Here is a 72,089-nt window from a genome sequence, read left to right on the forward strand (position 1 = left end):
GAAGATTTGAAGTTAGCTCTATTAATTATTACAGGTAGATTTGTGTTCGTTTGTAGTTTGATCAGTTTTTTCTCCTAAACTTGATTAGATCTCCTAGATTTGAAGTTAGAAGCTAGTTATCCATGTTTATTCATCATTACCATCATTGCTTTTGTTATTAAAGGAAGATAATCCACTTCTAAGAGCAATCAACAGTTTAAAAGATATTGGGACTATACTACAATGACTTCAAATGATAATGGTGGAGTTGAAGAAGTGAAATCAAACTGATGTAGAGTCAAACCTATTGTGAATCTTCGTTAACATTTTTGCCCCTGGTGTATATTTGAAGGTTATGGGGATATCACTGGTTTGGAACACACATAAACATGGTTGTATACATGCAATGTGTTCTATATAAGCATATAGTTCATGTTGTTTTTGTAAGCTTGTTTAAGAGGGTGTTTAGAGCAATATACTTATATTGATTTCATTACTATAAAATCATAATTTCACTGCTTCCTATTAGATAATTGTATTTTGAAAAATCTATTTCGTTATAGCAATGTCATCCAAGAAAGCAATTTTGATTGCTATAATTGGATAGATTTGTGTCTAATTTTGATTTATGATTAATTTTGTATTTTGTATGGTGTTTGTATATATTTTTTTTATAATTATAAGGAATTTAGTTTGTTATTTTATAAACAAAAACATTGAATTCAATAAAAAGTAATATAAAAGGGTAAAATTGTCATTTTTATAATTCAGCATAAAAATTAAGAGGTTCCAACCAAACAGCATGTTAAAAATTCAGATCTTAAAAGTTCAGACCTTCTTAGAAATTCAGATCTCTTAAAAATTCAGATCCTGCCAAGCAACCCCTCTTTATATCTTCCGATTCTTGAAGTGTGCCAAATTGATCCACAACAACTCCTTGATTGCTTTCACCACCTGAAATACAAAATTGTTGGTAAACAAGACTCACACCCCACAACCAATTCTTGAAAAAAAATAGTTAAAACTCCAGATCCTATTCCAAAAACAAGAACAAAATATTATCAATCTTAAGTTGCATTTGGATTATTGATCTGGTAAAAGGTAATTCCATTTTGGAAAAGAATTAGATCAAACGCTCCTCTTTTATCTTGAAAAACTAATGATCTTTACAAGATATTGTTGTAAGTGGCGGAAGGATTATCGGGGTGGCTGATGCTCAACCACCCTCAATATGACAACACTAAAAGTATAATATTGCCCCTCTCAATTAATAAAAAACGACACCGTATGTGTTATAATGTTTTGGAAAGTCCTTTAATTGAAAAAAATGCAAGCATTAATAATCTAATTAAAAAAAATCGTAATCCAATAAATAGTAATCGGATTTTATCACAAATCAAAACTTTTGTTGTAATCTAAACAAACCTACTGATTCTAAACAAACATACATATTTTAAAAATATTTGGGCTCTATCAAAGTTTTATAGAACCCCATAATTTTAGAAGACAAATATTAAATAGTCTAAAACTAAAAAACCGTAACCGTTGTGGGTCTCCATCTCCCCTCTTGCCACCGCCTCCCAAGTATGGCCATCAACTTGATCACTCCGGCCACTAGTCCATCGGAAATCACCGCTCTCCGTTGTCATTGTGATTATTAGGCGGAGTTCCCCTCTCAAGTATGTATCTTCGACTCTCACACCATCTCTGGATTGCTTGTTGTTGTAGCGTTATGTATTTATCTATGCTTTCAAATGTGAAGACTTTGTCTATATAAGGCTATAGGTACCTAAGATTTGTTTTCGATGTATCAATACTTTTTTACTTCTTTCTATGTCAATTTACATAGGACTGTGAAAACTTTCTGCTTTAACTATACCATTTTCTTATTTTGTTTATTCAATTTAGTTATTTTTTATACATGTATAGTGTTAGATACTATTGGTTTATACATTATATACAATGTAGTAATGTAGTGATACTTACATATGTGAAATTAATATATATATATATATATATATATATATATATATATATATATATATATATATATATATATATATATATAATATTTATGAGTTTATTACAGGTTACGAGTAAATTATTATGTTAAGATTCTTAATTTTATGGGTTTTATATTGATTTTTGCAAGATCGATATAGTTTCTATAAAGATAGACTTTATATTTGTAAATTTCATTTTCATAAATATATATATATATATATATATATATATATATATATATATATATATATATTATGTGATGTTATTTATATATAAAATATATTTTAATATTTTATTGTGATATATGCCACATTATCATAAAATCTTGGTTCCGCCCCTGCTCAATCCAGCAACATGGGTTGAACGGAAAATATCTGTCAGCGTCTAATTTGAAAATGAATAAATTACTGTAGATCGACAACTGATGAAATGAATGCATTAAGAAAGCAGACATCGAATCTCGGGGAATAGGTACTAAACAAGATCCTCTCATTCGCAAACTACCATCTTTTTCTATCTGCTAAATTCCCCTCATGCCTTCTTTGTATTTACTTTTCTTCTTTTCCTAATTATCCATTTTTGTGTGTAACTTCGTGATTTGGCATAAACTGGCCGTTTGTGTAACAGACGTTGTTCGTGCTCTGGCCAACTTGTCAAATGTAGTTGAAAATGAAAATTATGTAAGACGATGATAAATGTATAATTTATAAAAATCATAGAAGCAAAATTATAAAAACATTGGACAATTAGAATGTATTATGTGATACAAAATGACGTACTATAGTATGTTTGGGTACCTAAGGTTATATATATATATATATATATATATATATATATATATATATATATATATATATATATATATATATATATATATATATGATTTTTGGTAATCATATTTTTTTTGTGTTCAAGTGTAATCAATTTATGTTTTGAGTTAAAGATTGCAAACAGTTTTATTTTATTTTATTTTAAATTAGTTTTAAAGTTAAACTGAGCTTCGCATCCCTTGCTCTTTCTTATTGTTCATAAACAATGTTTCCATAGGGTGTGGTTTTGATTATTGCCCGACTCTATTTTTTTTAAAATCCTTCAACATTCTTCATTTCTTACCATATCTGGGTGCTGGCCACCCTGTCGGTCTATTTCAACCGGATACTGCTGAACATATCTTGGTGCTGACCTCCCCTTCGGTTTATTTCAACCGGATACTGTCGAGCATATCTGGGTGTTGGCCTCCCCTTCGGTCTATTTCAACCGGATACTGGGTCTATTTCACCCCTACCACTACCACATAATACCGTAGCTAATAAGCACATAAAACATAGCAGACAATGGCATACCACAATTATCACAAAGACAATCATCTCTACTACAAACAACTACTAGTGGACCAACATTAGTGCCTTTGACCCACTCATACAGGAAGGTAACTAACAAGAATGCTAAATCTCACAATAAGAAATCTCTAAAGGCTGCTCCGACAACTCCCTGAGCTATCAGTACAAAATAACACTTAGTCAAAACCTAATAATCCTTCTTAGGATAAAATGACAATTTTACCTCTGATCTAATTTGGTCCATGCCTAAAGCCCAAAACCATAACATGAAAGGCCCAATGCTAGGTAGATTTCCCAAGCCCACTAATGGCCCACCATTGGCCCAATTTTCTAAATTGGGCCCAACCGCTCTAATGGGCCTTACCCTATACCCCAAATAAGACATAGTCTAATAAAGCCCAAAATGATGATCCACTAAAGCCCATAGTAGTAAAGTCCAAAAAATTGACCTAAGGAAGCCCACTGCCGTATCGAACGTAGGGCGTTCCCTTATGGAACGTTGGGTGTTACTCATTAGTACAGATTGCGGGTTCTGGTTGGAACATGGGGCGTTCCTAGACCTTACGCAGCATGTTCGCCACAAGAGTTCAATAACGCCATTAAGCACTTAATGCTTAAGCCATACTACCCAAAACGTAGATCCAAGCCATTTAGGACCTCTAGAACTATAAAGTCACGGACTTGGTGACTTTGCATGCCCCCAAAAGTCCCAATTTCAAGAAATAGCAATAGACTTTCATGAAAATGACCTTAACTCATGCATGGGTGGATTTCAACCCCAAAATGGAAACTTTTTGGTTCTAGGTCCTAAGTAGCACTAAGAGTAGCAAATCTAAGTTCCAAAAACGACATGGAGTCAAGGGACTCCGCCATTGGGACCGAAAAGGTCCATAAACCCATACTTCAAAAGATCTAAGCAAATAAACACCAAGTTCAGAGATTTATACCATATATGAAGGCCAAATGTTGACAAGGTTCTGGATCTATAAGCCTTTGCTCCTTTGATGATGCTTCAACAATGGTCACCTTTGTTCAAAACACCAAAATGCACTCCAAAAGGGTCTTCTAAGCTCAAAATACACAAACAAGGGTTTAGCGTTTCGTGGGATCTGATTAAGGGTGAGAGGGTGGCTGGACTTTAGGGCATAATGTTCTTTATATAGGGGTTAACCCCAAAATTTAGGGTTTTGGGGATTGCATGCATACGCTGTGTGTTCCCTTTGGAACGTAGTGCGTACACACATGGCATCTGAGTCCATCACTCGTGAGTACGCAACGCATACTTAGAGTGGTACGCCCCGCGTACGTACTCTTAAGCCCAAACATAAGGCCTGATTGTCCAAACCCAAGCCAAATCAATTTATTAACCATATATATATATATATATATATATATATATATATATATATATATATATATATATATATATACCTTGGGGAATTTCCAATCGTTACAATTCTCCCCCACTTGAATTAGACTTCGTCCTCGAATTTCGTCGCCTCAAACAAATCGAGGGTAATGCTCCCTCGTTTCCTCCTCTGGCTCCCATGTCTATATCAAACCCTTTCGGTGCTGCCACTGTACCTTAACCATCTGTACTACCTTGTTCCTCAAGGTTTTTGCCTTCCGATCTAATATCGCCACTGGTCTCTCAATGTAGCTCAGGCGGTCGTCCACCTGAATATCCTCCAAGGGCACAACTGCGGCGTCATCCACCAAACACTTTCGCTGCTGAGAAACATGAAAGGTGTTGTGAATCTGACTGAGCTCTGCTGGAAGATCCAAGTGATAAGCAACCCGGACCACCCGAGCCAAAACCATGAATGGACCGAAGTACAAGGGGCCCATCTTGCCCCGCTTCCAGAATCGGATGACACCTTTCCAAGGTGACACCTTCAGGAGAACCATGTCCCCTACCTGAAAGTTTAGGTCTGATCGATGCTTGTCGGCATAGATTTTCTACCAACTCTGAGCAGTCTGGAGCCTGCTGGATTATCTCGGTAGTCTTGAGTACCAGCTCGATACTCCCCATGACTCTCTGACCGACCTCGCCCCAACAGATTGGGATCCTACATTTCCTCCCGTAGAGCATCTCGAAAGCAGGTCGATTTATGTTGGCATGATAACTGTTGTTATACGAAAATTCCTCTAACGGAAGATACGTATCCCAGCTCCCACCGAAATCCAATACACATGCGCGTAGCATATCTTCCAGAGTCTGAATCGTCCTCTCACTCTGCCCATCTGTCCGAGGGTGGAAATCTATACTAAAGTGGAGATGAGTACCCAACTCGTCATGAAATTTCTTCCAAAATCTGGAAGTAAACCGCACATCCCTTTCAGAAATCACAGAACCCGGCACCCCGTGCCGAGCTACTACCTCCCTGATGTAGATGTCTGCCAGCTTCTCGGCCAAAATACTCTTGTGAATCGGTATGAAATGGGCACTCTTGTCAATCGATCCATGGTGACTCATATTGCGTCAACTCCTCGCATCGTCCGAGGTAACTTCATAATGAAGTCCATGGTAATATCATCTTATTTCCACATAGGGATATCCAACGGCTGCGTCTTGCCATTAGGTCTCTGGTGTTCGGCCTTAACCTTCCTGCAGGTCAAGCACCTCTCGACGTATCAGGCTACATCCCGCTTTATGCATGGCCACCAGTAATCAGGACGGAGATCTCTATACATCTTCGTCTCCTCGGGCTGGATGGAAAATCTAGATTTTTGCGCCTCCTCCATCAGGATTTGGCGCACATCGCCCGAGTACGGAACCCACACTCTACAATGGAGTGACAGTAGCCCGTGGCTATTATAGTCGAAGGAGGAAATCTAACCCACGATACACTCACTCTTCCGGTGCTCCTCCTTCATAGCCTCCTGTTGAGCCTCCCGAATCTGCTCCAAAAGCGGAGTCGCTACTGTCATCCTCAGGAAGATGTCTTTGATCGGGGTCACAGATGCCTTGTGGCTAAGTGCATCAGCCATAACATTAGCCTTCCCCGGGTGCTAGAGGATCTCGCAATCGTAATCCTTTACCACGTCCAACCACCGTCGCTGTCTCATGTTCATATTTGGCTGGTCCATCAAGTACCTCAAACTCTTGTGATCTGTGTAAATGGTACAACGGACCCCATAGAGGTAGTGTCTCCAAATCTTTCGGGCAAAAACAATCACCCCAACTCCAGGTCGTGTGTCGGGTAATTCGCCTCGTGAGGCTTCAACTGCCTTGAGGCGTAAGCAATGACGTTCCTTATCTGCATCAACATTACGCCCAAAACCGAGATAGACGCGCATCACAATACACTACAAAATCCTCAACGCCCTCTGGCATGACTAAGATTGGCGCATCGTACAACCTTTGCCTCAAAGTCTTGAACGCTGCCTGCTGCTCAGGCTCTCAGCGAAAGACAACAACCTTCTTCGTCAGTCAGGCCAGGGGTACCGCTATCTTGGATAAATCCTGAATGAATCTCCGATAATAGCCTGCTAAACTGAGGAAGCTCTGAATCTCTGATGGATACCTTGGAACCTCCTATCTCATCACGGCCTCCACCTTGGCCGGATCGACCAGTATACCGTTCTCGTTGACGAGGTGCCCTAGAAACTGCACCTCGTGCAACCAAACTCACACTTGGAGAACTTTGAAAAAAGTCTCTCTATCCTCAGTGTCTCCAGCACCTCCCTCAAGTGCTCCTCGTGTTGCTCATACGTCTTGGAATAAACCAAGATATCATCAATAAAGACTATCACAGACCGATCCAACCTCAGTATGCATACGCAGTTCATGTGGCAGGAGCAATTGTGAGCCTAAATGGCATCACCACGAACTCATAGTGTCCATATCAATTCCAGAAAGCAGTCTTCTGTACATCCTCATCTCTGACTCTCACCTGGTGATAGCCTAAACGCAAATTGATCTTGGAAAACCATGATGCCCCCTGAAGCTGGTCGAAGAGACCGTCAATCCTTGTAAGTGTGTAACGGTTCTTCACTGTTACCTTATTCAACTCCCGGTAGTCTATACACATCCAATGAGATTTTTCCTTCTTCTTTACAAACAGAATCGGGGCTCCCCAAGGTGAACTGCTCGGCCTGATAAATCCCTTTTCTAACAGCTCATGCAGCTGTATAGACAACTCCTGCATCTCGGGAGGAGCCAACCGATATAGTGCCTTGGCTATCGGAGCCTCACCCAGAACTAGTTCAATCCTGAAATCCACCTGTCTCTTCGGAGGTATCCCAGGAAAATCCTATGGGAACACATTCAGATACTCCCGTACAACTGGCACATCGCTCACGGTCTCCTTACCTTCCTCCTGGGTATCCATAACATAGGTGACAAAACCTGTACATCCCTGATGAAGGTAGCGCCTGGCTCTTGCTGCTGAACACATGATCGGTCCATGCTGTGGTCTCTCACCATGAATCACCAGTTCTCCCCCACTTAGGGTCCTAACCCAAACCAACCTGCTGCTCATAGTCGATCACCGCCCCATTAGGGCTCAACCAATCCATGCCTATGATGACCTTGTTCCCACACAATGGAATGGGAACCAAATCCACGAGGTAAAGCTCATCATACATCCTCAGGACACAATCTCTATAAACCTCTGAAACCCGTACGGATCGATCGTACGCAATCTAGACCTCTAAAGGACAATCCAACATGCTCTTAGACTCGACAAACCTCTTGCTGAGTGCAATAGAAATGAAAGATCAGGTAGCTCCTGAGTTAAATAACACCAACACTGGGATACCGTTCACATGGAACGATCCTAAAATAGAATACATGGAACATAAATATCAAAATTGAAATATAATAAAAGATAGGGAAAAGAAACATACCCATCACCACATCTGGTGCTACACGTGCCTCCTCGACAATCAGCTGGAAGGCTCGGATCCTCACCACAGGAGCATCTAGCTTGTCCTGTCGTCCATCTGTGATCTACAGGGTCGCTAGAGCTGGAGTCGTCATTGGCGCTCCTGATACCAATCTTGGGCAGTTGATCTTTTTATGGCCTCGCTGGTTGCAGTGAAAACAAAGCATGTCTGATGTCTGAATAGTAGGGGTAGGGGCAGTACAATCCTTGCTAAAGTGCCTAGTCTTGCCGCACCTATAGCAGCCTGATCCCCCTGTCCTACAACCTCCCTCATGTGACTTGTCGCATTTCCCACAGCGGCCCCGGCCCTGCTGGCCCATCGAACTCGAGTCAAATCCCTTGGGTTTCTTTACTGAAACCCCAGTCGCTTGCCCAACCTCTTCTATCCTCTTCCTAATGTGCTCTATATCAATCTCCCTCTCTCGTGCCCTGGCTATCATATCATCCAAAGTCGGGCACATCGAATTACCGACATATTTCTAAATGTCAGCTCTCAGCATATCATGGTACCGGGTTTTCTTCATCTCCTCATCATCCGCGTACTGAGGCACCCACAAGGCCCTCTCCCTGAACTTGGCGGTAATCTCTGACACTGTCTCTGTAGTCTGCCTCATATCCAAAAACTCACTGGTTTAATCTCAGTTCTCCTTGACTCAAGTACGGATCCTCTGCTTTCATTAGTATGGGCCCATACTACCTTCCACATCTATCCGTACATTCCTCAAGGATTGCCTTGACTTCACCAAGTCCCTTTCACTATTAATGCTCTCCACACTAATCTCATCCTAGGATTACCCTAGGGTAATCTACGACCCACTCTCATCCATCAGCTGCATAAGTGGTCCCTGCTATCTCTCCCTAACTAGCTCATGAATACCATTACATATTATTAAGACCAGATAATTCTTCGAATGAGAGGTCCTACCCTAACCTTCTGAAATTATTTAGTCCTTGTAATACGTAACTTAACGTATTCGTTTACTAGTTAATTAAAGATAACTATAACTCCTATAAGCACAAAGCAAGCAGCAACATTGGGTAACCAAAACGAGGAATATCCTAAACAAGCCATCATATCACTGACTAATCGGTACTAGCATGCAGTTCAATAAGCACATACAGTAGGCATACAATGCATCCTTCCTAGATCCTTAGCCCTAATCTAGCTAGAATGCAATTCAGTAAGCACATACAGTAAGCATACAAGGCATCCTTACTAGATCCTTAGCCCTAATCTAGCATGCAGTTCACATACTCACACTTCATATTGTTGAGTTTAAGAGATTGCGTCATTGGGCTTTGTGTTCGGTCCATTAGTATTCTCGGTTTGGTCCTGTCCAGCCGTGATATGTTTTACGGTTTAGCATACATATATATAGTGCATGCATGCATTATATTAAACGTTTTTCTTGATTATTATTTTCCTTATCATGTACTGTAACCCTATCCTATGTCTACAGTAGCAATTCACATTGAATTCTTCTGAGATAGAGCATATTAATCATTCGGCACACGTTTGATTCATCTTTGTGTTTATCGTTTTTTGTTCTTGTCATTATCTTTTAATATCTGTTTGAATCTATCGATCTAAACGAATATTATTCTCATCACATATCATAATATAACATGTATGGGTATCTTGGGGAAAACTTACTTGAGCTCGGCCGATTGCACACATCACACTCCTTGTTCTTTATCTAAAACCCTTATTTTAAATTTTAGAAAAATTATTTTTCTAGTAAAAAAATCTCAAACCCTCGATTTGAGTCCAGACACCCTCGAAGGTGTGTCCGAATCCCTCAAACCAAGGCTCTGATACCAACTTGTAACATCCCAAAATTCAAGACCAAAAATTTCATTTTTAATTACGTAATTATAAAAGTCAGTGGTCTAAAACATCAATAGTGTCATCGCATGTCATAATCAAAAGCAATATTCAAAATTATGTCATAAGAAAACAACATTGGAGTACAACTCCCAAAGATATCATGTGCGGAAAATCATAGTGTGATGTGTTGCGATCATGCCGACTCCTTTCCTTTCGAAGAAGAGGTACCTGAAACCAAAACTGAAAACCGTAAGCATGAAGCTTAGTGAGTTCCCTCATCATACCACATACAATACAACAAATACGTTTCCAAGCAAATATGGTTGCCAGCCTCCCCTTCGGTCTATTTCAACCAGATACTGTCGAGCATATCTAGGTGCCGGCCTCCCCTTCGGTCTATTTCAACCATATACTGTCGAGCATATCTGGGTGCTGGCCTCCCCTTCGGTTTATTTCAACCGGATACTATCGAGCATATATTGGTGCTGGCCTCCCCTTTGGTCTATTTCATCTGGATACTGGGTCTATTTCACCCCTACCCCTACCCCTACCACATAATATCATAGCAAATAAGCACATAAAACATAACAGATAATGGAATACCATAAAATTATCACAAACACAATCATCTCTACTACAAACAACTACTAGTGGACTGGTATTGGTGACTTTGACCTTCTCATACAGGAAGGTAACTAACCTGAATGCTGAATCTCACAGTAAGAAATCTCTAACGGCTGCTCCGACGACTCCCCGAGCTATCAGCATAAAATAACACTTAGTCAAAACTCAATAATCCTTCTTAGGGTAAAATGACCATTTTATCCCTGATCTAATTTGGTCCATGCCTAAAGCCCAAAACCATAACATGAAAGGCCCAATGCTAGGTAGGCTTCCCAAGCCCACTAATGGCCCACCATTGGCCCAATTTTCTAAATTAGGCCCAACCGCTCTAATGGGCCTTACCCTAAGCCCAAAATGATGATCCATTAAGGCCCATAGTAGTAAAGTCCAAGAAAATGGCATAAGGAAGCCCACTGCCGTATCGAACATAGGGCGCTCCCTTGTGGAACGTTGGCCGTTCCTCATTAGTACAGATCGCGGGTTCTGGTCGGAACGTAGGGCGTTCATGGACCCTACGCAGCGGGTTCGCGGCCAGAGTTCAAAAACGCCATTAAGCACTTAATGCTTAAGCTATACCACCCAAAACATAGATCCAAGCAATTTAGGACCTCTAGAACTATAAAGTCACGGACTTGGTGACTTTGCATGCCCCCAAAAGTTCCAATCTCAAGAAATAACAATAGACTTTCATGAAAATGACCTTAACTCGTGCATGGGTGGATTTCAACTCCAAAAATGGCAACTTTCTAGTTCTAGGTCCTAAGTAGCACTAAGAGTACCAACTCTAAGTTCCAAAAATGACATGGACTCAAGGGACTCCACCATTGGGACCAAAAGGTCCATAAACCCATACTTCAATAGATCTAAGCAAATAAACACCAAGTTCAAAGATTCATACCTTATATGAGGGCCAAATTTTGACAAGGTTCTGGATCTATAAGCCTTTGATCCTTTGATGATGCTTCAAAAATGGCCACCTTTCTTACAAACACCAAAATGCACTCCAAAAGGGTCTTCTAAGCTCAAAACACACAAACAAGGGTTTAGGGTTTCGTGGGATCTGCTTAAGGGTGAGAGGGTGGCTGGACTTTAGGGTATAATGCTCTTTATATAGGGGTTAACCCCTAAATTTAGGGTTTTGGAGACTGCATGCGTACGGTGCGCGTTCCCTTTGGAACGTAATGCGTGCGCACTTGGAATCTACATCCATCACTCGTGAGTATGCAACACGTACTTAGAGTGGTACGCCCCGCGTACGCACTCTTAAGCTCAAACATAAGGCCCAATGGTCCAGAACCAAGCCAAATCAATTGATTAACCCAATATATAAATAATACATTGGGGAATTTCCGATCGTTACAGAGGCATTTCATCAATCACCTACTATGCATTCCAATAGTTGAAGGATTTTTTTTGCAAAGTGTACTGCAAAGAACAAATGAACAGACAAAAAAATTGCATTGCTAAGAAAAAGGGGATGAACATATGAGGAAAAGGGTTTTTGCCACTATAGCACAATAAAATTTAACGAATTTTCACATTTAGTCACTAAACTATTTTTTGTGCGCAATAGGTCATTAAAGTTAAGTTTTACATGTCAATTAAACCATTATGTGACATGATAAGGGAATAGCAAGTTACTTTGGTGGACCTATGTTGAACCCATTTTCCACGTATAATGCCAAGTAACCTGGAAACTTGTTAGTTTGGGTCTAGTCCCTATTGAACATCTAAAACTCAACTATAAGGACCTACTACGCACAAAAAATACTTTAGTGACTAAATATGTAAATTCGTCAAACAAGTGCTAGGATCCTAAAAACCCCAAAAAAAAATAGTGCACCTTGTTGAAGGAGAAGAGAAGTTCCACGCATGAAAGAATAATACAACATGGTCCACCATGTCAGCGGAGATGTCACCATACATTATCACATTCGCCAAACAAAAACAGTAAAAATAAAATCATGCATTTTCGTGTTTTAGAAAAATAAAACTTACATCATCCTCATTATCACTAATTGAATTGGCAGGTGAAGGCTATCCGTCTTTTTTTTTGGGGGGGGGGGGGGGAGGGTGGGGGGGGGGGGAGAGGATGTACCCCTTCAATTTCGGGAAGTTGTCGATTTGATTCACAACGTCGATCCAGAACTTGCATGAATTTTTTAAGGAACATGAGGTACAATTCAGTCACCGTCGAAATTAACAAATAACGAACCGAGGTGATTCGGTCTTCAACTTTGTTTTGGAAAAGGGGAGTGATGGCGTTGTGTTAATTCACATTTTTTTCCGTCAAAAGCAGGAAAAAAAATCGAGATTAAAAATCAAAGTTTTTAGGGTTGGAAGAACAGTTCGAAAAAAGAGGGTACCTAAAAATTGTCGTACAAGAAGAGTTGAGTGCCGATGTCGATGGAATCAGGAGAAAGAGAAAATAGTTCGTCTTCATATGAGAGAAAGAAATGATGAAAACAACAAAGTATTCTTCAAGATCTTCACGTATCGACATCTTCTTTGAGTCAAAATGGTGGCCGGTGGGCATAAAGAATAGAGAAAAGTCATCCATTCTATGAAACATGCTTTCTTTGAGTTGAAGGAGAGATGATTGAGCTTAAGCGGTGTCGTATACGCCTATTTTTTTACACACCAAAAAACACACTGTGTCAATTTCACACTATAATCTTATGGGAATTCTCAAAAATCATATTAAAATCTAGGGTAAATAGCACAAAAGACATTCATACAAAAGACACTCAGTTTACACCAAAATTCTAATTTGACATTGTGTTTTTTTGTCTCAAATTTGACAATGTGTTTTCTAATTTGTTACAATTCTGACCACTTGACCGGTCAACCAGGTTACATGCTAACATGGCATGATGACGTGTCGGTTTTTGATGACGTGACATGCTGACATGATATGTTGATGTGTCAAAATTGATTTTTTTTTCCACAAAAAACACTAAGTTTTCACTTTTTTTCGATTTTGACACTAAGCTTAATTTTTTCTTTCAATTTTGACACTATGTTTTTTTGTTCCAAATTGAACATCATTTATCAAATTTTGTTTAATTTTGATCATTTTCCATCTGAAACCGTATAAATATTTTTTTTATTATTATTACATTTTACACCGTATAAATATATTTTTTTCGCTTAAAAACCATATTTTTATTAAAATACAAGGGTTTTTTTTTTATTTTTTTATTTTTTTTATTTGTTTAACATTCAAAGCATAATGTATGAATATGCATTAGTTATACATGAGAATCAAACTAACCATAAACTTCTATTAAGATGTAAGAATTTTACGGGTTGCAAACCTGACAACCGGGTTTTGATCGACTACACGCCTTCAAGCCTCCAAACTCATTTTAAAGTTGTGTATTTAATATAAAAATACGGTTTTAATATAACTATTACATATTTATACATAAAATTATGGTTTGAATGTAAAAAAACCTTGTATCTATACAAAACTATGGTTTCTAATTGAAAAAAATATATTTATACTGTTTAAATGTATTAAAAAAATATTTATACGGTTTCAAATAGAAAATTGTCAACATTGAACAAAATTAGAAAAAATGATGTTCGATTTGGAACAAAAAAAAATAGTGTCAAAACTGAAGGGAAAAAAAATTAAACTTAGTATCAAAATCGAAAAAAGTGAAAACTTAGTATTTTTTGTGGAAAAAAAATTCAATTTTAACACGTCAGCATGTAACCTGGTTGACCGATCAAGTGGTCAGAATTATAACAAAATGGAAAACACAGTGTCAAATTAGACTTTTGGTGTAAACTGAGTGTCTTTTGTGCTATTTACCTTAAAATCTATGCTAAATCCACAAAAATCCCTACTTAATTCTCAAGTGTTTTCCTTTATCTACTTTCCTTAAATTATAAAATGGGTGATTCGAGTAGTTGGAGTTGATAGATGGAGATGGCAGAGAATACAGGTAGTGGTGGTGGGAAATGGTGGTTCCATGGGTTTTCTACAACGAGTCGGTGATATCTTTGGGTTGTGGTTTTGAAAATAATAGGGGCAACTATTAGGCTAGAAGAAAATGGTGGCAAGGCTAGAATAACACCCTGCATCCGAGTTTTATTTACGGAAAGAAAAGAAAGAGAAGGCAAATATGGAGAGAAAAGAAAGGGAGGGGAAGGAAGTCATTAACATTTTCGTGTTCCCGAGTACGAAGAAAAGGAAATGAAGTTTTTTTAATGTGTTCCCGAGTTGAAAGAAAAAATAACTAAACAACATTACAATTTTACCCTTATTTTTTAGCAATCATATTACATACATAGTTAAAATTGGAAAAAAAATATTGATCTACATGTCATTTTCATATTTTGTGTCTTCACATTCGTTTACACATATAGATACATATTTAGTCAAATACCACCAACATATAATATTCAATTAAAATATCAATGGGTAGCAAAACATAAATAATATTAAAATGAAAACATTTGTGGCTATCTTTTAATAGCATTTGTCTAATTGAAAAGAATTTAAACTTTAAAAATTGTCCACAACAATGCAGTTTAATCAGACTACGACTCCAAAAACCAGAATTCAATTCAAGAAGCCAAAAATAAGTCAAACATAGAAACAAGAAATCAACACCTATTATCCTAACTCATCATTTACCTGTGCCTATCATTATTTTTAGTAGATCCTTCCATATGTTCATTTGACAAGTAAACAACATCCTCGCATCTGCATGGTTACGAGTCAAATACATGAGAGCACCTAGTATTTCATGGGGTTTCAAACACATCGGCTGCAATTCTTGATAAATTTCACCACCTGTTAACTCATGATGGTAAGCTCTTTCAAAGATTTTGTTACCTTCCCTCGTAGCATTAGCCACATCACCAACAACATTCATAATCTTTGTTTCAAATGTTTTAGGTTCACGTTCGAGTTCAGGTTCAACTTCCTCTTCTACTTCATCTACGAGTTTTCTTTTTTTAGTTTTGCACTTTTTTGTACTTGAAATTTGGTCAGGCGTAGGTGATACCACTTGAATGTTATTTTCTTCATCATCATCTATACGTTGGTTCTCCAGTGTAACATCATTACTTGCCAATAAATCATCAACCTCTGAAACACTTTCTATTTTGATGTCCCTAGTCTTGCTAAACGTGTCATTTCTATCCTTTGTTGTTTCGGCATTTTCTCCTGAAGCTCTATCTTTCGCAAATAATACCAACATTTGCTAGAAGTTTACCATCTTTTTTGTCTTCAGTATAACTGCTTCAGGCTTTGACTGTTTAAAAACCCGAAATACATTAAAATTCTTGATAATAACATAATATAAAAAAAACAAAATACAACATAAGACGAACACTAACCTTAATAATAACATAATTAAAATTCTTAATTAAGTGATCCCAGACCTGATCATTTTCTTCAATTTGTTGGGTTTCAGCATTCCAACCGAACCCATTGTGAAAATCCAAATTTCAAACTTTTCAAACGATTTTTAGATTACTTTTAGTTAAATTCATGTTAAGTTTTTTATTGAGCTCCTCAACTATATTTGCATATGCTTGTGTAGTAAAATTTACATGAATCCTATTTCCTTTGTGTTGTTGTTGTACCATTGCATCAACAAATGCAACATCCATCTATTACGTCCAGTTCACGAGTGACTTCTTACCAGAATTTACAAAAGGTTCTTGCTTGTTCATTATCGGTTTCTACATAACATAAAAAGAAACATACATTAATATAAAGGGACATAGTTATAAAGTCTATAAGTTATAAAAAATAACATTAAAAAAACTAAATAACACAGATAAATTCACAAAACAATGTTCAATAAAAAACCAAATTGCAAATATAGTAGTATAACAAAATACTCTTAAACTACGTTGACATATTTATTTCATTGTTTGGACTCAATATATAACTAGTCCACATTTGATTTGCAATTAAGTTCCTCAGTTGTTCTGCCATGATATTACCCTCACGCGCATCACTTAAATTATGTCTCACTTCCTCTGTTGGTGCACTTAACACCTCTTGTAATAGCTCATCTTCAAGATCGTTATCACGATCTTCAACTATCAAAAAATTATGTAAACTACAACACGCCAAAAAAATGTATGATTGTGTTTCACAAGAATAAAAAGGGTCCTGTGTACTTTTAATGATAGGGGACCTTTGTATGTCCCCAAAATTGCTTTTGTATCAATCAGATCCAATTGATGGTGCGGAATTCCAATCAATTGGATGATGTCAGATCAATATAGAAGAGAATGAGAAGAAGAATATGATGAATCTATGATATATTGAATTAAATTGAGTGATGCTCCATATACATAGATTCTCTCACACACACACTCTTCTCTATAACTTTCTCTCTCTTCACTTCTTTCTTTCCTCTTTTCCAACCGTCTACTACCACATGCACTCCCCTATTTATATGGACCTCCAGCCATACACATATACAACATTACATAAAAATATATTTTTCTAGAAAAGCAAAGTATAAACCATATTTTTGACCCAACAATCTCCCCCTTGGTTTATAGCTTTCTTTTCTAATTGGCCCAACAAACTCCCCCTAAAAAGTAGTTGGCTTTTTCTTGTTAATCTTCATTGGGAGCTTGGCTTCAGCATTAATCTTCAAATTTCTTCGCAGCTTCAAGATGAACTTGATGAATCTTCAATGAATGACTTCATATTGAGCGGTTGGGCATTTCTTCAGAATTTGACATTGAACGCACATTGGGTGAGGAGGCTTGATGTACTGATTCTTGAAAGATAGCGCTTTCAGCTTGAGAATCTGTGACATCCCCATTTTTACGGCCAGAAAAGACCGATTTTGTTTATGCTTTATAAAAATCAGAGTACTTCTTTAATAAAAGTGTTGCGGAATTTTTCCCCAGAAAAACATGATAAATACGTTATTAAAACATTTTCGAAGAAACGTATTGTATTCATTTTAAAACGTTTGGGATGTCATCGTCAATACAGGAACATAAGCATAAACAGAACTTACATTCATTTACACTAATGATTTACATCTCCTTTATTCTCTCAGTGAATTATGTCTTCGTATTGATACCTGTGATACAAAGAAAACTGAGTGGGTCAGGCTTGGGAGCCTGGTGAGCATATAGGGTTTTCAACCCACAATAATACATTTATTATATTCAATTACCAACAATTGACCCAAATACCCATCCCCATTATCTTCTTTAAGGTTTTACCCTAAGAATCGATTATACTTCCTTTATTCATTCCTAAGGGTTTACCTGAGGAACTGGCACACAGTCCATTTGCTACCACGGTTTATACAATAAGTACTACGTCGCATAGTCACCAGGGTTCATACAATTGGCACTACATCTCATAGTTACCAGGTCTTACACAATAGGCATTACGTCTCATAGTCACCTGGGTTCATACAATTGGCACTACGTCTCATAGTCACCACGGTTTACACAATAGGCACTACGTCTCATAGTCACCTGGGTTCATACAATTGGCACTACGTCTCATAGTCACCAGGACTTACACAATAGGCACTACGTCTCATAGTCACCTGGGTTCATACAATTGGCACTACGTCTCATAGTCACCTGGGCTTACTCAATAGGCACTACGTCTCATAGTCACCTGGGTTCTAACAATTGGCACTACGTCTCATAGTCACCAGGTCTTACACAATAGGCACTACGTCTCATAGTCACCTGGGTTCATACAATTGGCACTACGTCTCATAGTCACCTGGGCTTACTCAATAGGCACGAAGTCGCATCGTCACCAACTATTCCATCTACCCATGTTCTACCCAACATTTTCGTAGATATAAATACGAACACAATTTAAATCATTTAACACCCGTACAAAAACATCAATTCCAATCCACCTCAAATAGATAATTAATATCTAACACATATCACGTATTTCATAGCTAATACTTTATATTTATGTATTAGAAGAAAGTAACTATGCACTCGCGCATATAAACAACAATATATATATGTATACACATAACACGTATTTTATAAAATACTTCATATTTATGTGTAAGATGAAAGTGACTATACACTCACCTGCTCAGAAGATGATCCGACAGCACTACGGCTTGCAGATGTAGCGCCTCTCCGCAGATCTGGAAGATCTTCACAAAACCGGGCTCCTCGCGGGCAGGGCTTCGGCTCGGGAATAACGCTCTTCGGGATTCTCGGGGCTTCGGATCTCGCTTCGGGGCTCGGGAATATTACCGGGGCTTCGGGGTGCAAACGGCACGCAAATCGAGGCAAAAGATGAGAGAAGATGAAGAATTTGTAAAAGAAAAGAAGCTGGCCTCGCATCCCCTTTTATAGTTGCTGACCCTCGCACGTACGCGGGGCGTAACTTCGGGGTACGCGGGGCGTACTCTTCGGAGGTCGTCAGCGCTTACGTCATCGGTCCTCATACGTCATTGCATACGACTCTCGACTCCGTAGAACTCGAGTGCCCTACGTTGTACGCGGGGCGTACAGCAGTACGCGGTGCGTACTTCGGATGGACCGACTGATCTTCCTTCGGATAATATCGTATGTTAATTAAAATTAAATATTAAATATTTATTAAACTTCAAAAATTCATATCTCCTTCATACGAACTCCGTTTTCGACGTTCTTTATATCCACGCGAAGGTGAGACTACGCTCTACAACTTTCATTTAGACTCCGTCGGCTGATTTTGACTTTTATTTTTATTAATTATTTTTAGGAGGTCGGGACAGAAAATTTCGTTATAAATTCATAACTTCTTCGTCCGACGTTCATTCTCGCCTAACTTTTCATCGTTTCGCTACTAACAACGAGATCTTCGATTCTCATTTAGATTATTTCGGCTAAAAACCGCTCGATCTCAAATCGAGTATTCGGGCTGCATACTGCCACGTCGAAACTTCAGAAAATCATAACTTCCTCATACGAAGTCAGATTTGGGCGTTCCTTTTATGCACGCTCTCAGTTTAACGAAATCTACGACTTCCGTTTAGATCGCTAAGGCTAAATATCGCTCTAACTTAAATTCATATTTTACGTCACTCGGCGTCGTGCCGGTTCTGTCGCGAAACTTCGACAGGTCATAACTTCTTCGTTATAACTCAGATTTTGGCGTTCTTTATATGTACGGAATCCTTGTAACATATACTATAACCTAGTTAAGATTATTCATTCTAAATAATCTTCTATCAGAAACTCATTTTTGACGCTTATCGTCTTTAAATTGACTAGCCCTGATCTACGGGCGTTACAATTATCTCCCCCTTAGGATGATTACGTCCCGGAATCATCAACGAAATAGGGCTTGCATAATGATTCCACACGTTATTTCTTCATCCTTGGTAATCACCATAACTTCTATGTTTCCTCGAAAGAGTATTTAACTCTATGGCTTTCTTGACCGCAGAAGATGCCCAATCTAGTCTCTGCTTATCGTACTATGTTGTACTTTCAATCGTAACCTTCAAGTTACCAAATAAGTCCTTTATTGTGGACTCCTTCTTCTTCTCAGGATAAATACTTTCATTTATCTGTTGTAACAAACCGATGGGTCATGCTCTACTGACCTCTCATCGCACGATGCAACGCTTAGACTCTGTCTTTAATAAAGTTATATTTCATTAATAGAATATACCTTCCTTCATATTCTAATGTGATATAATCACATTTCAGCATGTAGCATTTCTACCTGCAAACTTCTTTTAACAACAAGAGCGACACTATCAATCGCATTAACTTCAACCTTCTGACTTAAGTCAGATGTTACATCTAACTTGGTCCTCTAGACCACGTAACATACTCCTCGTAGTCGAACTCAAATTTAAATATGACCACTAGGGTCGGAACAAGAACCATCTTACTAGTCATCACCGAAACAATGGTAATGACATACCAGAATAAAGTGGAATCAATCACTAGCTTCTTGGTAACCTTGTGACTTTCCCTGATCCAAGTGCGAGTCCTGTGCTTCCGGTAGTATATGCATCTACTACCTTTCACACCTACTCATACTCGTCCCAAGTATTGTCTCTCAGTCGAACCAAGTCACTATACAAAAATCACACAATCATTTAACACATCAGGTACTAAAACCATAATTATCACATAAATATCAAAACCAGGGTTTACAATATAACTTGAAATGATTACACAAAAGTTCAAGTTCACCCTATACTATGCCTTTAATTGGCTACATCATAAGTTGATCCTTGGGTATAAATTCCTCATTCTTGATTCGCTTCGTCGAGGATCATGTGGAATGCCTTTGGCTGTGGTGGTGCGTTTTTCTTTGGGCAGTCTCTAGAAATATGCCCTTCCTCGTTACATCCGTAGCACACCCTTTTGTTGGATGCACACTTGTTGGCGTAATGCCCCGTCTTCCCACATTTGTAGCAAGTCATATCCTCGCTACACTTCCCAAAGTGTTTCTTTTTACACTTCTCGCACCACTTAGCTTCATCTCTTCCTCCATATTTCGGGAATTTGGTTTCTTTGTTGATTATTGAAGATCCTTCATGTTTCCTTTTCTCTCCAACTTCAGCTCTCTCCAGACCCTTTTCTTTTATTTGGGTTTCAACATTTTTGGCTGCCCAGATGGCGGCTTTCAAAGTGGTTGCTTGCTTGACTATCGGACCAAAGTCCGCTGGTAATCCATTGGCAAACTTGTTGACCTTGGAAAGTTCAGTTGGAACTAGGTATGGAATGAGCTTCATCTTTTCCGTAAAGCTTGTGGCATATTCAGTGATGCTCAATTTTCCCTTCTTCAGATTCTGGAACTCATTGTTGATTTCCAGGAGATCCTGCTCAGAGCAGTATTGCATTTTCAATTGTACCACGAACTCCTCCCAAGACATCTTGCTAGCTTCCCCCTTGGGCATCGAACCGGCTAGTAACTTCCACCAGCCCAGTACTCCAGATTTTAATAGAGGAATTGCAAGAGCGGTCTTCTGCCTGTTGCTGCATTCGCAACTTTCAAACATAGTCTCCATTTCTGAGACCCAGTCCATAACTTGCACCGGCGTCGGGCTTCCGGATAGACATGGTGGTTTGGATGCCATGAAATCCTTATACTTGCACCCACGACCATCATTTCCTCCATACTGGTTATTGCGTCTAACCACTGGTTGTTCGACTTGACCAATGATCCCACTAAAGTTTTCTCCTTCAGACTGCCCTCCATTCTCCTCGGGCTCTTCTGCTTGAATTGATGGTTCTTTACGATTCTGCCTAAGCAGGCGTCTTGTTTCTTCCATCTGACGATCCAACATCATTTGGATCATCATTTGTACACCAGCCATTGTTATCGGCTCAGGTGCATCAGCTATGACAGGTACTTGTTGAATTACAGGCGGTTGATTCCTGTTTTCATCAGCATTTCCAACTCCGCTTCTTGTTCTCACCATTTTTGATCTACACACCGAATAATTTCACCTTATTACTCCCAACGATTACATGCTAGTTCTAATATCGCATATGTACGCTTAGAATCCTAAACACATAAGGTCTCCAGATCCGGTCGGTAACAGACCCTAGATCCGAACAAATAATAGCACCAATATAGCTATCACACAAAACATTTAGCACATAAAAGCATTTTAGGCATCATTCCTAAAATAAACTAGTGCTTGTGTCTATTTAGGTGTACTACCTAACATATTTTAGACACACTCCTCACAATCATTACTTAGCATTCTAAGTTTAAGTCTAGAAATTTCCTACAAATTTCTAGTTCGCTTAAACTAATGCTCTGATACCAACTGTGACATCCCCATTTTTACGGCCAGAAAAGACCGATTTTGTTTATGCTTTATAAAAATCAGAGTACTTCTTTAATAAAAGTGTTGCGGAATTTTTCCCCAGAAAAACATGATAAATACGTTATTAAAACATTTTCGAAGAAACGTATTGTATTCATTTTAAAACGTTTGGGATGTCATCGTCAATACAGGAACATAAGCATAAACAGAACTTACATTCATTTACACTAATGATTTACATCTCCTTTATTCTCTCAGTGAATTATGTCTTCGTATTGATACCTGTGATACAAAGAAAACTGAGTGGGTCAGGCTTGGGAGCCTGGTGAGCATATAGGGTTTTCAACCCACAATAATACATTTATTATATTCAATTACCAACAATTGACCCAAATACCCATCCCCATTATCTTCTTTAAGGTTTTACCCTAAGAATCGATTATACTTCCTTTATTCATTCCTAAGGGTTTACCTGAGGAACTGGCACACAGTCCATTTGCTACCACGGTTTATACAATAAGTACTACGTCGCATAGTCACCAGGGTTCATACAATTGGCACTACATCTCATAGTTACCAGGTCTTACACAATAGGCATTACGTCTCATAGTCACCTGGGTTCATACAATTGGCACTACGTCTCATAGTCACCACGGTTTACACAATAGGCACTACGTCTCATAGTCACCTGGGTTCATACAATTGGCACTACGTCTCATAGTCACCAGGACTTACACAATAGGCACTACGTCTCATAGTCACCTGGGTTCATACAATTGGCACTACGTCTCATAGTCACCTGGGCTTACTCAATAGGCACTACGTCTCATAGTCACCTGGGTTCTAACAATTGGCACTACGTCTCATAGTCACCAGGTCTTACACAATAGGCACTACGTCTCATAGTCACCTGGGTTCATACAATTGGCACTACGTCTCATAGTCACCTGGGCTTACTCAATAGGCACGAAGTCGCATCGTCACCAACTATTCCATCTACCCATGTTCTACCCAACATTTTCGTAGATATAAATACGAACACAATTTAAATCATTTAACACCCGTACAAAAACATCAATTCCAATCCACCTCAAATAGATAATTAATATCTAACACATATCACGTATTTCATAGCTAATACTTTATATTTATGTATTAGAAGAAAGTAACTATGCACTCGCGCATATAAACAACAATATATATATGTATACACATAACACGTATTTTATAAAATACTTCATATTTATGTGTAAGATGAAAGTGACTATACACTCACCTGCTCAGAAGATGATCCGACAGCACTACGGCTTGCAGATGTAGCGCCTCTCCGCAGATCTGGAAGATCTTCACAAAACCGGGCTCCTCGCGGGCAGGGCTTCGGCTCGGGAATAACGCTCTTCGGGATTCTCGGGGCTTCGGATCTCGCTTCGGGGCTCGGGAATATTACCGGGGCTTCGGGGTGCAAACGGCACGCAAATCGAGGCAAAAGATGAGAGAAGATGAAGAATTTGTAAAAGAAAAGAAGCTGGCCTCGCATCCCCTTTTATAGTTGCTGACCCTCGCACGTACGCGGGGCGTAACTTCGGGGTACGCGGGGCGTACTCTTCGGAGGTCGTCAGCGCTTACGTCATCGGTCCTCATACGTCATTGCATACGACTCTCGACTCCGTAGAACTCGAGTGCCCTACGTTGTACGCGGGGCGTACAGCAGTACGCGGTGCGTACTTCGGATGGACCGACTGATCTTCCTTCGGATAATATCGTATGTTAATTAAAATTAAATATTAAATATTTATTAAACTTCAAAAATTCATATCTCCTTCATACGAACTCCGTTTTCGACGTTCTTTATATCCACGCGAAGGTGAGACTACGCTCTACAACTTTCATTTAGACTCCGTCGGCTGATTTTGACTTTTATTTTTATTAATTATTTTTAGGAGGTCGGGACAGAAAATTTCGTTATAAATTCATAACTTCTTCGTCCGACGTTCATTCTCGCCTAACTTTTCATCGTTTCGCTACTAACAACGAGATCTTCGATTCTCATTTAGATTATTTCGGCTAAAAACCGCTCGATCTCAAATCGAGTATTCGGGCTGCATACTGCCACGTCGAAACTTCAGAAAATCATAACTTCCTCATACGAAGTCAGATTTGGGCGTTCCTTTTATGCACGCTCTCAGTTTAACGAAATCTACGACTTCCGTTTAGATCGCTAAGGCTAAATATCGCTCTAACTTAAATTCATATTTTACGTCACTCGGCGTCGTGCCGGTTCTGTCGCGAAACTTCGACAGGTCATAACTTCTTCGTTATAACTCAGATTTTGGCGTTCTTTATATGTACGGAATCCTTGTAACATATACTATAACCTAGTTAAGATTATTCATTCTAAATAATCTTCTATCAGAAACTCATTTTTGACGCTTATCGTCTTTAAATTGACTAGCCCTGATCTACGGGCGTTACAGAATCTTCAGAGAGAACAGAGAGAACAAATCTTCTGGATCACTTCAGCAAGTTTAAGATAGCAGCAGACTGATTGAGGAGGCTTCAATGTAATCCGTCATATAATCTTCAATTTCAGCTTCACCTTGCTTCTGGGGTTGAAAGAATGAATGATGGAAGAATAGTCTTCATTTCTTTCTCCTTCGAATGAGAATTCTTCAATGCTCACGGGTGAAGCCTTGGCTCAGAAGATCTTCAATACAGTCTCCACGAGTCTCATCTACGCCTGAAATCACTTTTCAAGACAAAACAAAACTAAAAGAAAAATTAGCACACAAAAAAATATTTTTGGATTTTTTTTATATTTTCTGGAAAAATGAAAACAGAAACAAAAATATTTTTGGATTTTCTGAACAAGAAATAACAGTATTTTTGGATTTTTAATTTTCTGATTTTTGTTTGATTTTTTGAATTATTTTTAATTCTCCCCCTAAAATTTGTGCATAGAGGAAAACTATGAACAAATTTAACAAAAATAAAATGATATCTAACTTTGAGAATGATTTTCTATTTTTTTTTAAATTTTCTAATTTTTGTTTTGTTTTTATTTCTCCCCCTAAATTTGTGCATAGGAGAGAAACGAAAGTAAATGCGCAAATTTAAACTATCCTAAAACAAAAATTTGTCTTTAAAGCGAATCAGCTTAAGAAAAACTCAGGAGTATAGAGAAGAAAAACTCAAACCGTAAGTCACCGATTGAATTTGCATCCGGAAGGTCTGAGAACAGCACGCGTAATCTCAGAACAGATCCGAAAATTCTTTATGTCATTAAGCACAAACCCCATGTGATCCCATCCTTTCTTCCCTTCCCGCAAAGGACACATACTCTCAAACAAATGTCTGAATGTTGTACAGTTGAGCGATGTCCCTTATCAAGTGCCAGGAACAACCACTATCAACAAACCGAAGTCTGATGATATGCCTCCATAGCTGCACCGACACTGAGCGGGATCAGTTGGTCTTTGGAACCCAGTCCATTTTGAAACTGGGTTGACCTTTTTCGTCTTTGCAGGGTACTCTCTCCCATGACATATCCTGTTTATCACAAACAGAAAATGTAGAAATATTAGAAGCACTAGATGATTTGGGTGAGTGAGCCTTTGGAACCCATTTGTAGTTGGGTTTAACCCATTTCTTTTTCGATCTGATGGGTTGTTCAGTACTTGCTTTGGGACTTGATGTCGGCCGTTGAGATGACTTTGATTTTGGCTTCATGGGAGCATCTCTTGGATTTGACTTCATGGCCGACTTTCCCTTCTTGTTCTTGGGAGTTTGATTCTTGGCCTTGGGAGTTGAACTCTTGCCCTTCGTGGCATTCCAGTCGCTATGGTCTGAACGTGACCTTGAGGGGTTTCTTTTGAAGTATCTCCCTCTTGGCGTGTTCTGCCAACCTTGTGCATTGTAGGGAACGTATGCTCGATTAGGACAATTTCTGGCAATGTGTCCAGGTGTTCCACAGTGAAAACATGTCTTTTTCTTCACTGTGGAGTTGTTTCTTCCTGCCCCTGGTGGCGTGTCCTTGCCTTGTCTCTTGCTTTTCCCACATGCACAGTTGCAACAAGCACTCTGTTTAGCTTGAAATGGTGGCCTGTATTTACCAATAGCAGGTTGATTAGAAGCAGTTGAGTTCGAAGCAACAGATTCAGAGTTCAAGGAGATGTTGGTTTGTTCAATGGTGTTCTCCTTGTTCTCATCTTCTGCTACTTTACCTGCACATGAAGTAGAAGCATTAGTATCGTTCAGCTCAGCACCCTCAGTTGGCCCTGATTGTTCAGTCTTAACTGAATCTGGAGCAGGGGTTTGGCCATACTGAGCAGGCATTTCTTCCTCATTGGTCTCAAAGGGTGGGTTATAATTGTGATTAAAAGGAGGTGGCACACTGTGATACCCTAGACCCTTGGTTTGATTATCTTTAAAACTCAATTGATTTTCTACTAAAGACTCGACTGTCTTACTTGATGCAGTATAATTTTGGAAACTAATATCTGTTTTTCCACACTTAATTTTCAAAGCGTCAAGTTCTTCAGTTACAGCAACAAGTTTGCGTTTAATGTGATCATAATTTTCACACTTGTTGCTGTAATCTTCTTGTAATTTCCTAAAGTCCTTAGTCTTGGCCTCTAATTGTGCTTTTAAAGGTTTATGACCTTTCCTTAGAGTATAGCCTTCGTATTTGAGGTCCTCATTTTCTCTTTTTAATAAATCGATTTGATCACGAAGAAATTTAATCGTAGCTTTACAAGATGGAGTACATGAACTTCATGTACCGGAATTGATGTGGAACTCATTTTCTTTTCTATTTTTTTAAAATTTTTTATTATTATTTTTAATTGCCCTTTGACTTAAAAACCGAGAAAGTCAACCTTAAAAATCAAATTTAAAAAGTCAAACTTGAAAAGTCAAATTTAAAAGTCAAACCGAAGAGCTAAATTTGAAAAATTAAAAGTCAAACGAGAAAGTCAAAATTTAAAGTCAAAGGTCAACTTTTAAAAGTCAAAGTCAAAATTTTAAGTAAAAAGTCAAAAATAAAAGTTAAAATTTAAAAACTAAAATTTTGGGTTGAAAAAGGATTTTAAAAATAAAAGGAATTGATTTTTGGGGTTAAAATTGCCAATTTTCGAAAGTAATAACTGAGAAGGCGAGGTTATGTTTTAAATTTCGGAGGAGTGACACAAAGAGCATTCCAGATGAGTTGGTAAGGCGCGCTCTACAATAGGCAAGAGACCCTCGTTCGATCTCCGGCAGACCCAATTCCCTTTCCGTATTTTAAAATGTGAAGCTGCTGTGCGAATGGCTGCGAAGCGAGTTTGTAATACGATGACGAGGGCGAGGACCGCACACTCTGAGGCCGCACACCGGGACCGCACACGTCCGAGCCGCACTCCGAGCCGCACACACCGAGGCTGCTGAGCCGCACACCTTCAACCAGCCGCACACCTTCAACAGATTCGCGAAAAAAACAACGTTTTTCCACCCTTTTTTGCTCCAAAACTCGATCAAAAACTCATTTTTATGAAAAATGCAAAGAAGTAACCCCCCTTATTTTTGCGAGATCTATCTAAAAACGCTATTCTCTTTTCAAAATAAGATCAAATAAGCTCTAGATCTGAAAAAATTGATTGATACAACCAGACTCTGATACCAATTGTAAGTCCCCAAAATTGCTTGTGTATCAATCAAATCCAATTGATGGTGCGGAATCCCAATCAATTGGATGATGTCAGATCAATATAGAAGAGAAGGAAAAGAAGAAGATTAAGAATCTAATGATGTATTCAATATGAATGATGCTCCATACAATAGATTCTCTTTCACACACACACTTCTTCTCTCTAACTTTCTCTCTCTTCACTTCTAGCCTCTTCTTCTTCCAACCGTACACTCCCACATGCACTCCTCAATTTATATGGACCTCCTGCCATACACATGTGTACAACCGCACACCCTGTGTACGGCCGTACACAGGGTGTGCGGCCATACACACGTGTACAGCCGTACACAGGGTGTGCGGCCATACACACGTGTACGGCCGTACACACAAACCGCAAACACATACAACATTACATAAAAATATATTTTCCTAGAAAAGCAAAGTTTAAACCATATTTTTGACCCAACAATCTCCCCCTTGGTTTATAGCTTTCTTTTCTAATTGGCGCAACAAGCTCCCCCTAAAAAGTAGCTGGCTTTTCTTGTTAATCTTCATTGGGAGCTTGGCTTCAGCATTAATCTTCAAATTGCTTCACAGCATCAAGATGAACATATGAATCTTCAATAAATGACTTCATCTTGAGCAGTTGGGATTTCTGCAGAATTTGACATTGAACGCACATTGGGTGAGAATGCTTGATGTACTGATTCTTGAAAGATAGCGCTTTCAGCTTGAGAATCTACAGAGAGAACATCAGAGAGAACAATTCTTCTAGATCACTTCAGCAGATACAAAAATAGCAGCAGACTAATCGAGGAGGATTCAATGTAATATGTCACATATTCTTCAATTTCAGCTTCACCTTGCTTCTGGGGTTGAAAGAATGAATGATGGAAGAATAGTCTTCATTTCTTGCTCCTTCAAATGCGAATTCTTCGATGCTCACGAATGAAGCCTTGGCTTAGAAGATCTTCAATACAGTCTTCACGAGTCTCATCTACGCCTGAAATCACTTTCCAAGACAAAAAAAAACTAAAACAAAAATTAGCACAAAAAAATATTTTTGGATTTTTAATATTTTCTGGAAAAATAAAAAACAGAAACAAAATATTTTTAGATTTTCTGATTTTTCTGAACAAGAAATAAAACATAAATAACACTATTTTTGGATTTTTAATTTTCTGATTTTTGTTTGATTTTTGAATTATTTTTAATTCTCCTCCTAAAATTTAAATTAGAAGAAACTATGACAAATTTAACAAAAATAAAAAATGATATCTAACTTTAAGAGAGATTTGGGATCAAATTTTTTAGACAGCCTTTATCCACTTATCGGTACCTTTCATATTCACATCTTTGTCTGGTCGATTGTCGGTATTGTTGTCCACTTAAGCACGAAAAATTGTGACAAAAATAGGACATACTATAAGTGACAAGACAATGTGAACCTAAATCCCTAGATATTATATCTGATCCTAAGTTTCTAGATACTATATCTTAAGGACCATTTAGCTGACGACGACCAGGGATATTGTTGTCCACCTAAATTGAGCAGCGAGATCTATAGACAATCTGTATATGTTCAATTTTAAGTGTACTAGAACGTGTTTCCCGCTTCCTGATATGCCCCAGCCATCAAGAACTTCCAGAGTACTCCTTACACCGGGTGAGCAGACAACCATTCAGAGAGAGAAGAGATACAATATTCTTCAGAGGGGTTGAGAATAAGAAGGTTGCATATGCTGTGTACCAGGTCGGATTAGAAGTCGCGCAAAGGAGACAACATATGGCTAACAGATAAGAAGTTTTTCACACATTTCACACATTTATATATATATATATATATATATATATATATATATATATATATATATATATATATATATATATATATCTAGCTTGCAGAGAAATAGACTTGCATATGTTGTGTACCAGGTCGGATTGGAAGTCACGAAAAGGAGTCAACATATGACTAACAGAGGGAAGAAAGAAAATGATATTCTACAGACCTAATTTATCGGAATTTACCAGTCGCCCCATCCAACCGGAATTAAGGACAGAATATTAGAAAATTTAAAAAAAAAAATAGAAAATCAAAATAATAATGTGTCGGTTATGGAATGTGCTTGAGGGAGATGTTTTGGGAAGTGATATGATAATGTGATAACAGGCAACCTGAGTCTGTGTAACGTACCCGAAGTTGAAGGGTCTATGCTCTGGGTTGATGTGTCGGTAGGCACGAAAGATTCTAAATGGAAATGACTAGGCAGAATTGAACTTAGGAAAATCAAATGACTTGACAAATATTGACCTAGATAGCTCCGTTTAGCCTGACAATACGACGCTCGGATAGGTTGAGCAGGGAGATATATATGGGAATCTACTCGTCACATTAATTGAACCCGTACTTGGAAATGTGGTTTAACTTTTCCTCGATGTGCGGATTCTGTCCTTAATTCCGGTTGGATGGGTCGACTGGTAAATTCCGATAAATTAGGTCTGTAGAATATCATTTTCTTTCTTTCCCTCTGTTAGTCATATGTTGTCTCCTTTGCGTGACTTCCAATTCGACCTGGTACACAACATATGCAAGTCTATTTCTCTGCAAGCTAGATATATATGTATATATATATATATATATATATATATATATATATATATATATATATATATATATGTATATATATAAATGTGTGAAAAACTTCTTATCTGTTAGCCATATGCTGTCTCCTTTGCGCGACTTCTAATCCGACCTGGTACACAGCATATGCAACCTTCTTATTCTCAACCCCTCTGAAGAATTCTGTATCTCTTCTCTCTCTGAATGGTTGTCTGCTCACCCGGTGTAAGGAGTACTCTGGAAGTTCTTGATGGCTGGGGCATATCAGGAAGCGGGAAACACGTTCTAGTACACTTAAAATTGAACATATACAGATTGTCTATAGATCTCGCTGCTCAATTTAGGTGGACAACAATATCCCTGGTCGTCGTCAGCTAAATGGTCCTTAAGATATAGTATCTAGAAACTTAGGATCATATATAATATCTAGGGATTTAGGTTCACATTGTCTTGTCACTTATAGTATGTCCTATTTTTGTCACAATTTTTCGTGCTTAAGTGGACAACAATACCGACAATCGACCAGACAAAGACGTGAAGATGGAAGGTACCGACAAGCGGATAAAGGCTGTCTAAAAACTTTGATCCCAAATCATTCTCAAAGTTAGATATCATTTTATTTTTGTTAAATTTGTTCATAGTTTTCCTCTATGCACAAATTTTAGGGGGAGAATTAAAAATAATTCAAAAAATCAAACAAAAATCAGAAAATTAAAAATCCAAAAATACTGTTATTTCTTGTTCAGAAAATCCAAAAATATTTTTGTTTCTGTTTTCATTTTTCCAGAAAATATAAAAAAAATCCAAAAATATTTTTTTGTGTGCTAATTTTTCTTTTAGTTTTGTTTTGTCTTGAAAAGTGATTTCAGGCGTAGATGAGACTCGTGGAGACTGTATTGAAGATCTTCTGAGCCAAGGCTTCACCCGTGAGCATTGAAGAATTCTCATTCGAAGGAGCAAGAAATGAAGACTATTCTTCCATCATTCATTCTTTCAACCCCAGAAGCAAGGTGAAGCTGAAATTGAAGATTATGTGACGAATTGCATTGAAGCCTCCTCAATCAGTCTGCTGCTATCTTAAACTTGCTGAAGTGATCCAGAAGATTTGTTCTCTCTGTTCTCTCTGAAGATTCTCAAGCTGAAAGCGCTATCTTTCAAGAATCAGTACATCAAGCCTCCTCACCCAATGTGCGTTCAATGTCAAATTCTGAAGAAATGCCCAACCGCTCAATATGAAGTCATTCATTGAAGATTCATCAAGTTCATCTTGAAGCTGCGAAGAAATTTGAAGATTAATGCTGAAGCCAAGCTCCTAATGAAGATTAACAAGAAAAAGCCAGCTACTTTTTAGGGGAGTTTGTTGGGCCAATTAGAAAAGAAAGGTATAAACCAAGGGGGAGATTGTTGGGTCAAAAATATGGTTTATACTTTGCTTTTCAAGGAAAATATATTTTTATGTAATTTTGTATGTGTTTGCGGATTGTGTGTACGGTCGTACATGTGTGTATGGCCGCACACCCTGTGTACGGCCGCACACAGGGTGTGCGGCTGTACACATGTGTATGGCTGGAGGTCCATATAAATAGGGGAGTGCATGTGGTAGTAGACGGTTGGAAAAGAGAAAAGAAGGCTAGAAGAGAGAGAAATTTAGAGAGAAGGAGTGTGTGTGTGTCCATGAATATATTGTAAGGAGCATCATTCATATTGAATACATCTTTAGATTCATCATCTTCTTCTTCTCCTTCTCTTCTATATTGATCTGACATCATCCAATTGATTGGGATTCCGCACCATCAATTGGATATGATTGATACACAAGCAATTTTGGGGACTTACAATTGGTATCAGAGCCTGGTTGTATCAATCATAAATGGAAGGTTATGGATGGATTCAATGGGGAGATCAGATCTGAGGCTATTTGAGAAGCCTGCTGAGGAGCCAAAGGAATGATGACAAGACTGTGCTAGTCTCAAACCAAGGGGGAGACTGAAAGAACATAATTTGTGGTTTGAGTTAGGCATCATTTTGTATAGTTAATTATGTCATTTTGCAGTGTTTTGTTGATAGTCATGTAATGTGTGCTGCCACACATGTGTGTGTGCGGCCGCACACATGTGCTTGGCTGCACATTCTTGTGCTGGTAGGAGGAGTACTATAAATAGCAACTGAGGTGTGTCAGTCTGTACTTTTTGGCCAGAAGTCTGTGATGTATGTGTGTGCTTTCCCAAGGTGTACCTGACATTTATATGATATAAATGTGTGCATGCTTGATTCAATTCCTTCTTCTTCTCAATCTAAATTTAATAGCAATTAACTTCATTGATTACTAAATTGGATCCTTAATTTTGGGGACTAACAACCTTCTTTTTAGAACACCAAATGCCCTTTCTATAGCATTATATAATCAGACGTGGAGAAAATTGAACAACTCTCTAGCATTTTGTGGGGCCCGAGCGGAATATTCTTTTAAATGATACCTAACACCACTATATGACATCATTAGTGTACTTGAGTAAGGCAAACCCGCATCTACTAAACAATAGCGGCCTATAATTAAAGTGTAATTAGTTTTTTAAATAATAATTTAAACAAAAAATGGAAAGTTGGTATTAGAAATTACCATTTGGAATTACTAGTTTATCATCTCTATTGAGCGCATTCTTTAGTATCCTGGAGTCCGATGCAATACCCTCCCAACCGGTCAAAACATAAGCAAACTTTAAGTGAAATGAACAAGCATCCAATACATTTATCGTTGGGTTTCCCTTCCGACCACGATATCTAGTTGCATCTCTATTAGGTACATCAAATGCCCTTATACAATTTTTAAAGTAAGGAAAGAATCTATTTTTATCATGAATTTCTTTGGGGACAACATCACTATTAGGTTGTTGAATATAGGGACTTTCTAATGCTATAACCGTACGCAAAACTCTATGGAAGCACCTACTTGTTGTGGATTTAGAGTATTGATACATCTAAGAGACAAATGTATTTCTCAATAACTACCTACAATGTGCAAAAATCTTGCAACATGCTTTTCAACGGACATGCGTTGAGTAGGTCGAATACCACCAACACTTTGTAAGATAGTGAATAACTTATTAAGTTTTCTCACTCATACGGATAAGCTCACGAGATTTACCACCATTTTTAAGGTTATGTAACAACTCTTTTTGTACACGTCGACGTTTTAAAATTTCTTTTTTAGTGGGTAAATTAGGACTATTTATGATGGTAAATCTACGTTGTGCCAGAATGGCCATCAACAAGCAAATTTGATGAACTACTTGTGTTTGTATTGATTTCATAATATGAGCAGGTGAAGGAAGGTCAATATCCATTGATAATTTAACCTGTGTTTTGAAAAAAATGGTTTGTAATATGAATAAGGTGATATTTTAGGCTATTAAAACAAAAACAACATTGCTAGGAAGGGTAAAATGAGGAAGCAAACCAAAAATTTACTTGAGTTAAAGTGAAGGAAAGCAAGGTTAAACCTCGCAGTGGAACTAAAAAGCAACTATTGAGATAGAATATGAGGAGCATGCTTCTTGGTGCTAGTTAGACCATTGAGTATAGACCAATAATGAATAGAGACTACCTTGATGCTCTCTATATCAATCCAACAATCCAATAGGAGCTAGTTACAAAAGGAAGAGAAAGATCTGTCTTGTTTGTCTTTTTGGCATAACTAAATAGAAATCAGTCAAGAATAAATGTCATTTGAGTCCTACTAGAACCATGCTGCTAATAGAAGTGTTGGACTTGAGCATGATTCTCTAATTGTACAAGGAAAAACAAAAAGATATGCAAAGTTACAAACTTTAATCAATATATATATATATATATATATATATATATATATATATATATATATATATATATAGAAAGAGAGATAGAGAGAGAGAGAGAGAGAGAGAGAGAGAAGGGCAAAAAGGTAGAAAACATGGTAGGTGAAAACATCAAACAACAAATTAGAAGGCAGGGGTAAAATCAGGAAAAGCAAAAAGATATGCAAAGCTACAAACTTTAATCCGCATATCTAGGGGGAGACTGTTCCCACCCACTTGGGGTTCCGAACTCCTGATCCATTCAGTGGACTCTAACCCGGCCTAACCCTAGGCCTCATGTCGATCGCCCACCCTCTCAGAAAACCGTGGTCTATTCCCCGACCCACTTGTCTACCACATACACTAAATAGCCCGCATACTCGTGCTGAATGCACTGTCGAACCCTGACTGCTAACAGAACCCTCTCTGGTTGATGCTTCATCTGAGAATTTCCAATTCCCCCTCACTTGGGACACTAACTACTACCTACTAGCGGCGAAACCAAAACACAACTCAACCGTCCCTACTAGGTATCGTCACCCTTAACTATGGAACGATTAACCCTGTAGAGAACAACCTCCGCAGAACAAACCTCCCGGCATGGATCAAACGATCTTCAAAAGAAACCAAATCCCAGTTGAACACTTCTGCATCCTTGATTTATAACTACTAGTCCTGGAATGGTGATTCTATATCCTAACTCCCCATTCTCCAACACCCCTGGATACTAACTGTCTATAACCCCTCGATACCAAACTCTCCTGGCCCTCCTATGTTCTAATGACTCATGCAGAAAGAGGTGGAAAATTCACAATATAATCATACACAGTAAGATAAGAGATGGAAACATACCTGCGGGCACAACTAGCGCTGTCCTGAGCTCGTCTGTTGTAAGCTGGAAGACACGTCCCTAAGCCATCGGAGGCTCTGCTCTACCCTGACCTGCGACAGTAGTCCTCAATGTAGCAAGTTGTGGATAGTTGGCCTTCACGTGAGTACGTGACCAACCTGATGGCAGTGATAACAAATCCCCATGTCCTGAACCGTGGCCAACTGACGACAATCTCTCGCATAGTGCCCCTCCTTTCCGTACTTGTTGCACGCACCACCGGACTTACAAACTCTGGTATGACCCTTCCTGCACTTCTCATAAGTGCGGTCGTTCTGGCCTCCAACCCTAGAATCAGCGGTCTCTGACCGCTTTGGAGCCAACTATGACTGCACTGGGCCTGCTGTTGGATTAATGTTTAAGTCCATAACTATAATTGGTAAGATCTGACCCGACCCGACATGGTCCATTTGGGTTGCATGGCGTCATGCATTTGGATAGACTAAAATAAGAGAAATAACACTTAAGGTTTATTAATATATTATAAGTTCTAATATATTAATAAGATTATTTAATTATTATTGATCAAGAATTAATTAAGTGATCAAAAGAAGACTAATTAAATATATGGGTTGATTGTGTAAATCATCCGTACTTATATAGTGGGCTAATGGTCCATGGATTATCAAGTTGGGTTAAAACCCATAGGATGCTCCATGGTGTATTTGAACCCATGGATCCAAGGAAATGAAAAGCCATGACAATTAGGGTTTACCCTAATTACGACTAACTATATAATGATCTCATGATTGAAGAAATTGGCCACTAAGAGAAGAGGTGAGGGCTAGCCGATTTTTGAAGTGTTCTATTTTCTCTCTAAGCTATTCCAAATGCATTTGATGTTGCGTGAACCATTTGAGGTGTCACACTTGGGGCACTAGGCACTCAAGCTTCATGAAGACAATCTACATCAAAGAGGTATGTAATTCTAACTTGATATACTCATATAAATCAATGTTATTATGCTAGTTAGGATGAATACCTTGGAAAGTTCATATTTGCATGTATAATAGAGAAAACATAGATCCAAGGTATTTAGGGTTGCATGTACTCTTAGGAGTGTTAGAATGCTCATAACCCAACACTTGCCTCTGCTCTCGCAACTGTAACTCAATCTCCAGCTCCCGTCGCCTAGCGGCCTCCTGTAAATCCAGTAAGGTATCACATCGCTGAGTAGCAATGAACTGTATAATGTTAGTCTTGAGCATGCTCAGATATCGTGTCATCTGAGCCTGCTCAGAAGCAAACTCCGGGAAAAACATCGCCTTCTCCGTGAGCATACGGGTGATCTCCGTCACCTACTCCGTGTCTTGTTTCAACTCCAAGAACTCTTGAGCTAGCCACTCACGCTCGACCCATGGAATGTAGCGGGAGTGAAACATCTCCCTAAACTGATCCCAAGAAACTGAAGCTCTCCACTCATCCAAATAAGACCCTGTAATCAATCTCCACCAGTCCTTCGCCCCGGACGTCAACATGTTCAGGGCACACCTGACCTTCTCGTCAGTCCGACAGGAAAAGGTGAAAAACTATCCCTTGGTATCCGATAGCCACCTCATGGCTATGATAGGGTCCTGAATCCTATCGAAAGTTGGGGGCTTCGTGTTCTCGATGTCCCTATACTAGAAGCCCCGACTGGCTCCTCCTCCTGCCGTTGTAGCTGCTGCGACATTCGTCTCATCTAGGGCTGCGTATCTGTCATCAAAATACTCCATCATAGTGGTCTTGATAGACCCAAACAACTCCGGAATCTGACCACGAACAATCTCGACCACCTCCTCGTGGATGATCTCCCTGAATCGATACTATGTCATTGCTGGTCCATCCTAACTGAAAGAACATAATTTGTGGTTTGAGCTAGGCATAATTTTGTATAGTTAATTATGTCATTTTGCAGTGTTTTGTTGATAGTCATGTAATGTGTGCTGCCACACATGTGTGTGTGCGGCCGCACACATGTGCTTGGCTGCACAGTCTTGTGCTGGTAGGAGGAGTACTATAAATAGCAACTGAGGTGTGTCAGTCTGTACTTTTTGGCCAGAAGTCTGTGATGTATGTGTGTGCTTTCCCAAGGTGTACCTGACATTTATATGATATAAATGTGTGCATGCTTGATTCAATTCCTTCTTCTTCTCAATCTAAATTTAATAGCAATTAACTTCATTGATTACTAAATTGGATCCTTAATTTTGGGGACTAACAATTGGTATCAGAGCCAATTTGGTATCAATTGAAGTTGTTTTTTTGAGGGTTTGCTGCCAACTGTTGAAGGATTGCTGCCAACTGTTTAAGGTTTGCTACTGACTTTCAAAGTGTGCGGTTGAAAGGTGTGTGCGGTTGAAAGGAGTGTGCAGTTAAGGTGTGTGCGGTTGAAAGGAGTGTGCGGTTGAAGGAGTGTGCGGTGAAAGGAGTGTGCGGTTGAAGGAGTGTGCGGTTGAAGTGATTGCAAGTTTTAGTGTGCAGTTTAAAATTACTAAAAATGGAATCTCAAAACATGACTATTCATCAAGATTTGGATGCAATAATGGGTACAACTACTCGTATTCCTAGATTGTTATCAGCTGAAGGATTTCCTGAATGGAAATATCGAATTGAAAAATACATCAAAATGAAAGATTTCAAAATTTGGAGAAGCATTTTGAGAGGACCAATTCGGATTACTTCTAATTTAGAAGATGGAACGGTAATTGACAAACAAGTTGAAAACTACACTGATGATGATTTTGAACGAGTTGAAGAACAAGAAAAGTCTCTTGCCACACTAACTATGGCATTGTCTCCAGAAATAGCACAAGGATTTCGTGAGTATACATCAGCAAAAGCATTATGGGAAGCACTAATAGAAGTTTATGAGGGAAATGAAGACATGAAGAAAAGTCGACAAGACATGCTCCGACAAAAATTCAACATGTTTAACTACGTATTGGGAGAAACATTGGAAAATCAATTGCAAAGATTTATCACACTAACCAATGAAATGAGTTCCGCAGGAGTGATGGTTACTAGATTTGAAATCAACAAGAAGTTACTAAATTCTCTTCCAAAGTCATGGGACATGAATGTCTCGGTGCTTAAAAAAACAAAAGATCTGAATCGTTTAAGTCTGTCTGAGACAATGGCAATCATCAAAGCTTGCGATCTTGATGATAAACAAAGAGAAATCAATCATGTCAATTCTTACTCTACAACCAATCTTGGACTTCAAAATAACAACACCGCATTTTCAAGTTTCACTACTCTTCAAAACACTCAAATCCAGGTTCCTCAAGTTCAACCTCATACAGTTCGTCAAAGCATACCATACATCATACCTAACATGCAACAAACTCAAATCCCTCAAACCATATCTCAAGCTGGTTCTAGTGTTAGTCCTTCCACAGATGTTTTGATTCAATATCATGGAATTGATTCCCAAAGCTCATTTGCAAAAGAAAAAGAGGATAATATGGCTTTAGCTACAGGGTTGGTGAACTGCTACAATGCCTTTGTTGCTGGAGAACTCTCTCCACAACTTTCATTCACGGATCTTGATCAAATTCATCCTGAAGACGTGGAAGATATGGATATTACTTGGCAAATGGCAATGGCAGTATTCAAGGCTAAACAATTCTCAAAAAAGACTGGAAAGAACAACTGGGGTGTAAATTCAGACAAAAAGATGGGTTTTAGCAAAGGAAAGTTGCGTTGTTATAATTGTCATGAACCAGGACACTTTGCGAGGGAATGTCCAAAACCAAATCAACGAGAAAACTCTGAAAGAACCATGGTGCCAGTAACGTACGTTCACAGCAACAACAGAGGATCATCTTCAAACAATCAGTCCGCAAACATGGCAATGGTAGCTCAATCATTCAACTGGGAAGATCAAGTTCATGCCTTAAACATTTCAGAACCTGAAAAGGCAAATCTTGCTCAAGTCAAGGATGCAAATAAAGAAATGGAAGCTGATCCATAGGAGGAGATGATGAATTTGCAGTTTGCATTCATGGTTCAGACCACTCCTGAACCAGTCAAATCTGAGGTTAGTGAATTCGGTTGTTCTCAATCTTGTATTAAAACTGTTAAGTTTTTGAGAGATCAAATTGAAATAATCAAGAGAGAGAACGAGGACTTGAAATATGAGGGATATACTCTTAGAAAAAATCAAAAGCCCTTGAAAACTCAATTAGAAAATAAAACAAAAGATTTTAAAAAATTGCAAGAGGATTACAGCAACAAATGCGAGAACTATGATCATATCAAAAGAAAACTTGTTGCTGTAACCATGGAACTTGACACATTGAAAAATTGTTTTGAAAAAGCTGAATTTAATTTCGAAAAATACGATGTGTTAAGTGAAAAGATTGCAAAATTAATCGAAGGTCAATCAAACTGGAGATATATCACTCATGGTAATCAAATAAAAGTTGGATTAGGTTATGAGAGTGTCCCTCCTCCATTCAATCACAACTATACTGCTATTCCTCTGTCTCAAGAAGAGAGTGACAAAGAACCTTGCATGGTGTATGGAAAGTCAGCTTCTGAGCAGGAAATACAGTCTAGCTATGAGACCTTGCATACTAATGTTTTTGCTTCAAGTGCAGATATATCAATAGTCCAGGGGGAGCATGTGGCTGAAACTTTTGAGTCAAATAATGTTGTGATTGAGTCTGGTGTCAGTCATGAGTCTGTGTCAAAATCAAACACAAATGTTTTTGTGTCGGGTGGTATTTTATTTCAGTCTGAAAATGATTCTAATAGTGGTGTTTCTGATCAAGCTGCTAAATCTGATTCACATGTCTCTGCATCTAACACATCTGTTACTAAATTCTATGATGGATCTTGCAAGTGTAATTGTGTTAGAAATGGAAAAGTTAAGAACAACACTGACAACAGCAGTGCCAAAGTTTCTGATAACAAACAAATTTGTTTTAACTGTGGCACTGCTGGACACATTGCAAGAAACTGCATGAACCGGATGTTTGTATCTCATACAACAAAAAGAGGGAAGAATGAATTTCGGGGACGATCCTTGACTAGGAAAATTCCTAAAACTCATTCTAGAAATGGAGATTTGAATACAACTTTAAACAAAAAATTCAAAAGATTTCAAAAGAATAAACAGGTTTTTTGCAAAAACAACAGAAGTTTGCCAAAGTCAACTCAGGCCAAGCCTAAGTCGAATTTGTCAAAGAGCAGGACAGGATCTTCTAACTCTTCAAGTAAGAGATCCACTAGTTCAAAGCAAACTCCCAAATTTTTGAAACCTAACTTTCAATGGATTCCAAAATCTTTTTCAGATCAATCTCCATTACTCTCCAATTCAAAAGCAAAGAAAGAATCAAATGAAAAACTTGTAAAAGGAAAAGGTCAACCCAGGATTGTGATGACCTGGGTTCCCAAAACTAAATAATTCCATTCATCGTGCAGGGACAGTTGCGAAGGAATGTCGCCAGACCTTGGTATGTCGACAACGGCTGCTCCCGGCACATGACTGGAGACATATCCCAATTGCACGACATTCAAACTTTTAATGGGGGATATGTTTCTTTTGCGGGCGGAGAGGGTGGAAAAATTACTCAAAGAGGAACTGTGTCCAATGGAGTGTTGAATTTTGAGAATGTTAACTTTGCTCCAGAACTGAAGCACAGCTTGCTGAGTGTATCCCAGATATGCGACAAGGGCTACTCTACTCATTTCACAGAGAAGGAATGTCTGATCTTAAAACCTGGAATTATTATTCCTGACGATTGGATTCTTGTAAGATCTAAACGGGATGGAAATGCCTACATTATAGACATGAATAGCAATTTCCCTGATGATGTCACGTGTCTCTTCTCTAAAGCTTCTGAACAAACTGCGATGTTGTGGCATCGTCGTCTCGGTCATGCGAATGCAAAGAACCTGAATCGGCTTGCGAAGAACGAATTGGTTCGTGGGCTACCAATCAAAGATTTCATTACTTTTGAGAAATGTGTTTCGTGTGCCCAGGGAAAACATCATCGAAAACCACACTTTCCAAAGCAGATAAACTCCATAAGTCATGTGCTCGAGTTATTGCATATGGATTTATTTGGTGTGGTTAATGTTTTGAGCATCAATCGCAATTCTTTCTGTCTCGTTGTGATAGATTATTACTCTCGTTTCACTTGGGTTTTCTTTCTGTCTAACAAAGCAGAAATTCCTAACCTTATCAAAAGATTCATTGTGATGATCGAAAATCAGACTAACAATCAAGTGAAAGCGCTGCGTACTGATAATGGAACAGAGTTCAAGAACGCTGTTCTTGATCATTTTTGCGCTGAGAAAGGGATTATGCATCAATTCAGTTCTGTTCGAACACCTCAACAAAACGGGGTTGCCAAACGTCGGAATCGAACTCTAAAAGATGCCGCAAGGACGATGCTCTGTGATTCCAAGCTTCCTGTATTCTTCTGGGCAGAGGCGATTAACACTGCGTGTTATGTTCAAAATCGTGTGCTAATCAACAAAGCCAGAATGAAGACGGCGTATGAGATTCTATTTGGACACAAGCCATCTGTCAGTCATTTCAAAGTTTTTGGCTGCCCTTGCACCCTTCTCCACTTGGAATCCAATCCCAAATTCAATGCCAAAGCCGATGACTGTTATTTTGTTGGATATGCTGCTCGAACTGCGTACAGGGTTTACAATAAGAAGACTAAACAGATTGTAGAATCATTTGATGTTCGTTGGCTTGAGGAAAATGAGACAGATGCTAGAGTGGGTCCTGACTAGTTGTTTGACTACACATCTCTTTTCAAATCATTCAATGTGTCTTCAGATAATCAAGAAGGATCTACTTCAAATTCGAAGATTCCTAGTGAAGACGAAGAAGATGAAGTTGTTTATCGACCTCCATATATTTCCTCTAATCCTCCTTCGGTAACCGCTACTCAATTTGAATCTTCTGAATCTCCTCAACAACCTACTCCTGATGCCATTGCTACTCCTTTAACTCTAATGGAAAAAGAGTTCATGAATCACGAGACTTCCACTGTAACTTCAACTTTGATGGAACTTCTTTTTCCAGAAAATATTGCAGAAGAGTTTGTAGCGGATTCTTCTAACGAACCTTGTTCATCCTCTACAGACCATTTAGCAAATGATGGAGCGGTTAACATTCATAATCTTCCTGTTTCGGTCAATGATATTAGTTATCAGATCCCTTCACGCATTCTGCGAGATCATCCAATAGAGAACGTCATTGGCCAGTTGGGCGACGGGGTTCAAACGAGAAGTAAAAGTGGGGATGTAAATACATGTCTTTACTCTTGCTTCATATCTCAAATAGAACCTAAATCTGTTGAAATGGCTCTAAATGAGCCTAGCTGGGTTGAATCCATGCATGACGAATTAAATCAATTTGAGAAACTCGGAGTTTGGAAATTGGTGGAACTACCAAAAGGAAAGAAATCTCTTGATACTCGTTGGGTCTTTCGAAATAAACAAGACGATTCAGATGTCATTGTGCGCAACAAGGCAAGATTGGTGGTTCGAGGGTTTCGACAGGTTGAGGGTCTTGACTATACAAAAGTTTATGCTTCGGTTGCTCGTTTGTAAGCCATTCGTATCTTCCTTGCTTATGCTTCCTACATGAACTTTACTGTATACAAAATGGACGTCAAGACGGCTTTCTTGTATGGCAAAGTCAAGGAGGAGATTTATGTTGACCAACCACCGGGTTTTGTTAATTCATCTCTTCCAAACCATGTTTACAAGTTAGACAAAGCTTTGTATGGGTTGCGTCAAGCTCCCCGAGCTTGGTATGCTACTCTTACTCAGCATTTGCTCAATCATGGATATTCCCGAGGCACCGTTGATCAAACCTTATTTCTCAAGCATGTTGGTCCAGATCAAATTCTCGTTCAAATTTATGTGGATGACATCATTTTTGGGTCGACAAGCCAGCAACTTTGCAAGGAGTTTGAAGCGGTGATGAAGAAGCGTTTTGAGATGAGTTCTCTTGGGGAAATGACCACGTTTTTGGGGTTTCAGGTCCAACAATCTTCAACCGGAATCCTTATTCATCAGGCAAAATATGTGGCAGATGTACTGGAGAAGTTCGGGTTTCAAGACGCAAAACCTGCTCTTACGCCCATGGCGGAACGGCCTCTTCTAACTCCTGATCTTGAGGGTGAATCCGTTGATCAAACTCATTATCGATCAATGATCGGATCACTCATGTATCTTACTGCTAGTCACCCAGACATCATGTTTGCGGTCTGCCAATGTACTCGCTACCAGGCCAATCCTAAACTCTCTCATTTAATTGCTGTTAAAAGGATTTTTCGGTATCTCAAAGGGTGCCCAAAACTGGGTCTTTGGTATCCGAAAAATCCCGAATTTGATCTCTATGCTTTTGCAGACAGCAATTATGGCGGGTGTGAGCTTGATAGAAAATCGACTTCAGGAGGATGCCAATTTCTGGGAGATAGATTGGTGTCATGGCAGTGCAAGAAGCAGCACACAGTCTCAACCTCAACAGTAGAAGCAGAATATGTTGCTGCATCTGCTTGTTGTTCTGAAGTCATCTGGATCCAACATCAATTGTTGGACTACGATTTGAATTTTCAAGAAACCCCTATTTTTTGTGACAATGAGGCTGCGATTCAAATTGCCAAAAACCCGGTCTTGCACTCAAAAACCAAGCACATCAACATTAAAATTCATTTTATTCGAGAATGTTATGAACGTTTGCTTATTCGGCTAGAACAGGTCCGCTCTGATAATAATGTAGCAGATCTGTTCACCAAGCCTTTTAACAAAGCTCGATTCGATGTGCTGGTTAATTTTCTAAAAATGATTCGTTTTGAGGATTAATTTTTAAATAAATTTGTGCATTTCATTTCTTTTATGCACAAATTTAGGGGGAGAAAAATCAAAAACATTAAAAAAAAGGAGAAAATCCAAAAAAAAAAAATCTATAAACCAAGGGGGAGAAATAAAAACAAAACAAAAATTAGAAAATTTTAAAAATCCAAAAACATTAGAAAATCAGATAATAAAAAAAAATTGTTGGTTATGAAATGTGCTGGTTGAGGGAGATGTTCTGGGAAGTGATATGATTATGTGATAATAGGAAACCTGAGTCTGCGTAACGTACCCAAAGTTGAAGGGTCTATGCTCTGGTTTGATGCGTCGATAGGCACGAAAGATTCTAAATGGACATGACTAGGCAGAGTTGAACTTAAGAAATCAAATGACTTGACAAATCTTGACCTAGTTAGATCAGTTTAGCCTGACAATACGACGCTTGGATAGGTTGAGCACGGAGATATATATGGGAATCTACTCGTCACATTAAATGAACCCGTATCTGGAACCGTGGTTTAACTTTTCCTCCATGTACAGATTTTGTCCTTAATTCCGGTATTGATGGGGCAACTGGTAAATTCCGATAAATTAGGTCTGTAGAAAATCATTTTCTTTCTTTCTGTCTGTTAGTCATATGTTACCTCCTCTGCGTGATTGGAAGAGATCCGACCTGGACTGTAACATATGCAACTCTATTTCTCTGCATATTATACATATATATACATATGAAATTCCTCTTATCTGTTAGACATATGTTGTCTCCTTTGCATGACTAACAATCCGACCTGGTACACAGCATATGCACTATAAGTGATAATACTCTGAATCTATCTTCTCCCCCTGAATTATGCTCCTTACAATAGATTCATGCATACACACACTCTTCTCTCTAACTTTCTCTTTCTTCTCTCTTTCTTTTCCTTTTTTCCAACCGTCTACTACCACATGCACTCCCCTATTTATACGGACCTCCAGTCATACACATGTGTACAGCCACACACCCTGTGTGCGGCCGTACACAGGGTGTGCGGTGTACGGCCGTACACACAATCCGCAAACACATACAAAATTACATAAAAATATATTTTCCTTGAAAAGCAAAGTATAAACCATATTTTTGACCCAACACTAACTGATGACATCGGGTGCTGTCGGGGCACCCTAATCGTCCTGCCCTGATCCTGATCCAGATCCCATAACGAAACGCCTCGTAACCACCATACCGAAAATATAAAACGGAGATATCAAACAATCCGCACAACGACAGGGAACCTAACCCCAACCACACCCTAGGGGTTGTGACTTCCTTGCTACGCGTATGGGTCCTGTGCTTTCAGTAGTACGAGCCCATACTACCTTCCACACCTACCCATATTTGTCTCAAGTATCATCACAACACCCTAACAATATACAAAAACATAAAGAGCGCTCAATCCTCACTCCTAGAGGAATGCTAAATATCTCCTAACTGGCCTCCCGGCCTCTCACAACCCACCCTACCACCAACTGTCACACGACCCTCCATTGGTGCCAGTTAACTATTGCATGAATACAATCACATGCCGTACGGATTAAACAATCTTAGGCTAAAAGATTTAATCCCACAACGGTTGGACTCAGACAAGAGCTTCGCAGCAAGACCAAATCCCTAACCCTAAGACCATTTAACCCCTGTAACATGTGACTTGGAGTATTCACCCAATAGTTAGTTCACACACGAAAGAGTCATAAAACAATCAATGAGGTTCTCTACATAAGATAAGGCATCAAAGATCAGGAAATTCTGTCATACGGTTCCTGAGGATCCCTATCTTATCACTAGCATGCTGTTCTAACATATCACAACATCAAATAACTGTATGGTATTTTAGGGTCTACTTATTGGATCCGACTGATCGTACACTTGCATCCTCCATTATTATTTTGAAAACCATTTAAAAATCATTTTGAAACTCTTTTCCTTGATTTGAGACTGGATTCAGACAAGTGTTCCTCCAATTCACTCAAACCAAGGCTCTGATACCAACTTGTAACATCCATAAAATTCATGCCAAATTCAAACTTTTAAAACATTTAAAATACTAATAGTTATTACAAATTTGTTTTCAAAATAGTTTCATATTAGAGTATCCCATAAATCCAAATTGAAATATGAGGAAGTGTACGGTCACGCCTTCGTCTTCCCACGATCATCCGCAGTACCTGAGACAATAAATCGATAGATGTAAGCTCGAAGGCTTAGTGAGTTACCCAACCATAAATATATCATATAACCAACACAAAGCATCTATGCATCTTGAGTCTACAGTGTGACTGGTCCGCCTGCACCGGGCCTTCAGTCCACCTGATCCAATCTCCAAGTCTATAGTATGACCGGATCGCCCTTATTGGGTCTTCAGTCTATCTGGCACACTCTCCGAGCCTCGGCATGTCTGGACCGTCCTCTCGGGGCCTTCAGCCTATCCGGACCACTCGTCGGTTCTTCGGCCTGACTATGTACTCTCCTGGGCCTGCAGTCTATCCGGTCCACCCTAGGTATGTTGGCCTACAACACGAAGCAGGACCCGCCTCAACCCAACCCCCATACCAATCAAACAGTCATGTGCACATAAATATCATATGCTAGCATGTATATAACAGATAATCATATCGATCTAACAGATCACTAACACAACAACCATCCTATAATCAGGATATCGACCTAACCGGTCACTAACATAGCATCATCCTATATACCAGGACACTGACCTAAACCAGGTCACTAGACATGATACCATCCTAACTACCAGGATGCAAAACTAGCAGATCAATAATCATATCAAGCAAATACCCGGATACAAATCCGAAAAGGGCCGTCCTTGGTGCCTTAGAACCTGTTGATATGGTGAGGATAACTCACGTCGCAATGTCGAACTGAACTGAAGTATCAACTCCTGAAGTGTTGTCCCACCGAAAATCCCGAACTATCCAAAATAACGAATGTTGATTCAACATATGGGCTATCAATCCTAACTAAGGGGTCCATATAGTCCGTTTTGTCTTTTCTCTAATTTGGGCAAGGCCCAATACCAAAACAAAACCCAACACTAGGTAGGCTTTCCAAGCCCACTAGTGGCCCACTAATGGCCTAACTTGCTAAATTGGGCTCCCTAATGGGCCTTAACCTAAGTCCAAACATTTTATTGGCCCACATATCTGACTTCTGATGGCCCACTAAGGCCCAAATAACCAAAATCCCCTATATGGCCCAAACCGAGCCTCAAAACTCGCAAGTCCTATATCTGATGAGTACGTTGGGCGTACTCCTATGTACGTTGGGCATACTAGCTAAATGGTGAGTGTGCGGGGCATACTTGCATGTACGCTCAACGTACTCCCCTGTTAAGTCACTTTCCCATTAAGTGCGTAACACTCCAATCCAGAAGCTACAATCACAGATCCAAGCCCTTTTCAACGTCTTAATACATAAAGTCACTAACTTGGTGACTTTGCATGACCCTAATAAGCCCAAAACTCCAAAATAGCATTCCATTCTCATAGAAATGATCTTAACTCATGCATAAATTCAATAAGACATTCAAGATGGCAACTTTCTACCTTAGGGATTCATTTTAAACTGAGAGTGGCAACTCTAAGTCCAGAAATCGAGTTTGAACCAAAAAGTTCTATACTTGGGACCAAAATGACTTCAAAATCAAACCACACCAGATCTAAGCATTCTTGAGGAAAGTTATGAACTTTATACCTCCAAAGAGTCTCAAGTGATGATGTTGTTCGAGATCTATGAGCTCAAACTTCCCAAGTCTTCCTTTCCAATTTCTGCTTTCCTCTTCCAAGCTTAAAAATCACCAAGATGGGCTTCTCAAGATTAAAATGACACAAGAATGAAGGGATGAGATGTTCTAAGGTTTTTATGAGGTTGAGGAGGTTGATAAGGGGCCATGGTTCAAGTCCTCATGTTCCTTATATAGTGCTTGACCCTAAAATTAGGGTTTAGTGTCACTGAACGTACGTTGGGCGTACCTCTCCAACACCCACGACCATTTAACCGTCTACGCTGGGCATACCCCAGCTTACGCTGGGCGTACTCACCCGGCTGCCACCTTTGCATGCGTGGTCCTTTCTTGCTACTTCCTTCCAACCAAGGGCCAAAAATAACATAATTAAAATCCGAGGGATGAATTTGAAGCTACTTGAAAAATGGGATGTTACATGCCACCATATTCATATATGAATAATCACTTCCGCTATACTTATTCATAGATGAATATACGTATTCATAGATGAATATACGTATTCATATATTAATACAAGTATTCATATCTGAATACACACATTCATATAGACTCATATATGAATATACATATTCATATATGAATATGACATGTTCTGTCATCTCGGTACGCTGGAGCGCTTAAACGGCATATTCGAAATGAGTGGCCCATATATTCATTCCCTCGTTCTGAACCTTTGTTTCTCTATTAAACTCCCACTATATATATATATATATATATATATATATATATATATATATATATATATATATATATATATATATGTATGTATATATAGAGGTAGGTTCAAATGTTTCTCACATCTATTGTGTGCTAGAATGCACCAATAGGAATTTAGTATTAATTATATGTATATTAAATGCTATCCATACTTATAACTCATTTTTATGGAAACTAATTAAATTCATCATTAATGTTAACAATAATATTCTTTCAGAATGAATTTATATTTAGAAGAATGAGAGTGTATTTCAGCAGAATGAGAGTATATTCTAGTAGAATACACTATCGTTCTTCATATTCCATGCAAATTTATTGTATTTTAAGTGAGTGAATCCTGAAACAAAATACGAACTCATATATAAAAACCTAGATGCAAATTCATTCTGAAAGAATGTTATTGCTGACATTAATGACAGATTTAATTAGTTTCCATAAAAAAGAGAATTATAATTATGGATATCATTTAATATATATATATATATATATATATATATATATATATATATATATAACTATGGAAATCATTTAATATCTATTTTTATTTAATTAAATAATGATCTAATTTACTCAAATCCTATTGGTGCATTCTAGCACACAATAAATGTAATAAACAAAATAACCTAGCCATATATATATATATATATATATATATATATATATATATATATATATATATATATATATATATATATATATATATGGGATAAGGAATATGTGGTTGTTGGGTATACAACATTAGGTATAGAACCAAAAAAAAATGTTGTCGTTTTACTTCAAAATTTAGGCTGAGTCGTGTTTTTCCTTTCTTAATCCCTGGAATTGTTTCCCTCTTCCTTCACTTCTTCATCTTTGTAGACTGTAGTTTTCATCTTTTTAATTCATAGCTGCTCAATATCTTAAATCGTCTCTATGGAGGGAACTTAATCGATACGTTTTTTCTTGATTTTGTTGGTATTATATATTCTTATAGTTCGTGTTGTGCATTCCTATCTATTTTATAGACTGAATTGAATCATATGTTGATCAATTTCCAGATTTTGTTCTTTCCTCATGGTAATTAACCCTTATCAATAACTGCAATCATTTTTCTTCTTGAAAAAAAACATTTCCTCTGAATTCTATTATATTGATTTTCTTTTCCTTTATTCATTCCCAAAAACTTTACAATGCTATCTAATCCACTACTTCAGGTTTAGTTCATCTACATCGATTATTTAATCACTGATTATGTTGATCGATAGAGCAATAAAAATTGAGCATTTCCCTACACTCATGAACTATTAATGCCTTTCTCAAATGGTGTTAATGTAGATTCATGTAATTTGAATTTCTTCATTGGCCAACTATAGTAAAGTTGATAATTTCGGAATACCATAAAGGTGTTCGATGAAATGTTTAAGAGAAACTTTATTTCATTATAATTTTGTAGTAGCTCATATCTATGCCAACTTTAGTGATGAATCACTATGTACCAAAATACCCTCAACACCACATTATATACCTGGATTGGATTTACATTAAGGATATCATAATTACTTTTTCTTGTTGCTAGTAGTATATAATCAATGGTAAGATATTAAGCCCACATTTAACCTTCTTTTTCATGAACAAATACATATAAGTCTTAAGATTAATGCTTCCAAGTTGAAATATAGACGAAATGGGACAGTCCTATGTCCCCCTCGGTTAAGTTGATTTGCTTTGGCTTGTAGTCTAGTTTTCCAATTTATAACTAGATTCTGTATGTGATGTTTATCATCAATTTTATTGTATATGGCATTGCGAATTGTTGACAACAACAAATTTTGGAACATACTGTAAAACTTATAGATTTTTCTTGTAAGTTGATTAAGTCATAAAAGCAAGGCGTGTTAACATGTTAACTCTACGTACGTGGCTTCATTGGACTGATTACCTGAAAGTTGAATCATTAGATCATATTGTAAGTTCATAGAAGCTTTTCGATTAAATCAATTAAGAAAATTTTCAATGTTTCTGCTTGGATACTTCATACAAAGTTATGTGCTATAGGATCCATAAAGGGGTAACAATACAAATTCTACAAGGAAGGGATTGGATTATTATTAACAAAAAGACATGTGACACTCAAAGTCCGGGTGATCTGGTGTTTTATTTAGGCAAAGAAAAGACTCCTGAAATCATGGAAGTTGGTGAAAATTGGTTTCCATAGCGGTTAACGACGATGACAGACAACATGTGTGAAGCATAACTACTCTGATAGACACCTAATCAAAATGTGATAAAATGAAACTGAAAGATCATTTTAGTAATTTTTAGATAGTATTTTGTTTCATATTCTGTAACTCTTCACCATAATTTTATTTGTAATATATGGTGTGTTATAGACAAAAATTAATGAAGTAGTAACAGAGCACGCCGATTTTTTAAGCGATTTAATTTAGTTATTGTTGCAATTTTTTATATTTCCATTCATGTTGTAATTTTTTTAATTAAAATCTTCTTTATATGGATTGTTCAAGTTTTATGTCACTTATTTGGAATTGAATGTACATTGCTCAAGTTTCATGTCTCTTGACGTTTATTTCTTTTTAATGAATTGCACTTTCTTTTTTCTTATTATAACATCCTACTTCGATTTTTTCTATAAAACATTGTCTTTTCAAGGTCTTTTTTTCATAGCATCTGATTAAAGATGAATTTTTCAAGTGCAAGTCCTTATCAGGCACAAAATAGGAAATTGTAAAAAGAAAAAAAAACTTCAAGTAATGCATTAATAAGAAAAAAATCTTGAACATGACAACGATTCTCCACCCTTTCTATTGTATTGAAACCATCAAATATGCCACATCACAACATAAGAAATCAGACTCGTATAACATCATTGTTTGTCTTGTAAAGCCTTTCATCTCCATCACTGCCAAGATTTACATCACCATTAATTTTTTCACATTTTGATGTTGATTGAATGACTACAAGAACACACATGGCTTAAATATGAATGTTTAATTAAACAAAAAAAATCATCAAAAACCAAAATCCAATATCCAAATTTCAGATGAATGAAAACATAACATAGAAAAATCACAAGTTCGTCATCGTATCCCTTCTCAAAACAAGTAGGATGAGGCGGATGAAATGACAACACCATATCAACTACATGTTACCATGTCATTGTTTGTCTTGTAAAGATTCCTCTGCCTGATGCAAAAACAAATGTAATCATGTAACTAAAAAATATATGACTCATTAAAAAGTATATAAAATATTACATTACCTTTTTAATTAAGCACCCATTGATATAATGACCCAATCTCCCACAGTGAGAACAAATTCTTTTTTTTTTCTTCATGATTTCCAATGAAGACGTGATTTTATTTGCGTTCTTGGGATGCCCTTTTGTATTAGTTGGAAGATGAGGATCCCTGATAGATATTTGAGGCAACATCTCTACTTGCGATATTCCTGCACAAGATTCTTAAGATGTACTTTGATGTCCTTTCGGATTTTTTCGAATAAGTTGATCTTCTATAAACTCTACCAAGAAAATGTTAAACTTTCTTATCTCAACAGGGGAGTCTCTTGCAATATCAATTGCTTTAGTATAGTTTGCATGAATACACCGCACCGTTAACAAACTAACTCCATTTTTGTTATCGATTTCTTCCAATCCAATGTTGCTATTAACCACCTTGAACCTAGCATCAAGTATCCACCTAGGTAAAATATAGTGATTGGGAAGGATTTCAACATGATTCTTCTTGATCACATATAAGTTATGCTTACATAATATCACATATATTTCAAACTTAGCACATGAGCACTTGACATTTACTTGATTCAAGAAATGAAAGGTAACAATTCTCCGATGCGTTTTATTAACATTCAACTGTCCGACCCGATACTTGATTTCTTCTTTACTTTTGCTTACTGTCTCATGAATTATATTTCCCATAGCTTCTATCCATTATTTTTTTTAAAGCGTCAAATATCTTTCTAGTATAACATTCACCCGCTTTTGCTTCTATTGTATGAACAGAAAATAGAACTGGTTTCGAGTTCATAGTCTTAAAGACTTCCTCTTCTCCAACAACTCTTCGATAGTGAACTTCTTTATCATATTGTACTACAAATTCATTCAACATGGTTTTGGAATTAACAAACCTGTCAAAAAATGAATGAATACTCTCACTTCGTCCATTTGTTGTCATGCCAACAAAGAAAACATCCTTCAGAAAAGCTTTAGCCCAATGTTTTCATTGGTAATACATCTCGATTAACTCACTATTGCTTTCTAGGTTATATTTATCACGTATATCTTCCCACTTGGTTTCAAACTCTTCTATAGTATCACTCTTTGCCCAATCTTTATATGAATTTTTAAAATCACTATAGCGGGGTACAAGTGGTCGGATATGTTTTATCTCATCATCATCGTCATTGTCGTCGTCATCGTCATCATCATCAACTACAACAACAACAACCCTAAATCTAAACAAAGAAAAATCCAAAATCACCTCATCATCGATAATTTTTAATTCTTGAATCATATAAATCTCAAAGATAAAAAAAAATAAGATAAACCGAAATCGATTAACCTAAATCAATGTTGATAGATCAATGTCTTGTAACCCAATGATATCAAGTGATGGAGGAAAGGTGCTCATCAACCATAGGTTGAGGGTTCTTATCTCGAGAAAAAATTAGTAGTTTGATAGTATGATAGAGTGTGTGTTTTTTCTATTCTAAAAAAATCTAATTTGATGGATTTGAAGGTTTATGTATATTTAAAGCATCTCTGGAAACATTCATTTGCTACATTTTCTTTCTTTTCCTCTTATCATTTCTTAGTTTCTGGGTCGCATAGTTCATTTTCATCATCATTGACTTTGTGATAAGTCGTGTATAAAAGTACCTTCACTTGCTTTAAGAACAAATAACAATTTCATGATTAAGTGATGGAATGGTGATTTTCTTTTTTCTCACCATTCATAGTTCCTAGGTCTGAGATTTCATAAACATTTGCACAAAATCCCAAAAATGGAAGAAGTAAACTACGATTCATGTTAGGGGAAGGGGGTCTTTTTAAAAGTTTTTGTTGCACATTTAATTTCTATAGTTTATAAAATGATTAAATAACGTAATTGACAAAAAATGGTATTTTGGTCATGTTAATTGGATTTAAGATATGATTCGTAAAAGAGTTTGACAAAAGAACCAACCACATAAGGTTTTGAAATCACATTGATCCACAATATAGTGTTTTTAATTATTGTCCTTAATATGATACATTTTGCAAACAACAATGACCAATCATCAAATTTTAATTTGTCTAGAAAATTTTCATTCGATCCAATTGTAACTAAAATATAGCTTGAAAAGAAAAAAAATCAAATAGCATCCTATATTTTGTTCTTATTCAGTGTAACAATGCAAGTGTTAGAAATTAAGAGAATTGATTTAGAGAAAAAATTAATGAATTTTATATGTTATTATATCATATAAATAAAATGATGAGTATGAGCAAAAGATAGAATGATGTTTAGTTTTTCTTAAAAAAAAAAAATACATATACTCTCATGGTTGTGCTGGTGATAGAAAATCAATATTTTTTTCTTACATTTCACTAAATTTGTAGGTATTCAAAATTATAAACTTTAAACCTAAAGTTTTTTTTATTTAACTTAAAGTTACAAAATAATTAAATATATAATTAATCAACCTAAAATTTACTACAACATACAAACTTATAAATCACTCGGATTTTTTTTTTTATCTTTAATTAATGTGAAACGTGTTGCTCAATAAAGTTAGGTTTTTTTTACTATTTTATTTATTTATTTATTTATTCTTGTGTGTGTTCTTTTTAACAACAGCCACTTCATGATTGAAACATTATGTGTGGAGTCATGACAAGGGCATCGAATTTATTAAGTATTAAATATATAATTCATTCCACATAGATTGAAAATAAATAAGCATTTTATAAACTTTAAAACAAGATGGCTTTATTTTGATCTAAAATGTATTGCACTAAAAGGTTAGATTACTACTTCAAAGTCTATCTTTGTGAATTTATTGCGATTATCGCTCCCCGCTAACCAAGCAAGATGAATTTGTATCTCAGCCTGCCAAAGCTGATTAAAGCATGGGGAAAAGTCCTGTAACATATTGCAGGTGGCTTCGTATAAGGAGTTATGAAGCCTTTGATTTTGACTTGGATTATTCTCACATCTTTTTGCCTTTGAGGGTTACTACCATAAACGACAATACATTTTAGTTTTTTTATTAAACATGAATCTTTTTTTTTTTCCTAAGAAAAATATTGTATTTATTTTTGCCGATTTGACAATTTTACCAGGTTACCAGTAATCTTGTTATTATTTATAATGTTTTTAATGGTTTTCGGCACTAAATATGAAAGAGACATTTGATTTGTTCAAATTGTTTGAAACAAAGATAAAGATACTACATACACTTCTTGTTTGAGAAAAATGTGTATAAAAATCTATTTTCATAATGTTCCAAGATTATAGGAGATGAAAAACAACAATTTAAGTTGGTTTGATACCCTTTAGATTGTTTTTACTAAAGACGGTTTCTAAACATCAATCTATATTTGGAATCTAATATAAGTTTTTATGTTTTTTTTTTTTCTTTTGATTAGAAACATTGTCAAGATAGACTAACAATTGTTTTCACATGTTACAATCTTTGACTATCATGCAATAGATTTTGATATATATTTTACCAATAAGAATTGGACAAGACATATTTCTCTTTGTTTTTATAAAATCAAATATTTACTTTAAGTTTTAATGTTAAAAATTATCAAAAACATCATAAGCATGTAAGCAGCAACAAGAAAAATATGAGAATTATGAGCCAAATCGAGAAGTTGGTTTAAAAGAAAAGTCTGTGGAATGTAAAAGTTTTTTTTTGAGAAAAAAAGTTAAAGTTTTCCAGGAAAAAAAACCGTATTCGGAAGATTACCGAGAAACTGTTAAAAAGTGCAATAAAAAAATAAAAAACAAAATAAAAGATCTTTTTTAAAGGAAAAAAAAATTAAGATCTAATCTGGAAAAAAAAACTTAATATACTTTTGGATTAGGTGTCTAAGCTTATAACTTTAATTTGTATGTACTTGATTTGATAGTAGCATGATCCTTTTAGATTGTCTTTACTCTAACAACTTGACATGATTACTTTTGGAAAGAGAGGTTGAATTTATTATTTGGAATAATAAATTGATTTATTAATGTATTATGGAAATAATATATTAATTAGCAATCGTGTTATTTAATTAATATTTAATCAGAAATTGGTTTGAAATTAATTTTGGGATTCAAGGAACTGATTAAAGGAACATGGGCTATTTTGCAAATCATTGATTGTTGTGGAACTAGGCTATTGGACTCCTTATATGGGAGTGGACGAAACTTATAGGGAGGCCCTATAAGTTTCGTCCAAGGCCTCTAGATGAGGAATCTATGGGCTGCTTAAGCCTTAAGCAGGAAATTAGTGTGTCCTCCGTAAAACTCTAGCAACCTACAGCTATATAAAGAACCCCACCACCTATGATTTTCGGCCAATGCTTGCATTTGGAAAACCCCAGCCGAAATTTGGTTCTATTCCCTCATCTCTCCTTTCATCCTCTTGCTAGTGGTGTTTGTAAGCCATTAGAGGTGTCACATTTGAGGCACTAAGCTTTCAAGAGTTAAGGATCTACAAGATTTCTTGTTATTGCTACATAACAAGTGAGGTAAACTTCTAAACCCTAATTATATGTTGATTTCGGTTTATGTATGCTAAATCTAGGGTTTTGCTTTGGAATTCAATTTGCATGTTCAACTAGTGAAAAACTTAGATCCAAAGAATTAGGGTTGCATGAACACATACGTTGTAGTTATGCTCAAAACCCATCATGGTATCAGAGTCTAGGTTATTTTTCAGTTGAATTTGATGCATATGTGAATTGTCCAAAAGAGGAGGGAACAAATTCGTCAATCTGTTCATAGAACTCGACGAGTTGGTCCAACTCGACGAGTTCACTGCCTAAAACTCGACGAGTTGGTCCAACTCGACGAGTTCACTGCCTAGAACTCGACGAGTTGACTCGTCAGATCCCTGATCTTTTGATTTTAATATCTTGATTTGATTAGGATAATTGCCTTAATTCGTTTTTATTGCTTAAAACTGAATTTTATGAAAAGGTAATGGTATATACTTATCAAAATAAATGATTTGGTTAAAATTTTAGATAAAGACAAAATTGATTTATTAATTTAATTATTTAAAATTTGATTGAGTAATTTTGAATAGTTTTAAAAATACACACTATGGTTTTACAATTTAAAATTTAATTAAATAGTTTAATTTTGAAATCTTAAATTTAAGAACCCTAGTATTTTAAAAGGTTTAAAGTACACCCTTATAGATGTTGTTAATAATTTAATTAAATGTTTAATTAAAATGTAATTAATAAATCCATAAAAAAGTTTAAATATAATCAAATTAAAAGTTTAATTTATTATAAGATTAAACCCCTAGTATTTTGAAAGTTGAAAATACGCCCTTATACTTATATAGAATTACAAGTTTAATATATATATATATATATATATATATATATATATATATATATATATATATATATATATATATATATATATAAGAAAAATCAACCTTACTGTTAGTAGGCCTCATTCACGAAGCTAGTCTATAAGGGGTGTTTAAGGAAGCGACATGTAAAATGACCGTCATTGGGTATCCATTCTTACCCATTGCACCTTTGACTAGTGGAGGGTCGTTAGCCGAACGGGTAGGATAGGACACTAAACTCTCATTAAAAGTATAATGACATAAAGTAACTAAACCTTTTCTAAAATCTCATTCTTAGTTACTTTAGGAAAAATGTGAATTTGATGCTAACCCATGAAATTGGACATTGCACCTTATTGGTCGTTAGTTGAGCGTATGTGGTTAACCGACACACTAATATGGGACCAATATTGTTGGCAATGGGTGTCTCGTAAATTATCATTGATCAATGGAGCGTGTGTGGTTAACCGGCACATTGATCATTAGGTGATAAATGACATCGAGAGTACCAAGATAATTTGCATGGTTATTCACATCTCATTTGTGATCTTCGGCATCCCAGTCACAAAGTGAGAACATAATCGAGATTAAACATGTCGTTGAATAGTTCAATGAATCTCAAAAGATCTAGGAGTTTTATTAGATTGAAACTGGTAATTTTTACCTAGCTAAAATAGATTTGAATTTAATTACGGCATCCCTCTTCAGAATTCGAATCGAAAATATGGATCCTATCCTTAATTTAAATTTTGGGTTAATAATTTAGGATTAAATAAATCAATTAACTTGAATTCTTTTCTCCCTTTATAGATGTCAAGTTCAGACAACTATGATCTAGTTTTCCTTCTCAATATGAAGATGATCTTCTACATATCAATCAAGGTGAAAGAATGTTCTCTTCTACGAGCATTGGTGGAACTGGAAATCATACTTCTCCAACTCTTCCTCCACCTCCTCCAGTGATTCTCCCTGACCCATATTTTCATCAAATTAAAGAGTTCAAGGTTACTCAAGTCCTATTGGCATGAAAACACCTAGATGGAAATTTTGTGTGTGCACATGTTCTAAACATGAAGTCACATATTGATAGATTGGGAATGTTGGGTGTCATTTTTCCCAAAGGAACTGGCTATTGACTTGGTTCTTCACTCGTTTCCTGAGTCATATAGTTAGTTTTTTAAAGACTACTATTTGACTGACAACGACGTGACCCTTATTGATCTGACATATTTGCTAACTGCTGCTGAAGCAGAAATGCTAAAGTGCAATGGTCAAGCAAATGTGTTTGAAGGATCAATCTACAAAATTTCCATGGACCTTAACAATGACAACATTGGTAGAAAATGTTTCTCTTCCCAATGGAAAGGGATCGGCCAAGGTCAAACTGTTTGACCATATGGTAAAGAGAAAGGCTAATTCTGAGATAGTCATGTGTGCTATTCCTGAAGAGTCCATACATTTCTATTGACAATTGAAGGGACATTGGATGCGAAGCTTCCCTGACTACCTGAAGGATCGTAGAGATAGTAAAGTCAAGTTGTATGACTCTACTTCAGGTACATCCACTATCTAACTCTATTAAGTTCCTATTCATAGATGCTTATTACATGATGTGATAGTCACATTTTGATGTTTTTGCATGATCTAAGAGAAAGAATGAAGCTTAAGAAGATAAGCTAATTTTGATCGTAAGAGATGGATTTCGGTCACATGGTTCAATGATCAAAATTTAGATGCTGCTGAGAAGTTATGATAGTTTAATAGATTGCTTAGGAAATACGACTAGATACATAGTTTTCATATATTTGCATTATAAGGATAATTTTTCCGTATTTGATCAATAAAGTAAATTTTTGGTTTTATCTTATTTACTTTACATTTCCTTGCAATGGCATTTATGAAAATTGGTGGTTATATTTCTATTATTAGCAATATTAAATATGGATTTTATTCTTTGTTATTTTATTTGTGGTGATGTCGTAATTAACCAAGTGAAAAGGAATTCTCATCGCACAAGTTTCAGTTGGATAGAAACTTGGAGTCATACAATTCGAATTGTGTGATGCAGGAGAATCTTGATCTTTGGAAGATTAAGACTAATTTGTTGATCACATGTTTGTGTGAGTCAAAGTGAAGGACTAATGGATCTTGTAACACCCGTAAAATTCAAGCCAATTTCAACTTAAAAAAACATTTCAAATCCATTACTATTACAAACTTGTTTTCAAAATGTATCATATCAGAGTATCCCAGAAACAAAGTCATAAAAAGTGAGGAGTTGTACGATCAAGCCTTTGCCTTGCCCCCATCCCCTGATGTACCTAAAACAATAAACTGAAGCTGTAAGCCTGAAAGCTTAGTGAGTTACCCCCAAAATACCGATACACATACAGTCCACATAACCATGCCAACAATATCATAATATAACCAACTAAACAACATGTAATGGGTCCACAACTTTATAGACTGGATTACCCCTGGGCCCATAGCGTGAGTCTGGATTGCCTATCGGGCCCACAACTCACATCTGGATTGCCACAGAGCCCACCGTACGAGTCTGGATTGCCTACCAGGCCCACAACTCGTATCTGGAATGCTACCGATCCCACAGTATGAGTCTGGATTGCCTACCGGGCCCACAACTCGTATCTGGAATGCTCCTAGGGTTTGTTGGCTACCGCACGGAGCAGTACAACCTCAATCCAACCCACATAACTGATGGGTTTTGGTCTTAAGACATCCTATGTGCTCATACAAACCCTAATGCTTGGATCTAGGTTTCTCTATTGTACATTCTTTGAATCCAAGACTATAAACCATAATTCTAGCATATGGAAATCAATATTAACATATAATTAGGTTTATGATATTACCTTGATTGTTATGTAGCAATAACAATCCCAATTCCTCCTTGAATTGACTTTGGAAGGCTTAGAGTCACAAGTGTCACTCCTCTAATGGCTTACAAACACCAAGAGCAAATGGAGAAGGTATAAAGAGAGAGGAGAGAGGTAGGAATTCGTCCTTAGGACTTCTTGGGAAGGGTTGGACGAATTCATGAGCCTTAGGGGGTTTATATAGGTGTAAAGATTAGGGTTTTAGTCCTTATCCTTATCTAGTTGCTTGTCCACCAAGCAACCATAAGATAAGTCTTAGAAACCCTTATCCTAGTCGAATTCTAAGGCATTATCACCTTAAATTCGTTCACCCTATATTTAAGATAATCCTTACCTTATTTTGTAACTATCACATAATTACAATTCAGCCCCTCTAGTTTAATTAATTACACTTGATCACAAAATTAATTCTTAATTAATTATTGACCAATATTAATTAAACAAATATGATTTCTCCTTTAATATATTACTCTTATAACATATTAATAAATCATAATAACCTCTCTCTCTATTTATTTCTCCAATCAAGTTGCTTTGGTGAAGGCAACCCAAAAGGACCATGCACCATCGGGTCAAGTACATACCAAAATAGTTATGGACTTAGACACTAATCCAACAGTCTCCCACTTGGATAAGTCTAATAACTATTATGCGTATGACTTCAGATCCTGGTCTGCAATCGTAGCTTTCCAAAGCCGCTGTCAACTCTGATCATATCAGATACGCGTGTCCTTAGATAAGGGATCATATATTCCTCCATTCTAGATATCGTATGAGACATGATTTCAAATCATTCTCTTTGTACTACTTCTCGATTTCTAATTTATGACGACTGACTAATTGAACAAATCAAATTAGCCCTAGCCTGGCCGAGCATTTACGTTTGTCATCACTAAACCATCGAGGGGCCCAAAGATATCGCTTTTATCCTACTTTGGATAAAAGGAACGGATAAACTTTGATACAATGCTTGCTTGCACTCACTAACCAAATCACACACAACAATATGTCTTATAACACCAAGTTACTAGTGCGTTTACATATTATCAATGTGCAACCGATTCGCAAGATACAACTCACACATCTCGGTTTCAAGAATATAAGATATTATTGTCTCACTAATCACTTGTGATACAATTCATGGAGTGATCCAAGTGAGCGTGGGTTTAATCCAATGCTCAAATCATATTGATAAGCACTCATGAACGTTACAGCAAACATTTTCTTATGTCTAATGCTCTTTAGACAATCCACACACCAATTCACGACAGTCTTCATTCATATCTACTTCCAACATATGAATAACTGTGGCCCGTTCGAATAATTCGATTATTCTCAATAAACTCAATTATTCTGGAAGTCAAAACATGCAAATGTGAAACACATGAATAATACTAATCCCATATGGCCTCAAACCTTTGAGTATAAATAAAACACCTTTTATTTATCACCACATTGATTACTCATTATTTGTCGTTTCAGGTAATCAACTTCTTACTTGAATTATTACACTTGTCCCATGCTCCTAGCATGCACACAATGTTTACCTATGGTTCTTACTTTGTGAAACTTGAACACATTTCCAATCCTTCTCATTTCACAACTCCAAATCCGTTTTTCATAAGTTAAAGAATATCAAATTCTTGTTACTTATAGAATATGCTAGATTCTAACATTCTATGCAACTATCCTTTCGTAATGTCACTGCACCAAAGTCACAAAGACTATTGCCAATGATATTACAAAGTCCTCTATCGGAGATTGTTACAAGACAATTCCTTAGATATGATGTCTCTCATTCAAAGTACATTCCTTTGAACATCCTTTTGCATAAAAGTTTCTAATCTAGACATAGATTTTCAATATTCAATTCCCAATATGGACACGCTTCCATATTTCCATATGACAACTCATTCTTAATAGAATCTTATCTATTCGTAATGATGTCAATATGGTCCATCCGGTATGGAAACATTTCCATAATTTCCATATGACAACTTATTCTTAATAGAATCTTTTCTATTCATAATAATGTCGATATGGTCCATCCAATACCATGTTTCCAACTACTCACAATCGACCAATCCTCGTCGAACTTTGGATTGTCCTTTGATAGTTGTTTAATTATTTTAGTCAAAACCGATTCTAGTCCTTTTTCCCTCTAAATGCGCTAGACATTTGGAAAATTTTAGAATGGTCAAACATTAAAGCATTTGCAATCGATCCTATACCCGAAGCGTATGGGACACGACGCATAATGTTTTATTTGCTATGTTCTCAAAATTCGAATTGTGAAGAGGAATGCCGTAATCATAATCGAAATTTTAAGAACACACTATGTACCCTTGACTAAATTTTATTTACATTCCATAACCTAAGCCTTTAGATTTGAAATGAAGCATAATATTCTCTCCCTTAATTATAGCAAAACAACTTTATAACCCTTACTACTTTGCAAGGTTTAACTCTTGTTTTCTATAATTAATATTGCCAACTTTGCAATACGTGCCTTAATAATCATACAATCATAACATTTATGCTCCCACTATCATGATGATTATTGTAAAATATAACACTTATGCTCCCACTAGCTTCGACATGTATTCATAAACATCTCAACTTCCAGAAAGACAATACTTATTGAATTTCTTAAGTTCATGTTTCTAATCTTTAGTGCTTTGATAATCTGTTATCAAGGCTTCTTGAACTTATACACCTTTTCCTTCGATAGTTCATATGTGTGTCTAAACAATTAAGACTAATTGCCGAACCTCACAATTCAAATTATGGAAAGGGATACCGTAACCACGATTGAATTCGAGAATGCAATTTTACTATCTTCTTAAAATCTTTCTTAGTGAAAGCATTTCCTCAGAATCATTTTCATGAAGGAGGATATCTTATGACACTTAGATTTAAACGGTGTATGTGTTCCTATTCATGTGAATTTGTTAAAACCAAAGTTTACGACAAATTCAAACTCATATGGACCGAACTTTCTTAATCTTGATTTCTTACCTTATGGTAGCACAGCTGCCCACCATGTCCTCCAAGTAGTTAAGCAGCTCACCCTTTCCTATCAATGTATCTTTCATTGATTAAGGTGCTTTGCCTTTTATGCGTTCAAAATGAGAACTCATAGAACTCACATGCATAATTAACTTGATTGGATTGGCACAGAAACAAAATAAAGTCATCACGATAGGTTGTAAATCACAACTCGTGTGCTAGTGATGATCGATAAGGTTTATTTGATTTGTTCTTGAAACCTATCAAGACCATTAAGACTCCCACTAACTCCTTGACATATAAGATTCTCTTGTCAATAACCATTTCTTGACAAATAAATATTCAAGAGTTAGTGTAGTTTTTATCAAAACATTTCATAAATTGGTCCTAGTTGGTCTTTGTCTTATCCAAGACATCACAAATTTCCACATTTGATGAATGCTATAAACCTTCTTAATACTTATCACTCAATATCACAATCTTAACTCTAAGACTTGTTTTGGAACGAAGTATGGTTGACTTCTTGATTTAACCATTTCTTCAATCCTTGATTCCTCTTCTTAAACATACAATTGTACTGAGACTCACTTAGAGGATCAATTGAGATATGGTTCTTAATCATTAAGACCTATCATAAAGCATAAAAGCTACTATCCCTTCTTCTTTAAATGGAGAAACTTTTATCTTTCTGCCTACATGATTCTTCTTATTCGTTTTGCTATTGATTTAAACCTTTTCAATCAATTCAGAATTACACTTAATCTTAGAAGTATAATCATATTTACTAAACCTTTAGTAAATCATGACGAATACCTCGTTACTCTTATGGTGGACTTTGATCAACACACAACTTTGTGTACTCGATCTCCTAGTCCTTCACTTGACACTTTGTCAATGAATTAGTCTAATTTCCAAATATGAAATTTGTCATTCATCGTGCATCCACGTTGCATGATTCCAAGTTTCTGTCCAATTGAAACTTGGGCGATGAGAAACTCTCCCTATTTGGTAAATTCTCGACTTTCCATAACATAATAAGAACCAAATCCATTATTGCTAATAATAGAAACATTTTAACATCAATTTTTCATTCACGCCATTGTAAGGATAAATAAAAAAAAATTTAAAATCAAAATTTATTTTATTGCGGAAAAATTTGTCCTTACAATGCAACTCATTGAAAAACTTATGCTAATACATCTTTCTTAGCAATCTAATTCTAACTCTAAGTAGTAGCTTAAGAATCTAGTCTTCGAGAAATGCGATCGAAATCCATTCCTTCACGGTTAGATTCTGCTCACTTCTTCTCTTAAGCTTCCTTTCTTTTCTTTGATCCTACGAAGCATCAATTGTAATCTTATCACATTATGTATTAAGAATCTAGAATAGAAGCTTAAAAGAGTTAGTTAATGGTTTTTACCTATCTTAGAGCCATACGTTTCGACTCTCCCATCTCTTAGATCTCTTAGGTAAATAGGACAGCTTCATCTCCAATGCCCTTTCTCTTGGCAATAAAAGCAAATTGACTCTTTTGGAACATGACATGGAACTACTTCAGACATTGCCTTTCTCTTATGATTAAACTTTTCGATCATAGCATGTCTTTCGTTGCCATTGTCTATATCCATAGAGGTCTTGAAGGCAGATTCACCAACCAACTTTGCTTTTCTATTGCGCCAAACCATTGCTGATTCAGCAGCAATAAGCATATAGGTGAGATCTATAAGGGTCGCGTCGCAATTCATCATATAGTACTCTCTTACGAACTCACTATACGAGTTGGGAAGTGACTGAAGAACCCAATCAACAGCCATTTCCTCACAAACAACGGATCCTAACATTCTTAACCTATCAATGTGTGACTTCATCCCTAGGACGTGTGCACACACCGACTTTCCTTCTTTACGTTTACATGCCAAAAGGGCTTGAGTGATCTTGAACTTTTCAAGCCTTTGAACTTGTGGGTTAAGGAGAATAATAGGAGGAGGAGGAGGAAGTGAAGCATGATTTCTTGTTCCTCGATCGAATCGTGCAATACCATCTTCATGTGGAATGCTTGTTCCACGGGATTTGGGAAGACCATAGTTGTCGAACTTTGACATCTACAAAACGGGAGAAAAACAAATTCAAGTTAGTTGATAGATTGAGTCCTTAGTAAATCACCCAAATGAAATACTAAGGCTAGGACCCAACACAATATTCTACAACTCGGGAGAGGGATGTCGTAACCCTAATTGCAGAATATTTGAAGGTAAGTGAATGACGATTCACTAATTTCCACCATGAAAAACAAAAAAGAAATTTAAGTTTTAAATCTATGAAAACTCCTAGATCCTTTGAGATTCATTGAAATTTCAATGGCATGTTTAAATCTTGATATGCCCCTCTTGTTTGTGACTGGGATGCCGAGGATCACAAAGCGGGTGTGAATAACCATGCAAAATTACATGGTGCCCTCACATGTTACAGTCATCTATTCGATGTGCCGGTAAACCACACACGCTCCACCGAACTATGACAAACATTGAGTCACCCTTTGCTACCTTTGCTTAGAACCATTTAGTGTGCCGGTAAACCACACACGCTCCACTAACGTCTTCGCAAGGGCACAAAGTGTAATTTCATGGAATTACATCAATTCACTTTTGCCTAAGTAACTAAGATTGGGAATTTTATGAAAACATTTAGTTACTTTTATACTTCATTATACTTATAATGAAAGGTTTTGTCCTATCCTACCTGTTCGGCTAACGACCCTCCACTAGTCAAGAGTGCGGTGGGTAAGAGTGGATACCCATTCAATCGCCATTTTATAGGTAATTTCCTTAAACATCCCTTATAGACCAGCTTCGTGAATGAGGCCTACTAACGGTAAGACTGACTTTTACTCATACATATATATAATGTTATACCTTTAATGTTATATATATATATATATATATATATATATATATATATATATATATATATATATATATAGTATAGGGTGTATTTTATACTTTTAAAATACTAGGTGATCTGATTTAACAATTATACTTTTAATTCAATTAAATTGTAAACCTGAACTTTTATGGATTTATTAAACTTCTTTTAATTATACACCTTAATTAATTAATAAAACCATAAGGGTGTGATTTGAACTTTTTCAAACAATACTAGAGTTTTAGAATTTAACATTCCTAATTAAACTTTTAATCAACTTTTAATTCCAAAACTTGAGGGCAAGTTTTGAAACATTTCAACACATTAGGGTTTCAACTATTTAAATTTCAAAACAACAAAACTTTTGGGTTCAAATTTAAACTATAAAACCTAAAGGGCAAAATATGAAACTTTTCATAACAACAAGGATCAAATAACAAATAATTCAAATTAACATTTAATCACATAATTCTCCATATTTGATTTATTTAATGATTTCTTGCAAAACAATTTTTCAATTTACTCAAAATAATTAATCAATTATCTTATAAGGAAACAATTATCTTATTAATTAATAAATATCTTCAATTAGATCAAAAATATTGTCAAATATATCATATAATCGGATTAATATTGATCTAACATGATAAGGTAACTATCCCAATGCAAAAACAGCAAGAAATCCCGAGATAACTTCCATCTGACGAGTTGACTCGTCGAGTCAAGCCTGGACTCGGCGAGTCCAGCCTCCAAAATACCAAAAATCGAATTTTTCAGATATACAATGCATCAATACAATTGAAACCAATCATGGCTCTGATACCACTGATGGGTTTTGGTCATAAGACATCCTATGTGCTCATACAAACCCTAATGCTTGGATCTAGGTTTCTCTATTGTACATGCTTTGAATCCAAGACTATAAACCATAATTCTAGCATATGGAAATCAATATTAACATATAATTAGGTTTATGATATTACCTTGATTGTTATGTAGCAATAACAATCCCAATTCCTCCTTGAATTGACTTTGGAAGGCTTAGAGTCACAAGTGTCACTCCTCTAATGGCTTACAAACACCAAGAGCAAATGGAGAAGGTATAAAGAGAGAGGAGAGAGGTAGGAATTCGTCCTTAGGACTTCTTGGGAAGGGTTGGACGAATTCATGAGCCTTAGGGGGTTTATATAGGTGTAAAGATTAGGGTTTTAGTCCTTATCCTTATCTAGTTGCTTGTCCACCAAGCAACCATAAGATAAGTCTTAGAAACCCTTATCCTAGTCGAATTCTAAGGCATTATCACCTTAAATTCGTTCACCCTATATTTAAGATAATCCTTACCTTATTTTGTAACTATCACATAATTACAATTCAGCCCCTCTAGTTTAATTAATTACACTTGATCACAAAATTAATTCTTAATTAATTATTGACCAATATTAATTAAACAAATATGATTTCTCCTTTAATATATTACTCTTATAACATATTAATAAATCATAATAACCTCTCTCTCTATTTATTTCTCCAATCAAGTTGCTTTGGTGAAGGCAACCCAAAAGGACCATGCACCATCGGGTCAAGTACATACCAAAATAGTTATGGACTTAGACACTAATCCAACAGTATATCAACATATAACATAACTAATGCACATATAGGTAATCAGGTAGTAACACAAGTAGTCCTACAGATCTACCATAATAGCATATCTACTGGCATACATCACTAACTCATACTCAACATATCAATAACTACTAGGATATCAATCCAATGGGCCAGCCTTGGTGCCTTAGAGCCCATAGTATAGTGAGGATAACTCACTTGGCATTGCTGAAGTCCTGCAGATAAAATTCCAGCTGCTGGTTGACAGATCCCCGAACTGTCAACATTAAACAATACCCAACTAATAATTAAGTTCCAAGCCCAAGGTCTAACTCACACTATAAAACCCAAAAGTCATATAATGGGCTAAAGCCCAACATATGGCCCAACTTTCAAAATTGGGCCCAGACCTCTGCATGGTCTTTCCTTAAGGCCCATCCAACTATTCTAATCCAATTCCCATGGCCCAATATCACATAATCATAAAGGCCCAATTATGGCCCATCTATGGCCTAATTTTCCAAATTGGGCCCAAGTCCTCACATGGGCATTATCCTAAAGCCCATCTAATTATTTTGGTCCATTAACTTGTTCATGGATAGCCCATCAATAGCCCAATCGCCAAATCCCAATAGGAAGGCCCAACTCAAGGCCCATGTGAAATTAGAGTTTTCACATGAAATGACGATTAGGGTTAAGTGTTACTACTTAACCCATTAAGGACTTAATCTACTAAGTCCAATATTGCTTTAGGTTGATTTGTAATTGATCATTAATTAATATTTTAAGTTTATTAAATAATTCCCGTGTGTGTCCCGATCAATTCCCACAAATTAGGGTTTTATGCCATTAGGGTTTCCAACCCAAATATTAGCCCATTAATCAAATGGTTGGGCTTTTAGGTCCATTAGGGCTTCATTGGGCCCATTAAGGTTTAGTAGTCCCTTGCCCAAACATCCAAACAAGTCACAAACCAAACAAAGCACTAAGCCACTGACACAGCGGCTATTGGCGGCAGGAGGCGGTAGCCACCACCCTACGGTGGTGGTTTAGACTTTTCTTTCATTATTCCACTTGTTACAATTTACAATATGATCCGATTAACACACACACAAACACTAATAATCACACACACAGAATACCACCCTACAGAAGCATACACACCCTCCATGGCGGTCCTTCAGGCGGCAGCCATGGTGGTTTTTCCTTGACTTTTCTCCGACAGAAGCAACCCGAGACACCTACAAATTTGTGAGATACGGCTGCAACACACACACATCCAATTCAGAATATACTCTAGCCACCCTGGCGGCTCACGGTGGCGGCGACAGCTAATGGGAAGAAGCGAAGGAGGTGGTGGCATAGTGGAAACGAAGTTCCGGATCCTCCGACGTCAACAGGTAAGGTGGTGGCTGGAAAGTAACGTGCGACGGCGCTCTGGTGGTCCTATGGTTCCACACGACGAAAGTTTCCCCAACCGGTGCTCATTCGGTGGGTTGTGACCTCGACAGCGGGGTGGTGGGCGGCAAAGATGGCGACTGACTCTTGGCTTGGTGGCTTTTGGCTTCGACGCCAATGATGCAGCAATGGATCTGAGCTTGTGCTGGTTCACCATTAATGGCGGCTGGAGAGGTGGTATAAGGATAGTGAAGTTGGCGGATGGAGGTTTGGGGCATCTAGGGTTAGGGTTACCGGGTGGGTAACGTTTAAATACCCCGCCCCTCATAGACATTTTCCCATAATCACAAGATCACCCCTTCCATCTTCCTTTCTTTCAAATGTAATCCAAATGTTACCATTTCTACCCTAGCTTCAAGAATCTTTTTCAAATCTAATTCATAATTTACATAACAGCCCCTCACTCAACAAATCCTTTCAACATAGGTCTAAAATTTACTCTTTTAACCCCAGTCATTCAAGATCCTTTCAAATTAAGTCAAATATTATTCTTTAACCCCTGAAACTAACATTCCAATAATTATTAATTAATTCTGGACTATAATAGTATAAAATAATCATAATAACTACTTCCTGGGGTTCCTGATTAATTATTTAATTACTCTACTTAAATCGGGATGTTACAGATCTAGTATACATTGATGTGGACTATTTGGATCCACCACAAAAGATGATAAGTCTATTCGTCATGATTTACTGATGGTTCTGTAAATATGGTTATACTTATAAGATTAAGTGTAATTATGATTCTTTGAAAGGTTTCAAAGAATTGCAGAACGAATATGAAGAATCTATTAGGCAGAAAGATAAAGGTTTCTCCAATCTGAAAGGAAAGGAGATTACTTTAGTATCATGTTTTATGCATCTTAATGATTTTTTGAAACTATGTCACAATTGATCCTCTAAGTACATCTTAGTGAAATTGTTTTTGACTTAGAAGAGGAATTGATAATTGTTGGAATAGTTTAATCAAGCGATGATTCATACTTCGTTTCCGAATCAAGTTTTAGGGTCACACTCTATTAACTTCGAATCCCATCTCAAATAAGTAGGTTTATAACACCTCATGAAGTGTGGAGTAGAAATGTTTTCTTACTCTAGCACATTTGGAATTGGTAGTTGTGATGTTTTAGTTAAAACAAAGATAAACCAGTACCAATTAACTGAAGTGTTTTCTTGATAAGAACCCATACTACTCTTTGATTGTTTTGGTTTTGCTTGTCAAGGAATGTTCCTTAACAGAAAAACGTATATGTCAGGAAGTCAGTGGGAGTCTTAATGGTTTTGAATGGTTTCAGGAGTCAATCAAAAATAAACATGTTAGTTAACTCTAGCGCACGACCTGAGGTTGATTACCTATCGTGTTAAGTTGACACATTCTTGTTTCTATGCACCTTCCAGTAAAGTTGACTCTGCATGTGAGTTCTATAAGTTCTCATTTGATTGCAATAGGTAGAGCACATTGGTTAGTTATAGTACATTGGTCAATACAAGTGAGTTGTTTGACAACTTGGAAGCATTGGTAGGCCCTTATGCTACCAGAAGGCAAGAAATTAAGAACTAGTAAAGTTCAATCCATGAAAGGGAAACCAATTTTGATTTTGGTTTTGTCCTCAACCTTATCTTATGATTGTAGGTTTGGAATTGATAAATTCACATGGATAGGAACACATACACCATAAAATCTAAGTTGCAAAAGTTTTTGCTCTAATTCATGAAAAATAATTATGAGGAAACAATTTCGCTAGTAGATTTTAAATATGAATTGATATAATTATGGTTAACAGTTGTGATAATTGCATTCTCAAATTCGTATATGATTAGGACATCCCTTTTCGTAGTTTGAATTGTGAGAAATGGAAAGAAATAGTTTGAACATTCAGCAATTATTGTTATAAGTTCTGAAAAGGTTTAAACACACACATACGCTATCTAATGAAAAGGTGTATGAGCTTGACAAGTCTAGACGAAGACTTATCAAAGCACCACGTATTAGAAATCTGAACTTTAGTAAGAAAGTCAAAAGCATTGATTTTCTAAAAGTCCAATTGATTTCTGAATATACGTCAAAGCTAGTGGGAGCATAAGTGTTGTGCAAATGGGAGTGTAATTGTCATGATTGCAATAGTATAATTATTATGCTAATGGAAGCATAATAGTTATGGTAAGTGTTGCAAGTTGGCAATGCTATTTATAGGAAACAAAGTTTTAAATTTGCAAATTGCTATATTTGAGGAATTTAGGGGAGAAGGTACTTATACTTCATTCCAAATCTAAAAGTTTAGATTTAATGGAACTTAGTCATGAACATATATGAATATTGTGTTGAAATGATTCAACATAGGAAATTCTATATATGGAAATATTATAGAAAAATACTGATCAAGTATCAAGTATTTATGGAAGACATTATGTATCAAATCTCATATGCTTCAGATATAGGATTGATCACATATGCTATAGTATTCGTTTGTTCTAATTTTTCTGAATGCCTAGGGTATTAAGAAGGGAAAAGGACTGGGACTGGATATGACTAGAGTTGCTAAACAACTGTTAAAGGACAATTTGAAGTTCGTTGAAGATTGGTTGCTTATGGACTGTTGGAAGTATAGCATTTGGACGGACCATACTGACATGTTTCAGATTGGGATAATTCTTGATCAAAATTGATTGTCATATGGAAATATGGAAATGTTCCCATAGTGGGAGTTGATGATTAGAATCTGAGTGTGATTGAGAAACCTTAATGCACAGAAGGTGTTCAGGGAATTACCTTGAATTTGATACTTCATTACCATGAATTTTTTTAAGAAACAAAGTTTCAATGGAGCATTTTGTGACATTGTTG

Source organism: Lactuca sativa, chromosome 1 (assembly GCF_002870075.4).
Source record: "Lactuca sativa cultivar Salinas chromosome 1, Lsat_Salinas_v11, whole genome shotgun sequence".
NCBI classification, from domain to species: Eukaryota; Viridiplantae; Streptophyta; class Magnoliopsida; order Asterales; family Asteraceae; genus Lactuca; species Lactuca sativa.